The sequence below is a fragment of the Vulpes lagopus genome, chromosome 21 (genome assembly GCF_018345385.1).
Source record: "Vulpes lagopus strain Blue_001 chromosome 21, ASM1834538v1, whole genome shotgun sequence".
In the NCBI taxonomy this organism is placed as follows: Eukaryota; Metazoa; Chordata; class Mammalia; order Carnivora; family Canidae; genus Vulpes; species Vulpes lagopus.
Window position 1 is genome coordinate 5,124,631 of NC_054844.1, and position 72,089 is coordinate 5,196,719.

The window sequence follows — 72,089 nt, forward strand, 5'->3', positions numbered from 1 at the left end:
TGATACAGAAAGTTTAAGAATAAATGGATGAAAAACATAGCATAAAAACACTGCCAAAATAAGACTTATAGATGTATTAATATCAGGCTAAGTAAAGTAAGCAATATAGAGATATCTCGTTAGTGGAGAAAAAGGAAGATATTTCAGTATGATAAAGATAGTCATTTTTCTAGGAAGATATAAAAATTGTACATTTGTATTTACCAAAATAAAACCATAATCTCAAAATATATAAACAATTGACAAAACTTAAAGGAGGAATAGACAAACTCACAACTACAATAGGAGATATTTGGTGAAATTTTTATCAAAATATATTATATACATAAAAGTACACAAATTATAAGTGTAAAGCTCCATAGTGGAATTTTAACATGCTTTTTTAAAAACTATAAAATAAGCAGACAAAAATCAATAAGTACATCAAAGATTTAGACAACATAATTAACAAATGACTTAAGTTGCATATAGGTACTATACCAAATAACTGTAGAATCCATTTCAAATGCACATGGACTTGGCAAAGCATATATGCTAAAATTGACTGTATGCTAGTTTGTAAAGCAAGTCTGAAAATATTTTCAAATTATGCAGACTATGTTCTGACCACAATAGATTAAACTAGAAAACAATAACACAAAGGTAATAGGAAAATCTCTATAAGGGATGCCTGAGCATCTGCCTTTGGCTCAGGGAGTAATCCTGGAGTCTCAGGATTGAGTCCCGCATCAGGCTCCGCGCATGGAGCCTGCTTCTCCCTCTGCCTGTGTCTCTGCCTCTCTGTGTGTGTCTCTCATGAATAAATAAATAAATAAAGTCTTTAAAAACAAAGACTATATATAATTGAAATTAAGTAATATGCTTCTAAATAACACATAGGACAAAGAAGAAATAATAGATATTTTTAAAATTAAATTATTATGAAAACATGACATGTAAAATTTGTAGGATACAGCTAATAGGGGAAAGTATATAGCCTTAAGTGCATATATTCAGGGGAAAAAAAAGTTAATTTGAAAATCAATGATCCTATATATCAATAAGAAAAAAGTAGAAAACCAAGTGGCCGAAAATGGGCAAATGTCACAAATAGACATCTACTAAAAAGTATAGCCAAGCTGCCAAAAAAGTGAGGAAACATGCTCAACTCAGTTATCAGGGGTGGCAAACCCACTGAAATACAACTAAATACCCACCAGAGTGGCTAAAATATTATTTTTAAAAAGACTCATAATACCAAGGGTAGGTGAGAATATCAAATAACTAAAATTCTCATACAGTACTTTTAGGAATATAAATTGATATAACCATTTTGGAAAGGAGCTGTTAGGACCTATTAAAAATCAACACATGCATACTGACTGGTCCTATTTTTTCCATTTTTAGTAGAAATGTGTATGTGTATGCCCAAAAGACAGGTACAAAAATGTCCGAAGTAGGATCATTTATAATAGTCTAACATGGAAAACTATTCAAATATCCCTTAGTAACAGAATGGATAAATAAATTGTGGCAAATTTTATATAATGAAATATCATATGAAAACTAAAATGAACAAACTCTTGCTTCACACCACAAGATGAATCTCACTAAGCAAGAGAACACAGAAGTATGTTCATTTATATAAAATACAAAGTCAAAACTAATCTCTGTACTATCTTCTCAATTTTTTCTATAAATTTAAAAATGTATTGCTGAGTGAAATAAGTCAATCAGAGAAGGACAAACATTATATGGTCTCATTCATTTGGGGAATATAAAAAATAGTGAAAGAGAATAAAGGGGAAAGGAGAAAAAATGAGTGGGAAATATCAGAAAGGGAGACAGAACATGAGAGACTCCTAACTCTGGGAAACGAACTAGGGGTGGGGGAAGGGGAGGTGGGTGGGGGTGGGGATGATTGGGTGACAGGCACTGAGGGGGGCACTTGATGGGATGAGCACTGGGTGTTATTCTATATGTTGGCAAATTGAACACCAATAAAAAATAAATTTATTTTAAAAAATTTAAAAATGCACTAAAAAGTAAAGTCTATTTTAAAAACCAATAAACAAACCGTATAAACAATACAAATTGCAAAAGACCAGGAAGCCTTGCCTGGGTGATGGACTGGAAGAGAATTTTCAAATATCTCTTTTTTGTGTTTCCTGCATATTTAAAAATTTTTATAATGAATATGTATTACTTTGTGCATAAAAAAAAATTTAAAGCCAAGGCAAACACAAACTAGCACATTTTTGTCTCCTCCTCCACCCACTCACTCATTTTTGGACCTTCACACAATCTGTCTCGTTATAGGCAAAAGGATCAGCTCCAGTCTTATCAAACCCTAGGAGAGGGGACTAGAGTGAGACAGTAAAAGGGAAAGGTGAAATTATGTAAACAATACACTTAACACCTATGCTCATCACAGGATTTGTATGATAGCCAATCTCAATGTCGATGGACACATGAATGGATAAACAGGTGATAGTAATCTATCTATACAATGGAATACTACTCAGCCATGAAAAGGAGGGAAGTTCTGACACACGCTACAATATGTATGAACCTTGAAAACATCATGCTAAGTGAAAAATCACATAATGTATGGTTCCATTAATGTGAAATATTCAGAATAGAACCCCATAGGGTCAACGAGCAGATTGGTGGTTGTCAAATGGTGGAGGAAGGAGGAAAGGGATAGTAACTGTTTAATGGGTACGAAGTAGGTTTCCTTTTGGAGTGATGAAAATATTAGGAAACTAGCTAGAGGTGGTGGTTGCACAGCATTATGCATGTACTAAATGCCACTGAATTGTTCCCTTTAAAGCGGTTAATTTTGTTATGTGAATTTCCAATAAAACTTTTTAAATATTCTATAAAATGGTAAAATACAAAAAGAAACTGTAGAGAGTGAACCGCTTTGGGCCCTTCGTCTCCCTAGGGCAGTGTCCACACCAGTTTTGAAAATCCTCCGTGACTTGTGAGAGAATACACATTAAAGGCAGAATCTCTGGTTCACAGTCCGAGGACTTCAAAACCCACTTGCAAAGGAAAGGTGGGCACGTGTGCCAGATGGCGTTAGAACAGTGGAGACACAGGCATGCAAAGTTTCCAGGAAGGCCAAAATAGCTGGAGGGGAGAAGACAAACTCCCAGGTCAGAGTGCCAACTCCAGAATGAGGAAAGATCTGGATTTGCCTCACAGCCCTGTTCCCAGCTGCAAGAACCTCTTCCTCTCTCTGAGCATCAGTTCTCCGTACGTAAGATAGGAGTACCAACATACCATGACCTTATCCAAAATCACCAATTCCCCAAAGCTCTGAAAGTATGTTCTACTACAAGTTTGGTGGAAACTCATTGGTTGCACAACCTGCCTGACCTGAAGTCAAGCTATATACAGTATTTATTTATTCCACTAAATATGAATATTCATACATTTCACCATAGAAATATGAATGCATTTGATTAGAACATGCTGCCCCAGACCCAAATGTACTATATATTTAATAATATATTGTACAGGCACCTCATTACCTTCCTAATGTCTGCAAAACTAAATAAATGAACCAATTAATTCCAAAACTCATTTGGCCCTGAGGGTTTTGGATAAGGACTGAGGACCTGTAAATGCTAAAATGTATTAAATGCTTTTTTCTAGGCATGGTGCTTCATGCTTTGCCTACATTTTCTCATTTGATGCACATAAAATCTGTCACAAACTTGAACTCAGTAAATGTGATGGTGTTAATGTGGGAAGTCTCCATAGAAAAAGTGTCCTTCCATCAAGGATTTAAATGTTACAAATTGGGAGGGGGGGCGGTGGATAGCTTGGGAAAGGCTGCTACAAAAGGTGGGAGGAGTAGGCTATTTCATTCTCAATGTTCCCCCATCCCAAGCGCTGAGGAAAGAAAACAGTTGGCCACAGGTTATAAACCCTTGGTGAGGAGTTTGGATTTGCTAATGGATGGTAGGAAGGCCTGAGGAGGAAGGGCCATGTGTTGTGGATTTCACAGTCCAGCTGGAAATTGGATTTCTATCACTTCCCCTCACTCTAGCCCTTCCACACAACATCAAACGAAGATAAAATATAGACATTACCATGATGGAGAAAAACCCTATGTGGGTAGTTCTTTAAGGATACTGAATACAAAGGCTACATTCATTCAAGCTTTATTTAAAAGCTATCCTTCTCTAAGAAACGGCACATATTTAAATCTTCACAATGTCACATCAAGGCATTCCTGAATAATTGAGAGAGGGCAAAAAGAAAACTGCTCATTTTGCAGAGTCGAAATTTAGGAGCACAGATTCAAGATCTTGCCTAAGGTCACAGATCTGCCTAGAATAATGCCAGGGAGAGGACACAAACATCCTTCCTTTCAACAACAGATTTATTCACTGCCCTAAGGTGAACTTAGAAATGATTGAATCAAGAACAGTTCTGACGAGGAGTCTTCAGAGAAGCCTCGCTCTCAACACCAGTCCCCAGCACTAGTGTTCTAAGTGTCCTCTTTTGTTTTAGGTTATCTTATCTCAGGTTAAAGCAGGACATAGAGGGATCCCTGGGTGGCGCAGCGGTTTGGCGCCTGCCTTTGGCCCAGGGCGTGATCCTGGAGACCCTGGATCGAATCCCACGTCAGGCTCCCGGTGCATGGAGCCTGCTTCTCCCTCTGCCTGTGTCTCTGCCTCTCTCTCTCTCTCTGTGACTATCATAAATAAATAAAAATTAAAAAAAAAAAAAAAAGCAGGACATAGAGATCCAGAAAGGTCTCAAAGGAGAGCCCATATGTGATTGGCAATGAAAGGCAGGGGGGTTGTACCTCTGTATCTCTGAATGTATGGCATGAGACAAAACCAGACTCCAGCCTAGCTCCTTGGTCCTCATGAATGATTTCTGTCATCAAATAAGAGGATTTGACAGCTGATCTGTAAGACGTTATTTAAGAGTTTTTAAAATTTGACTCTGGATATACAGAAAAGTTGTGAAAAATAATACAAATTTGTATACGCCCTTCGTCCAGATTCCTCAAAAGTTAACATTTCACCCTATTTGTTTTATTATTTTCTTTCTGTGCGTGCACGTGTACACATGTGTAAACTGTATATGTGAGTAAATTACAGACATGACACCACTTCACCCCTATATACTTCAGAATATCTTTCCTAAAATGACATACTCTAATATTACTAGAATATAATTATAAAAATTAAAAAGTAGCATCAATCACAACTACTATTTACAGACTTTATAAAAATTTCACCAATTACTCCAGTGATACCTTTTATCACAAAAGAAAATCCAGACACTTATTGTGTTCTTTTACCATGTCTCTAATTTAGTCTTCTTTAATCTAGAACAGCTCCTCAGTTGGCGTTGTTTCACACCATAGACATTTTTGAAGAATATAGCTCAGTTCTTCTGTAGAATGCCCTTTGAGTTCCATTTGTCTAATGTTTCCTGGTGAAAGATGATGAGATTTTATATATTTGGCAAAAACATCACAAAGAGTGATGTGATGTTGTGTTCTTCTTTAGTGGATCATTTCAGGAGGCACAAAATGTCAATTTGTCCCACTACCGTTGATGTTAATTTTGATTGCTTATTTAAGGTGGTGTGTGTCAGGTTTCTCCACAGTAAAATGACTAATTTCCCCCTTGTAGTGTCAGTGTCTTATATGGGAAGAAACAGAGTATGTAGAATTCTAATACTCAAACTTTCACCCATCAGTTTCAACACCCATTGAGATTTCCTGTCTAAATCAATTATTATGATGACGGTTGCCAAATGCTATCATTTCTTCTATATTTATTTATATCACATTGGACTTACAGATTCTTGCTTATTAATGACTCGTTTTCCTTTAGTATTATTATTTATCTTTATACCCCAATTGTCCTACATTCTCTAAGACCTTCTTTATCTCTAATATTCTATGAGAAGACTAAGAATTACCTGCTATAAACATTAATTATGTTTTAAGGGTGATGTTTAAATTGTAAACCAAATGTGGAGCCACTCCCTAAAATTCACCAAAAGAAAGAGACACCATGGTTGAGTGCCCAAGCCCTGAAAAAATGGATTGAAAGCTTTGAACTTAAGTGTTTATGGGGTAGAGAGAAAGCAACTATGTGATGGGGGGCCCTTAAGGACAGCTAAGTCCATGAACTGTAGAAACCTCTCTGATAGATGGTTGGTTTGAGTTTCCTGTTTCACTCAGGTTGTAGCTGAAGGGTATTTACTTAACCTTTTCTGCAAGCTGAGTCTGATCAGCCATGCATCCCTTCCATTCTCAGATTTATTCTAACTACCTCCAGTTGGTTCCCACCCTCCCCAATTCTCCCTCTATATCCCCCAACTAGCAGGAAATAGAGCCCCTGGCTCTCACGTGTGACGCTGTTCAAGCATGTTGAATGGCACTTGCAACTCCTGGGGCTGGTTCTTGTAAAAACAAAAACAAAACCTCACTGGGTAGGAGAACCCAAACGTACGTAATCAACCGGGCTGAAGCATGTATGCCCTTTGTGCTGGGTCATTCACTGGCCACCCTCACCTCAATTCCAACCTTTAGGTAAACTATATAGTTATTAGTTCAGGCTGACTTAGGAAATTACGGCATGCCTGAAAACCATGCAGAACAACTTAATCCCTCCGCCAAAACCCAGCCATCTAAATTGGTTTAATATCTTTGGGCTGAGGCAGTGACCGGCTGGTCATAGGCGCCTGGGTAACCTGCGTTTTCTGTACCCTCTGGACAGAATGAAGAGGTGGGGCAAATGGGAGGGAGCCGCCTCATTCCCTCTGGTCACCCTTGGAAACTCAGCTTAGTGGCCTGGCAGCACTGGAATCTGCACATGTGCTTTGAGGAGGCCAAGGAAGCCTGCACTTTAGTGGTGGCATTTAGATATTCCTCTGAAATGCTAATGAAGAGTTGATTTCAGAATTGCTAACAAAGTTCTCAGACTTGTTAATGTATCATTCTCTCTGAAGGCTAGAGACAGCAGCACTAAACAAATGGCTTGAAGAACCCAGAAAGGAATTATTGCCTAGCTGAAAGACTTCCAGGGAAAGACAGTTTCTAGCTCTCCTTGAGGCCACATTCTGCTCTCTCAGGCCGCTGGCAGGCAATACCTTGTTTGTTTCATGTAACCTACATCTCTCCAGCTGATTTTAACCTAATTTCCAGCTCATCACCCTTCTCAAAATACATATCCAAAGGCCCCATATCCTTTCAAGTTACCCTTGTCTTCTTATATTAAGGAGAAAAGGTAAGAAGGCAATTGTGGGATGAAGACATGGAAATTGACACTGAACACTACTGGTGTCATGTTCTGTACACGATGATTGCATTTGAGCTTCACGACAAAGGAGGTAGAACCAAAGAAATTGAGGTTTGGAGAAAATGAGTGACTTGCTAGAGCTCTGAAATCTAATCTTCTTTCCCTGTTCTGAGCTGTCTCTGATGAATTTATAGTCAGAGGTTGGCTACAGGTTTTCTGTTTGACTTTTAGGAAATTGTATAATTTCTTTGAACCCGATTTAGCAACAATAGATAGGGATTTGTGGATTTGTGTGTGTGTGTGTGCAGATGTATACATAGAGATAGACATGACTATCCATATGAATATACATACATGTCAATATATACTTGTGTACACACACACAGACAAACACACACATAAATCCCAATCTTAATGTTGAAAAAACAGGTTCAGAGAAATTAACTGATTTGCTGAAAGTCATACAGAAAATCCTTCTGAGAGGGATAAGGATATATATATATATCCTCCATCTCCTTATCTCCCCACTCCTTAACTAACCCACTCCAATTTGCCTTCTATTTCATCATTCCAGGAAACAACTTTTACCAAAGTTATCAGTGACCTCCATGTTATTGCTTCCAATGGGTATTTACAGTCCTTATTTATTTCATTACATTAGTTTCAGATGTGCAACATAATTCATTATTTGTTATATATCATGAAATGATCACCATAACAAGTCTAGTTAACATTCATCACTACATATAGTTACAATTTTTCCCTTGTAATGGAAACTTTTAAGATTTATTCTCTTAGCAACTTTCAAAATACACAATAGAGCATTACTAACTATAGTTACCATACTGTACACAACATCCTCAGGACTTATTTATTTTTTAACTGGAAGCTTACACCTTTTGACCTCCTTCACCCATTTTACCCAACTCCTATCCCCCGCCTCTGGCAATCTCCAATCAATTCTTTGTATCTCTAAATTTGTTGTTGGTGGTGTTGTTTTGGTTTGTTTGGTTTTTTTTAGATTCCACAGGTAAGTGAGATTTGTCTATCTCTGATTGACTTATTTCACTTAGCATAATGCCCTTAAGGACCATCCATGTTGTCATAATGGCAAGATTTCCTTCTTTTTTGTGGCTGAATGACATTCCATTATATATAATATATATATATACCAAATTTCCATTATATATATATATATATATATATATATATATATATATATATATATACCAAATTTCCTTTATCCATTCATCCATCAGTGGACACATGGATTATTTCAATGTCTTGGCTAGTGTATAATGCTGCAATGAACACTGGGGGGCTGCATGTATCTTTCAATTTAGTGTCTTCATTTCCTTGAATACATACCCAAAAGTGGGAGCACTGGATCATATGATAATTCTGTATTTAATTTTTTTAAAGATTTACTTATTCATTTTTAGAGAGAGAGAGAGGGAGAACATGAGCACACGAAGGGCGGAAGGGCAGAGGGAGAGAGTTCCAAGTAGACTCTGCGCTGAATGCAGAGTCTGTCTTGGGCCTCAATACCATGACCGTGAGATCAGGATCAAAGCCAAAACCAAGAGTCGAAGGCTCCACCATATTGCACCACCGAGGCACCCCCTGTTTTTATTTTTTGAGAAAACTGCATACTGTTTTCCATGGTAACTGTACCAATTTACATTCTCACCAACAGTGCACAAGGGTTCCCTTCTCTCGACCTCCCACCAATACTTGTTATTTCTTGTCGCTTTGATAAATAGCCATTCAGACAGATGTGAGGCAATATCTCATTGTGGTTTTGATTTGAATCTCCCTGATTAGGGATATTGAGCAACTTTTCACATACCTGTTGGCCATCTGTATGTTTTCTTTGGAAAAATATCTATTCAGATACTCTGCCCAATTTTTAATCAGATTGATTTTTTTGGCTATTGAGTTGTATGAGTTCTTTATATATTTTTAATATTAGTCCCTTATCAAATATATGATTTGCAAATAATTTCTCCCATTTAGAATTCCTTCTCATTTCATTGATGATTTCTTGTGTGGTGCAGAGCTCTTTAGTTTGATGTCATCCCAGCTGTTTATGTTGCTTTTGTTGCCTTTGCTTTTAGTTTCAAATCCAAAAAAATAATCACCAAGACTGATGTCAAGGAGCTTACTGCCTATGTTTCCTTCTAGGAGTTTCATGGTTTCAGGTTTTACATCCAAGTTTTTGGTTCATTTTGAGTTAGTTTTTGTGTATTAAGATAATGGACCAGTTTCGTTCTTTTGCATGTGAATGTCCAGTCTTTCAAACATCATTTATGGACAAGACTGTCGTTTCCCCATTGTATATTCTTGACTCCTTTGTCATGAATTAATTGAGAATATATGTTTATTTCTGGGCTCATTTTTCTGTTCTAGTTATATGTGTCTGTTTTTATACTAATATCAAACTGCTTTGATATTATGCTATTATCATGCTAATAGTTATTGTGCTAATAGTTATTGTGATAAAGTTTGAAATCAGGAAGTATGAGGCTTCCAGTTTTGTTCTTCTTTCTGAGGATTACTTTGTCTATTTAGGGTCTTTTGTGGTTCCAAACAAATTTGAAGATTGTTTGTTCTATTTCCGTGAAAAATGTCATTGAAATTTTGATAGGGAATGCATTGGATCTATAGATTGAGTAGTATGAACATTTTAACAATATTAATTCTTCAATCCATAAGCACATATCTTTATTTGTATCTTCTTTAATTTATCAGTATTTTGTGATTCTTAGCTACAGGTCTTTCACCTCCTTGATTAAATTTATTCCTAGGTATCAGAGTCTTTTTGATGGAATTGAAATAGGATGAGATTTTTTCAACTTCTATTTCTAGTTGTTTGTTTTCAAGGGTATAAAATCAACAAATTTTGGTATATTGATTTTGTATCCTGCAACTTTACTAAATCTCTTTATTAGTTCTAACAGTTTTTTGATGGAGTCAGAGTTTTGTATATATAATATCATGTCTTCTGCAAATAACGAAAATTTTACTTTTTCCCTTCTGAATTGGATGACTTTTATTTCTTATTCTTGCCAAATTGTTCTAAGGCTCCCAGTGAAATAATGAATAAAAGTGGCAAGAGTGAGCGTCCTTGTCTTGTTCCTGATGCTAGAGAAAAACGTTCAGCTTTTTACTATTCAGTATGATGTTGAGTGTGAGTTTATCATATACAGCTTTTATTATGTTGGGGTACATTTCCTCTCTACCCACTATGTTGAGATATTTTACCATAAATGAATACCGAATTTTGTCAAATGTTTTTTCTACATTTATTATGATGATGATATGATTTTTATCCTTCATTTTGTTAATGTGGTGTATCATGCCACATTGATTTGAGCATGTTAAACTATCCTTGCATCCCTGGAATAAATCTCACTTGATCATGGTATACCATCCTTTTAATGTATTGTTGAATTCAGTTTCCTAATATTTTACTGATTATTTTTGCATCTATGTTCATCAGAGATATTGGCCTATAATTTTCTTTTCATTAGTGTCTTTCTCTGGTTTTGGTATCAGAATTATGCTGGCCTCATAAAATGAGTTTGGAAATATTTCCTCCTCTCTATTTCTGGAAGAATTGGAAGAGGATTGACATTAATTCTTCTTTAAATATTTGATAGAATTCACCAATGAAGCCATCTGGTCCTGGACTTTTGTTTGTTTTTTGTTCATTGTTGTTATAGTCCTTATTTTACTTAAACTCTCTGGAGCATTTGACCCCTTTCCTTCTAAGATTACTCTCTTCTCATGACTTTCACCACCCAAAACCTCCTAATTCTCTTCCAACCTCTCTGGTTGCTATTTTTCTTTCTCTTCTATGGGCTTTTATCCAGCAATTAAATATTGGAGTTCTTTAAGAAATTCTCTTCTCATTCTGTATCCTTACCTGTTGTGACTTAATCCTTTTACCTCATAGAAAAAAATACTATTTCCCTCATAGAAATTTACTTTTAGGGGTGCCTTGGCAGCTCAGCCATTAAGCATATGCCTTCAGCTCAGGTCATGATCCCAAGGTCCTGGGATTCAGCCCTGCATTGGGCTCCCTGCTCAGTGGGGAGCCTGCTTCTCTTGCTCCCTCTGCTGTTCCCATCATTTGTGCTCTCTGGTTCTCTCTGTGTGATAGATAAATAAATAAATAAATAAATAAATAAATAAATAAATAAAATCTTTTTTTAAAAAAGAAATTTACCTTTAATTCTATATCTTTTCTCCTATAGCCAGGTTTATATATTTAAATCCAACTGACTCTCCCACTTACATGTTTGAAAGCAACTTGAACTTGAAACTTTCAAAATCTAACTCAGGATTTTTCCTTCTAAAACATACTTATTTTTGCAATATTTCCTATTTCGATGAATGGAAACATTATCCACCTAGTATGACAACTTGGAAATTAGGTGTCATCACTCTCCTTCGTATGTAATCTATCACTAAGTTTGCAGTCTCCTCTTCATTTCCAGCATCACAACCCAACTTGACTAATAGTATTTCTTACCTGGACTCCTGCTGATCTTCCCACTCTGGTTCTCCTTCAATCTGTTCTCCCCACTGCAGCCAGAGCGATTTTTGTGAAACTTGAATGTGATAATGTTATGCTTCCTACTTAAAATCTATTGTAGCTTTCCTTTCTCTCGCTATAGAACCCATACTCCTTGATATGGTCCACAAAGTCCGTCAGGTCTTCCCCTCCTGACTTCTCCAACTCATCATACCCCTGTTCTCTTCCTTCTGTAAGTTCCAGCTACATCCACCTTTTTTCAGGTCTCTAAATTTGCCTTGCCCCTACCCTTCACAGGGCCTTTGTATATGCTGTTCGTACAGGCTACAATACTCCTCTCCCTTCATCTTAGCTACCCCTATAGTTTATTTTAATATTTTTACGAGTTCTTTCCAGTCATAATTTCTTCAGGGAAGCCTTCTGTGATCTCCTTGACCTAGCTGAATCTCCCTGTTATATGCTGTCATAGCATTAATAACAGTAGAAACTCTCTTAAACAACCTCTATTTTACTGAATTTCCAGACTCACCAACTCTTTCCATCTTTCTGTGAAGCATACTGATTGATGCCCACAGTGCTTTGAATGCTAGAAGCAGGTAGGCCACTCTTTAATATAGTTGGGTATTTCTACTTCTCTCTTGTTTAGTTTTTGCTTATCAAGAGTCTTTTGTATTTGTTCCCAAATTGATTCTTGTTAGTTGTACATGCTAATTGTAAATTATATAATTGAATTTAATATTACATAAGCCAATGAAATGTGAAAGCAAAAAGGTATTCATTTATATGAAAACTAAGTTAATAATTTAGAAAGACTTGGGATCCCTGGGTTGCGCAGCGGTTTAGCCCCTGCCTTTGGCCCAGGGCGCGATCCTGGAGACCCAGGATCAAATCCCACATCAGGCTCCCGGTGCATGGAGCCTGCTTCTCCCTCTGCCTATGTCTCTGCCTCTCTCTCTCTCTCTGTGTGTGACTATCATAAATAAATAAATAAATAGATAGATAATTTTTTAAAAAATAATAATAATTTAGAAAGACTTGATAAGGATAAGACACCAAAACTTGCTTCGGAATGAGTGAAATAATTATAAAATATTGGAGAAAGGATTATAAAACTATAGAAGAATTCTGCGGTCAGATTTCTTTTCAACTCTATTTTTAATTTTCCCTTCCACTTTAAAGAAATGAAAACAGGAAATCACAGATGATGCATTAAGGGTGGGTTTTATATAAAGAAGATGTCAGAGCAAAGGCATTGACTCTGTATCAAAAGATTCATGAAGATGTGTGTGTATGTATACATATATATGTTCTTGGTTAAAATAAATATTTTTGGTGTGTATATTTTTTATGATTCCTAAGATTTAACCTTCTATTGAATTGTTCAAGACCTATTCAGGTAATTACACTGGTATATGTCCATCATGACTGATCATAGAATCCAGAAACCAGTGTAAAATGAAAATGTGGGGTTCTCTGTTCAAAACGTATTAAGGATTTCAAGATGGTGACAGAAGAGCATTAAACCAAGTGTGCAGCCTGTCCAAGTGTAGGGCTCTGTAAGCTTGCACGGATCACATACCATGGAGCCAACTCTGATTCCCATCTCCTAGCACAGAACCTGGCATGTAGAAAATGATTCTTTAACTTAATAGGTATTCATTGAGAGCCTTCAACGTGCCAGGCACTGCTCTAGACTCTGGAAATACAGTATAGAACAGAAGAGACAAAATCCCTACCTTTGTGGAGCTTAATTTCTATTGACAGTGTTAGGAAGTTAGAAAAGATATGTAATAAGTGATAAAGAAGTAAAATATGTGGCACATTAGAAGATGTTAAGTGCTATGGAGACAAATAAAACAGGGTAGAGGAAAAGGGAGCATAAAGGATAATATAAATATTTGTTGCATGAATGCAATGAACTTCTAACCAAATTCAAAGGAGAATAAAATAGTAAAATACAATTAGAAATGGAAAAAAAAAACAGATGCAGGGAAAATAAGAATGTAAGCAAAAAATCAAAACCATAATCAAAAATAAAGTCAGTTATATTTAGGCTATAAATTTGGTTCTGAGCTTCCTGGTAACCAAAGCAAAAAATAAGAGATGATCAATCAAACAATTTTTATTATCAGAAAGGAGCAAGCATACCAATGTCCTAAGGATTAAAACAGATAGCAGTGATATCTCTTACTTCCTTATGGAACCACATGAGATTGTAGCTGTGAAAATAACTTAAACAAACATTAGGTACTATGAAGTGCACAGAGATATTGCTATTGGAATACTTTCACAAGATAACAGAAAATGTTCATTGTAACATCCTTGTTTTTCCTGGAAATGTGCTGAATAAATTCACTTTTGTAGGCAAAGATACTTTCAAATAGGCTAACATCTTGAAGTTGAAATCCAACAATCACTTCAGCCTACAAACAGGTCAACCAGTCTGTATAAGTTCTACAATGTCTCTTCCTGACCCTTACTAGAGGAAGGAGACAGCCCAGTGCCAGGTGGGCAGTGACATTATACAATATGTCCTGGATCCCCCTGCTCCCCTGCTCCTCCCTCAGCCCCAGTTCCACTTTGATTGGGGCTAGAGCTGTTGCACCTTTACTTCAGTTCCTTCTTTATAACCCCAAGACCCTAAATAAATATGGCCCCAGGGCCCCAGGCAACCAGATGGTCCATCCTCAGCAACATGGACATGTCTTCTCCACAGAAAGACCCAGAACCAAGAAACTGCTGGCTAAAAGCAGAAAAAATAGCCACACACACACTCACCTTCCTACCATCCATCCCTCCTTCCTCAGCCTCTTTTGTTCCCATGTTTTAGTCATTCTCTCTGCACTCTTTTCTCCTCACCACCGCCACCATGTACTCAGAAGTTCTATTTATCCTAAGTTTTACAGAGACAGGTGGTTCAACAGGACAGACAACTGAACAGAGGAGGCAACATGAATAGATGAGTCCTTTGTCTCTTTGCCTTTCTTTGTGTCTACCGCCCTGTGTCTCTCCCCCATACACTCACAAACCAAGTAAATATCTGCATGTACTTCAGAGAGAGAGTCTGATGAGAAACAAATAAATAAAAATTACCAGCTACTTCGACTAATAGATTGTCTTTTATCTAGATGGAAAAAAAAACCCAAATCACATTAGGTCAGAAACACCGTAAGACCCTGAAAGAGGCTCAGAGAAGTTAATTTAGTGACTATCTGTAACGTTCTTTTGAACAATGAGCCTACAAGTTCCCTCAGCCACCTGTTTGAGGCTCTTCAGATACCAAACATCAACCCGTGGAGACCAACTAGATCCAAAGAGAGAACTCTCTAAGCATTTCCACCAATGCTGTTGCCAGACTGTGACTGGTGCCATTTGAATTTCCCCATAAAATGTAAAAGAAAAAGAATTGCCCACCAGCCACTGTTTTTGGCATTAACAATTGATAGCAACTCTCCCATGGATATCCACTTAGGTATTGAAGATACAATGTTAATGAGGAAGAGCCTGCTGCCCACAGGATTTCTATTTTAGGCCTCCTGCTAGTAAATATAACTCTGTTTACACTGACAGGAGTCTAGGACTGCTCTAGCTTCACAATGGCTGTTTGAAACACACCTTAAATGTGGTCTTTGAAACTCTGCGCTGTGGTACATGTGGTCAGGTCTCTTTCTTTTTCTCTACCATGGTGGAATTGGAAACTTCTTCCGTGGCTTGTATCATGATCACGTGAACAAGATAAGGCCTTGGGGACTAGCGAATTCCACCACTCACGCCCCCACCACAGGTGCTCTTGTATCTGATCATTCAGAAAGCACATTTTCTCCCCACTGTCTCCTTCTCAGGGAACCTGTATCTGCCAGCTTCACGCCTTCCAGGACAAGGCCTCGACCTCACTTCCTTGTTGGGGACCCATGGCACTCAGCCACAGATCTTTGACCATGTTCCCTGGGCTGGATGCTTGTGGATGCCCGGTTGACATCAGCCCCAGGAGACCATCATGGTTGACTAAGAAATTTGTGAAGTTTTGCAGTTTGCTTCTACCCTGGGGTGTCCCTACTGAGCCATGTCATTTTCTCACACCTCTATCTCCTTTACTTGTCTCCAGATTCTGTTAACGCACTTTTAAATTCTTTTCTTACTCCCTTCCTGTTGCCACTGCCTCAGGCTAAGTCCCCACTATTGTCCATCTTTATTATTACAATAACCTACTAACTTTCTTGCCACCTAGCTCTGGCTTCTAATCTATCCTCATTTTGCCAACATAGTTACCATTCTACTTTTCCTGTATAATCCTTAGTACCATAACTTACCTTCCAAGTCAGGGTTTCTTAACATCTGCCGTATTGACATTTGGGGCCAGATAATTCTTTATTGTGGGTGGCTGGCCTTTGAATTGTAGGATAACAGCATCTCTGGCCTCTACCACATGCTGCTAGTAGTATCTGCCCCCAGTTGTGACAACAAAATTGTTTCCACACAGCGTCAAATATCCCCTGAGGGGCAAAGGTGCCCAATGTTCTCAGTCCTTCTTAACATATCCCTCGAGTTTTATTAAGTAGAAATTCAAATTTTGTTCCAAGTATGTGTTTATCTCTATTAACAATTTTTCCTTGACCCGTGGATTGTGTAGAAATGCTTTAAATGCTGAACATACGTTGTTACTGCTTTAGTTACCTTTTTTGTTGTTCATTTAGAACTTACTTTTATTTTGGTCAGAAAGGGTGAGTTATGTAGTATTTATGCTTTGGCCCTTTGTTTGAGACCTGCTTTGTGGCTCAGAACCTTCTAATTTTTTGCAAACATTTCTTATGTGTTTGAAAGTCTATGTTCTGGGCAGCCCAGGTGGCTCAGCGGTTTAGCTCTGCCTTCAGCCCAAGGCCTGATTCTGGGGACCTGGGATCAAGTCCCACGTCGGGCTCCCTGCATGGAGCCTGCTTCTCTCTCTGCCTGTGTCTCTGCCTGTCTCTGTCTCTGTGTCTGTCATGAATAACTAAATAAAATCTCTATTAAAAAAAAAAAAAGAAAGAAAGTCTCTGTTCTTCAGTTGTTGGGTGCAAGATTCTACATATGTTTAGATCAATCTTGCTCATGTCATTCAGTTCTTATAAATTAAAGCCAATTTTCTAAAAAAAAAAAAAAGATTGATTTATTTATTTTTGAGAAAGAGAGTGAGAGAGTGGGGGAGGGGCAGAGGGAGAGGCAGGGCTCCATCTCATGATCCTAGATCAAAACCTGAGCCGAAACCAAGAGTTGGACGCATAATGGATTGACCCACCCAGGCACCCCAATCAATGCCAATTTTTATGTCATTTTATTTATCAATGACCAGAAAGGTGTATTTTAAAATATCCTATAAGGAAAAGAAATTTTTAAAAATATCCTATGAAGACTTGTCAGCTCCTTCTTGTAATGCAGTTGACTTTTGCTTTTATATATTTTGAGAGTATTTAATACAAATTAGCATTTGTTATATCTTCTGATGAATCATTCCTTTTATCACTATATAATGATCTCTCTTTTTTTTTGCCTTAAAAAAAAAGACATTTACTCTGTTGCAGTTGTAATAGCTACAGTTTTGTCTTGATTAGTACTGGCCTGCTATACCTTTTATCCTCTTACTTTCCACCTTTTTGAATCCTTCTGGTGTAGGTATATATTTGGAAAACAGCAGAAGTAAGTTTGCTTTTTGCTTTTTTTCCCCACATCAAACCTGAGTCTAATCCATTAAATGTATTGTGTTTCCTAAGATATTTGGATTTATTTTCACGATTTCTTTTTTGTAGTATTTACTTTGCTTTATGAAAACTTTTTCTTTAAGTCAGTCGGAGGACAGACATTATATGTTCTCATTCATTTGGGGAATATAAATAATAGTGAAAGGGAATAGAAGGGAAGGGAGAAGAAATGCGTAGGAAATAACAGAAAGGGAGACAGGACATAAAGACTCCTAACTCAAAAAAAAAAAAAAAAAAGACTCCTAACTCTGGGAAATGAACTAGGGGTGCTGGAAGGGGAGGAGGTGGGGGGGGGGGGTGAATGGGTGACAGGCACTGAGGGGGGCACTTGACGGGATGAGCACTGGGTGTTATACTGTATATTGGCAAATTGAACACCAATAAAAAATAAATTTATTATTTTAAAAAATAATATTACAGTAAAAAAAAGAAAACCTTTTCTTGCTTTTTTCCTATATTCTTTTGTTGATTTTTAAAAAATATTTTATTTATTTATTTATTCATTTGTTTGTTTATTTGTTTATTTATTTATTTATTTGACAGAGAGAGAGAACAAGCAGGGGGAGTGGCAGGCAGAGGGAGAGGGAGAAGAAGCAGGCTCCCTATGGAGCAAGAAGCCCAATGTGAGGCTCCATCCCAGGACCCCGGGATCATGATCTGAGCTGAAGGCAGACACTTACTGAATCAACCCTCCTATCTTCTTTTGGATCACGTTTTCTGTATTTCTCCCTTTTCCTCCATTAACCTCAAAACTGCATATTCTGTTTTTACTCTTTTCATGGTTAACCTTCAATTTTTGTCAAGCATACTGGCCCTGAAGTCTAAAGTTAATATCTCTACCTCTTCCCATATGACATAAGGAATTAAGAATGTTTCATTTTTTTTTTAGAATAATAAAAAATATTTTACTAAAACATAAGATTTACAGAAGTTTCCAGGCAGGCCATACAAAATGGTCACAAGCTTTTTCTTGAAGGAAGGATTCTACACTTGACAGCAAAGTCACAATGTTATTAGTGAGGGCTGTGATGTTTGTTTAATGTTCCCATTTTGGTTCAAACAATCAAGCTTGTCCATCTACAGTGTCTAAATAAAGTTAGACTTGGCTAGAGAAGCATATTATAAAGAACTGGTTAGCTGCTTTTAACCGATGCAATTAGATCACCATAAAAAGGGGGAAAGGAGCCCATAAAATTAAAATAAAACTACCTCTCCCCTTCAAAAATAATAATAAAGAAAAACACCCACACCCTTGCAGCTAACCCTGACAACTACCTTCATTCACAGTGCTTTATACTTAAACCATGATGGGGGAAATGAATAAAAGCAGAGAGGGGCCACTGCTTTTATATATTTGGAAAACAAATTGTTGTTTCACAACAATCCAGATGGTACTTCTGCCTCTGCTCATGCTTTATATAACAGTGAATCAGAACAAGACATAGATTTGCTAATGTGCATTTAATCACCAAAGGACTGAAGATGTCTGGGCTTTTATTCTGTAATGTTCCTAAGACTGTGTCCATTAAATGCAAACAAAAAAGGAAGAAGTCTTGGCAGAACAGGAGAAGTGATGCACACTTGATGATCAGATCGATTTTAAATATTATTCATGGCATATAACCTAGTCCATGCTCTAGCTGTTTCTATGGCTTGGGCTTCGTTGGTCTTCCACTGCTCTGCTACATCATTTGCTAACGGATCATCTGGATTGGGAGCACTTAACAAAGCCAGGATGGATAGCAGAACTGTGCAGACCTGCAGTGGGGACCACTTATCTTTCAAAATATCTAAACATATTCTTCCCAACTTGTCTACATTAGGATGATAAATTTTGGTCATGAAACGTACTTTAGGGCCTGCCATCGGGTATTCTTCTGGAAGGAATAGTTCAAGTTCAAAAGTCCCTCCCTCAAGGGGGGAATCCTGGGGGCCAGCAATGACCACATGAAAATAACGGGCGTTGCTCTCATCTGGTTCTGCTTTAATGCCAGGAACTGGTTCTGCCAGCAAACGCTGGGTCTCCTTGATAATCCTGCGGGGCAGCCCGGCCTTCCTGTCAGATCCCCAGTTCGGCCTCTGCTCTCGACTCCGGCTCCGCTCGCCTCACACGCCAGAATGTTTTAATGTTACGTGTTATCACCATCCAGCGTTTTAGGCACTTCCATCTGACTTTTCTACATCTAAATTTTATTGTTGTTGTTATTATTTATTATTATTATTATTGCTATTTTTGAGCAATGAATACATTTTTTGGCTTTGCCTAGATGCTTACCAACCTCTTTGAATTACCATTGCTTCTTGCCTCTGAATTTTTCCCTATGGGTCCAATTTCTTCTTTCCTAAAATGCATATTTCTAGAAATCCTCTCCATAAGGGTCTTTAATAGTAAATTCTCCTGGTTATTGATTGTTGAAGGAGATAGAAATGGAGGTTAATTTCTCTCAACACCTTAAAAACGTTATTCCACTGATTTCTGGCTTTCATTGCTGCTTTTTGAGAAGTCAGTCATCAGTCTAATTATCATTCCTTTGTGAGCAAACCATATTTCTCTCTTGCACTCTTAAGATCTTTTTTTTTTTTTTAAGATTTTATTTTTTAAAGTAATCTCTTCACCCAACATGGGGCTTGAACTCATAGCCTGAGAGCTAGAATTGCACATGCTACCTAGTGAGCCAGCCAGGCATTCCCCATTTTGGGTTTTTTAATTTTTTTCTGTGATGTTACTTAGTACAGATTTAGTTTTATCTTTCTTAGAACTCATTTCCTGCCTCTGAAGATTCATTTTTTTCATAGATTCTAGAAAATTCACAGTCTTTTTCTCTTTGGTTATTTCCTCATTTTCTTAATATTCTCCTCCTGAAATTCCTATTAGTCATTTGTTTACCCTCATTCTGTCCTCCATGTCTCATAATCTTGTTTTTGTATTAATCTTTATGTAATCTTTTTGTCTCTGCTTCATTTGGAGCAGTTTTCTGAAAGCTGCCAGTTCTTAAACTCTAGCTTTTGCTATGCAGATCGGTGTCAACTACAATACTTTTGTTTTTCTAAATTCTGTTTGTTTTTTCAAACTTGTCTGGGGTTTTTTGCATAGTGTCTTACGATATGTTATTTTTTTCCATTTTTCCCTTTATATATCCTTAATTATTATTTAAAAATTTTATTTATTTATTTGTGTGTGAGAGAGTATGAGAGAGAGACACAGAGTCAGCATGAAGTTGGGGAAAGGCAGAGGGAGAGAAACAGGCTCCCTGCCAAGCAGGGAGCCCAAGGAGAGGCTCAATCCTAGGACCCCTGGATTATGATCTGAGCCAAAGGTAACCACTTAACCAAATGAACCACCCAGGCTCCCCATCTTTAATTATTTTTAAAAGATACTAGTATACATTGTGTCACCAATAGCTCTACTTTCTGAATGATGATTCTTAGAGCTCTATAACAATTGTTCATGTGTCCGCTGATGTTTGCCAGCGGTGAGTTGTGACACTATAACTTCAGAGCTGAGAATTCACTACATCAGTCATGAGAATTCTGAATGACCTGCACTAAGCTTGTGTCCCACAGGGCCATTTTGTGTATCATGAAGTCCCAGTAGTATCATCTGCCCAAGATGACTTTTCATTACCTCATTGACCTGGAGACTCCTCACCACTCAGGTAATGTAAATGCAAACCCTTGATCCACTCACATGAAGGTGAGCATGTGGTGATGAGATTATTAGGGACACCTCTTTTTTCTACTCAGCCAGGTTCAACAGATAAGGTTATGTGGCATCTCCCTTTGTAGGTAAACAGAATGTTTCCTTATAAGCCTTTTCTAACTTTACACCAGGCCTTAATTTTAACTCTCCATCTGGCATAGACTCAAGGCCTCATATTCAATATTTCTGTGTACCTAAAAAACCCAATCAAAATTTAAAACTGTAAAATTCTGAAAGCTTAAAAACTCAGTCCTCTCTGTACCTGCCTCAACAGCCAGGATTTTCTCATATCTGTTCAATTGCTGGCTGCATTTATTTTCAATTCAATTTATTTCAAATTCAATTTGAAAATTTCAAATTTCAAATAAATTCAACATTTATTTTCAATTTGCTTTCCCCGGGGGGGAATCTTCCTTATTTTCTTGTGATTTCAGCTTAGCATGTAGATAAAGTTTTAAAAATATTTTGCTTCATCATTTCTAAGAACTTTGAGAGGAGAATTTTCAGGTCATCTAATTTGCCATATTGTAGGAAATGGGGAATTCCCCCTCTCCACCAAAACATAATAATCCAAAGCACTAATTTGATTATTCCCCATTACCTCGACATTAAAAATCAAGCTCTTTAGTATAATCTTTAGGAAACCTTTGGTCTGGCTCCTAAATGCTTTTCCAGTTCCATTCTCTTCTGAAAAGAATGCCCTATATCCTAGCCACACTGACAATTCATGATTACTTCTGGTTCTATAAACTTTCACACATCTACAACCAGCAGACTTAGGCTATGCCACACCCTTCTCCTGAAGGGTCCTTCTCTCCTTTCACAAACTTCTATTCCTTGGCCAAAGCAAACTTCAAATATTGGCTTGATTGTAAAACCCACTTCAACTTCCCAAAACATAATGAATCAAACCCTCTACTCCCACTGCATCCAAACATACCTTACTTATAATCCTCATCATATTGACCAAAGTGTTTTTATATATTTAACTAGATTTAGATCTTTTAGAAACCCAGATCAAGTTTTTATCCATCATTCTCAACATATAGCACAATGTCTGGCATATAGTAGACACTCAAAGATGTTACAGCAATTTTCTTGAATACAAGCCTACTTCAATTCTTCCCTGGAGAAATATAGCTTGAAATGACAACACTTTTAGGTGTTATAAGCAGTCGTATTATTGAAAATCTCCACATACTTGCTAATTTCCAGTGGTACTAGAGCAAATGTGTTCAGTATTGCCCCTGCCTGAAATTTTTATTAGAAGTTAGTTCTGATTTATGAATAATTCCTGCTTCTGTATCTGAATGAGTAGTCACTTATCTAGGAAAGACACTATAGCTACAAGACATAGGATAACCACACAAAACACAACCAGACAGTCTAACGCGTTGTAGCTACGTAGTGTAGAACTGGCATGGAAGCAAGTGTCCAATGAACACATGAATGAGTGGACAAAAGGTTATACGATAAATAAATAAAAGATACTTTAACCAAATGACAGGCAAAGAAAGTTACAAGACTTGTCTGACTCCACTGCTTGTATTGTGTCTTACTCATCTTTGTATATGTCTGGCATACAGTGAATACTGGAAAAACACATGGAAATGAATAAATGATTTAAAAGACTTAATCAGGCTGAGCTGAATACATGAGAACATTCCAGATCTAGAGTTATGGAAACAGAGAAAACAGAAGCCCAACATTTTCAATGAAAAGGAAAAAATTAACTTTTATTAATCTTTTGAGTTTTGCTTCATTCATGTATGCTAGCCTTACTTGTTTGATCCTCTTGTCTGTCCATCCATTCATCCATCCATTTGTCATTCATTCACTCAAGAAACATTTGCCAATCATCTACTGTGAGCCAAGCACTGTGCTTTTGGTTTGGAATTTTAGTTTGATGTTGAGAAAAACTTGCTGATTTTCTGTCAGTAAATGATTACTAGGAGCATGCTAGAAGCTAATGTTTCTTAAAACTTTCATTCTGTGATCCATGAATTCATTCATTCACTCATTTAGCAAATATCTTTGAGGATATCCTCTCTGCCAGACACTGTGTGAGGCACCAGGGATTCATTCCTTATTTAATATATTCATTCATTCATTCATTCATTCATTCATTCAATAAACAATTCTTAAGTACTTAATAAAGTGCCAGGCATAGATAGGGTCTTTGCTTTCAAGTACTTACATGATAATAGTGGTAAGTTTCAGGCAATAGACAAATAAATAAGCTAGTTTATATAATGATAAGGCAAGATAACAAAATTGGGATGTGCTAAAGAGTGATGCATGTATATGTATATTATTGATGTGGTCTCTGACTTCAGAGAGCCAGAGATTTATTTCTAAGGACACAGAGCTATTGCCAGATGATCTGAGTGCTGCCTACCTGGATTCTTTTGACATGCAGACCTCTATGTAAGCATATATGAGTGTGACCTGGCCTGGAGGCAGAGAATCTAGGTCTTGGAGAGAATGGAGCCAGAAGGACAAGCCCCACATGGAAGCCTCTCTGGCCTGCACAGCATGTCACCAGGGACAGAGCTCCTTGCCCTGTGGCCCAGGCTGACCTGCTTGAGCTGTCTACTGGGAGGGCAAATATCTGCCTTCAAGCCACACACCACGCCCTCCCTGGTTGGGAACTTTGACTCAGTGTTGACCTGGTTTTGAACTAGTGACCTGGAGGTGAATGACTCCATATCTCATTACTAATTCCCCACAGCCACTTGGTTCCTCCTGCTAGCCACAAGAAAGAGAGTTTGGTGAGGACAGGGACAGAAGTCCAGCCAGGGGCCCTAAACCCATCAGCCACAGTATCCACCCCAGCTTTAGCCCCTGCCATCTGGCCTCCTGCCATTCCCCCCATCCTTTAGTCTGGTCTGACTGAACAGGTTTTTGGAAGAGGCCAAGGTCACCCTGGGGCCGACCTCCACAGATGGATTCAGCCTGAGACTACAGCTGCGGTCCAGCTCAACCATGAATGCCCAGGGCCAATACATACTCCTTCATCGTGGTGGATCATCTTTAAGCCAAATGAGGTCTGGGACTCAACCAGGTAGGATGTGACTAGATCCAGAAACTATAAAATCCCCTTCCTTGTCTTGACTTCCCCTTTTCTTTACCCCATTCCCTTCTATACCCTCAATTTCCTCACTTCCCAGTCTTGTTTGTTCTTCAGGCACTCTTGGCTTCAAGAGACCATCATCACTTCTCTGAGGTTAAGGTTCAAGGAAGATGAGCTCCACATGGAAACCTGGGCACATACTGGTGAGAACACATGACTGGGAAACATCGCAGGGACTCAGTCAAGAAATGTCAGCAAGTACTGGTCCCCATAATTCCTTGGGCCAAGGCTTAGCACTCTCAGGAGAAAGCCAAGATGTAAAGGAACACTGGTTTTCCAGAGGAACCAGGCTGGAACTGTTGGAGGGTGAGTGGGGGTAGGGGGTGGTTATGGCATCAGAAGCACTGAATTCTTGCTCTTTTTTTTTTTTTAAGATTTTATTTATTTATTCATGAGAGACAGAGAGAGGCAGAGACACTGGCAGAGGGAGAAGCAGGCTCCATGCAGGGAGCCTGATGTGGGACTTGATCCTGGGACTCCAGGATCATGCCCTGGGCCGAAGGCAGGCGCTAAACCACTGAGCCACCCAGGGATCCCCAGCCACCCAGGGATCCCTTGAATTCTTGCTCTAATGGGCATATTGCTTTGTGCTTCATACTGTTGCCATTCAAGTTGGCATAAAATGCATTCTTTTTCGTGGGGGCTTATGATACGAAGTGAAAATGCTTCATCTTTTTTAGAAAGTATGGTTTTAACCATCAGTCATACTTTGAGTATGCTTCTTCGAGAGCATGTATCACCTTTTACTGAACTATTCTCTTCATGCATTTATTTCCTCCACTAGACTGTAAGCTCCTCAAAGATGAGGGCTCTTGCTTGATCATTTTATGTAAGTAAAGGAGTAAATAAATGATGAAGGTGACGGTTATGTAGGTAGCCCATACAGAGGGAATTCAACTTTTATTCTTCATCTTTTTGGATTTATCTCAGAGCTTATTTCAACTACCATCATATCCAATAATTCAGACACTAAAAATAATCTGGTATAAAACAATTAATATCAACATCTACTTAAAAGATAAATTAAGGTGTGATGTTTTGGTTTGCAATACATTAATTTAAAATGGTGAACTTCATGGGGCACCTGGGTGGCTTAGTCAGTTAAGCATCTGACTCATGATTTTGGCTGGGGTTATAACCTCATGGGTAGTGAGATGGAGCCTCCTCAGCAGGGAGTGTACTTGAGATTGTCTCTCTCCTTTGTCCCTCTCCTCCCTGCTCATGAACAAGCACTCCCCTTCTTGCTCTAAAATAAAAAAATATTTAAAGAAATGAGGTAAAATGCTGAACTTCAAAACTGTGTATGGTTCCATTCAGATAATGTTAGCTTGCTCCCAGTCTTGAATGTAATCCTCAGGTTACAAGTGAGGAGAAATGATTATCGCCAGAAATCAGATGGCAACATGTTTCTTGTGATCACAAAGCACAAAATATCGGCTCTAACACACAATCAGATTGTGTGTCTCCTAGGAGCTTTATTGTCCACCATCCTCAGATGCATCCTTGGACTTGCCAAGCTCAGGCAATCAGAGAACCACTCAAGGGCATTTTGCTCTTTATCAAGTGGCCGGCATTTGAGCAAGGACTTTATAGGGGAACAATTTCTCTAAACTTAGTATCATTTACCCTGCTTCCACTCCCAGCTGTAATTCATATTAGAGAAATCACACTTTATACTAGACATTCCTCTGAATGCAGAAATTCCTACTATTCTTAAAGAACAAAAAGCCACAGTGAGGAATAAAAGACTTGCCTGGGTTCATTTAGTACTGACCTCTTACTATGACTTCTGTGCCTCCAAATAAGGTTCCCACCCCCTTCTTCTCATTTTTTTATCAGTCCTTTTGACCCTACATACACAAAATTCAGCTAAATATAGTAAATTAATTTACATAGTCCATTTTCATGCTCACAGAGAGCCAAGGTTATTTTATATCGCTTCACTTTCTCTGTGATCGAGTCACTATCTTTCCCGCTTTGGGCCTCACTTTCTTCATCTTTAATAGAAAATGAGCAACTTGATGATTTCAGAGTTTCCCTCTTGTTTGGAGTCTGTTTTTTTCTATTCATCACAGTATTCCTGGTTTCTGGCATGATCCCTGGCATAGAGGGAAAGCTTAATAAACATTTGTTGCATTAGTGAATTAATCCAATTATGTAGTAAATCCATCAATCACATGATATGAAGAGGGAATAACGGCTTAGCTTTAAGTCCTAACCGTGCATTAGCTTACTGGGTACACTTGGTCAGTTGCTTCCCTATTGTAAGGCCAGAGAGGAAACAAGATTTACCCAACATCATACAGCCAGTAAGAGCAGAGCTAGGGCTAGGACTCAGGTCTTCTGAATCTCTTCTATAAAAACGCACTGCTTAGAAATCAGATGTTTAAAAAAAAAAAAATCAGATGTTTTTTTAAATTAGGAGATAGCATCATGTTCTATAGATGATTACTTTTCTATCCAGACCCTAGATTTAGAGCAAAAACTATAAATCTGAAGAACAACACACACATGCCTTCAAGAAAGGGGGCCTCCAAGGGTGCCTCTAACCAACAATTTCTTCATACCTGCCAAGTGGAGATAAGCAACCACCAAGTGAGCTAGGTGATGTGGGCTGATCTGACAGCCCTGCTCACCCAGGGTTTGCAGTTTCCTCCTAGACGCAGCTCATATCTAGGCTGGTGACAAAGGCTTCTACTTTACTATCTCCTAGTGTGGGAGCCAGGATCTAGAAAGGAGCCTTGAAAGCAGGAACTTAAGTAAAAACAGTTTCCTTGGACATAAACATTCTGTAAGGGCAGAGGTGGCCTCCATTCTTATTGACAGTGACCCTGGTGGCCAGCTGTCTGCTTGAGGTGACCTAAGCTGAAGTGAGGATGTCCCAGTGTCATTTGGGTTCTTTCTGTAAGCTCCCCTTTACCTTCAGCTTTCCCCGCTGCCCTGCAGGTAGGATCATCTTCACCTTCTCCTTATCTGGAACAGCCACTCTGAGAGTAGGTTTGAAACCAGACCCCAGGACACAGTCTCACTAATCAGAGGGACCACAAATTTTGCTGTGAAAGGCATGAGATTTGGGGTCAAACAGACCTGGACTTGCATCCAGTTTTGCTGCTTATTCGCTGTGTGACTTCAGGCTAGATATTTAATTCTCTCTTTAGTTTACTCTGTCAAATACAAATCATAACAGCTACTCCATAAGATTTTTGTGAAGATTAAGTGTACAATAGTTCTAAAACATCTAATGCAATGCCAGAAATACAATTAGTACTAAATAAATACTATCTAAACAATTCTTTGGTGCCCTCCAGCTCCCTGAAGTCCTGAGATCCTTCCCAGGAGTTTAAGAGCTCCTCGAGGGAGGGAAGGAGAAGTGAGGTGGGTTATGGATCCCCTGCTCTAGCTACAGCAAATGCCCTATTACCTGCGTCTGTTTCCCTTCTGAGCAAAGTCTGAAATCTCTGCTCTGGTTCAGTCCCTTTGTGTAGCAGATGAGGAAGCAGAAGCCCGGGGACCTTAGAAATGTCATATGGCTATTCCAAGATGATGCTGGGAACTAATATCCTGTTGTGGCTGAAAGCACAGGTTCTGCGATTAAGCTGTTTGGGTCAGATGTCTGTTCCGTTAGGGCTTAGCTATGTAATCTTGAACTAGTTGCTTATCCCCCTTGTACCTCAATTTCCTCATCTTGAAAATTAAGTATAACAATGCCTGTTTCCAAGGTTTTTTTGTGAAGATTAAATAAACTTTTATATCTCAAGTATTTAGAATGGCATCTAATATATAGTGATTGCCAAGCATTAGTGATTATTATTGGAAGACTTGACCCCACTTCACAGTCTAATAAAATTTAACTATGAATAGGATACTGACGTTTAGTCTGTGCACATCCTTCACTGCAACCCGGATATTGTATGAGATGAAAAGAGCTTCTGCTGGCTATGACCAACTTGGACACAACTTCAAATATCATGTCTCCTCCAGCCCTAAAGCTTTCCCCAACCACCTTTGCTGAGAGAATGGTGAATAGATTTAGTTGAATGAAAGGGAAAAGATCATTCAGGACAAAATAGATGACATGAGAAGAAGAAAAGCTCTATTCTAAGCAACTTCTTCCTCAACATATATTACGAGGAAAAAACTTGTGGAACAGGGATAAGTGGGATCGTTTGGGCACCATTTTGACCACTAGAGGTCAGTGGAATGTTTGCTAACAATGAAGTGTGGGTTCCTGTGGAGAGGTAGTGTCCACAGCAACATTAGCCTTAGTACCACTACCACCTTCCCTTGGTGGATCTGGGTTTGGTCTGCTTTCCAGGAACCTATACCATGCACATTTGTTCCCTTGTCTCTTCTGTAACCAGGCAGCATTCGTAAGTATTCTGGCCAAGGTCAGAGGGTGTGGTACACTAAAGATTTCTTTCTCTTCAAAAGCCAACCTGCCTAAATGTTCAAGACTGTCTTCATTTTCTAACAAATACAGTCCAAACTCCTCAAGGCTCTCGCGAAGTTGGCTTCCCTGACTTCTATCCTTCCATCTTCAGCATCATGTCATTTCATCCTCTCTACCTGTCTCTGCTCACTCTCTGCTCTCATCACAAACCCATTTGTAAGACCCTTGCTATTCTCAGATGCCTGCATAAAACACCATAAATCAATCAGTATTCTCCACACCAGATATTCTATAACATGCTGTCCCTATCCTATGCTTGTTACCACACACTGCCGTGTATGACAGTTGTTCTTGCAGTTGCCCTGGCTCATCTGCTAGACTGTAAGCTCCTTGAGGTCTTGGACCATGAAATACTGATTTTTTTTTTTTTTTGTAAATGCACAGTTTCTAGTCTAAATGTGATGTCCATAACTATTTGCTGAATGAACATATGAGTCAAAGAATGAACATGGCCACTGTTCAAACACAGAACATATTTTTCACTATAGCTTACAGTACCAAACTAGGATGTAAGAACCTCTGTGCAGAAAGAAAGAGATCCAGAAGCTTCCCAGAGGCTATCCACGTCAAGCTTCATCAAGACAAGCTGGTGCCTCAGTATCCCCACTTTGCTGTCATTTACCCATGGTCATGTTCTCTGCCTTTTCCTGGATACAAAATTAGGTTACATATTCTCACCTCCCTAACAATTAGATTTCATCATGTTACTAAATCGTGGCCAACATAATAGAAACAAAGTGGTGTGTACTTCCTTACAGCTTGGCAAATAAAAGCCTACAAGGTACCATCCCCTATTTCTTTCCCCTAAAGGACCAAGAAAAGGTGGAGCTGGATATATATATATATATATATATATATATATATATATCCCCATGCAAAGCTCATCTGCTGACTAAGAGCAAGAAATTAACCCTTTGAGAATTTTTATTTCTCAGTATCTGCTTCATCTGGTAATTAGATTATAATTTTTTACCATGAATATGGACTGTACCTTTTGGGTTCCCATTGTTTCAGTGGGCATTAACAGACTACTTTAAAAGTTTCTAAGATAAGAATCTCTAACAGTAACATACGCTGGCACATAATTTTTTTTAATTTAAGATTCATTTGGAATTTTTGTCTAGCATAAAATTTCATCTGAAGTAACTTTGCCTAAAAGAGAGTCATTTTGATGAACTATAATTTCTGAAAACTTCCTTTTTTTTATTAGTTGAGATAGCCCCTTATTTTACAACAAAGGAGATTTTGTACATATAGTGTGGATTATTTAGTTTAACTCTGGCCAAAGCGATTTTTATATGTTTTTTTAAGATTTCATTTATTGGGACGCCTGGTGGCTCAGTGGTTGAGCGTCTGCCTTTGGCTCGGGGTGTGATCCCGAGTCTGGGGATCGAGTCCCGCATCGGGCTTCCTGCGTGGAGCCTGCTCCTCCCTCTGCCTGTGTCTCTGCCTCTCTCTCCCTCTCTCTCTCTATCTGTGTGTGTGTGTGTGTGTGTGTCTCTCATGAATAAATAAATAAAATCTTTTTTCAAAAAGTTTTATTTACTTATTCATGAGAGACACACAGAGAGAGGCAGAGACACAGGCAGAGGGAGAAGCAGGCTCCATGCAGGAAGCCCGATGTGGCACTCGATCCCAAGGACTCTGGGACCATGCCCTGAGCCAAAGGCAGACGCTCAACCGCGGAGCCACCCAGGCATCCCAGCAATTTTTATATGTTGAGACATTTGTACACTGCTCAGTACAAAAGCATTATGAACATATTAAGTCATTTAACCGTTGAGAATATTTAAACTTGGTACTGCTTGGTACTGAACATACTTAAATCAAATTCTGGAATCTGGGGCTTGGTATCCAAAAGGGAATTAGAGCATTTCAAGGTATAACAAGATTCATATTTGAACCTTAGTATGTATTTTTCTCTTAGTATTACCAATGAATTAAGCTCTCGTAAAGTAACCAAATGAGAAGGGGAAGAATAAGAAAATGAAAAATGAAGAAAACAAAACAGTGTCACAGGGAGGATGGTTTTAACTTGAGAAAGACTCATAGTCACGATAGAATGTCCCAAATTTCAAAAATCTGCTTCTCTGCCAAAATCATTGCATTTCTTGGTTGATATTTGAGTTTTAAAAGGGTCAAATCCTTTTATCTTCTGTATCTTTAGAAAGCAGCAAGAGAAGAAAGCATGGGTCTCAACCCCCAGAGAGAAAATTGTCACTTCTTAATTTTTTACAAAATTTTCTCGTCTTTTCAATTAACTTTCTATCAAATGTAAATACAAATTTAAACCTAGACTTTTTATAGGATTTTCCCTCTTCATCTAAGTGATGTCACAAATCAGTGTAAAATCAATGATCCAAGATGCTTGGTGGATAAAAATAATCCTAGTTATTTCTGGAGGGTGAATTGACATAAAAAATTGCATTGGTTACAGTATGTTCTAGAGCTGGTTCTATTTGACTGTATGTGTACGATGATGCAAAGTTGAAACCGAGCTGGGAAATTTCATTCTAGATCTCACTAACTACTGGAATCAATGTTTTAATTTCTTAGTGGAAACTTTCAGTTGCTTGATTCTGTAATTGAGAATTTTTTTACTGTTCGACATCATTTATGTTGTATTACAACACAAGTATAAAAAGTAACCTATGGATTATGCTTTTCCATAACTTTTTAAATGTGTGTACATATATGTAATGTATAATGTATATTAAATGAATTCAACATGCATAAATATTTTTTTAACACAACAGTGAACTATTTGCACCTTTTGATAGTGCTTCTGTTTACTTGCTTTGGCATAAAGAATGAACCTCTGTATCCAGATAATGTTATCTGGAATTGCTCTTAGATATAATGCCAATTAATGTGAAATCACAAATAAACAGTACTTTAAATACAAAAAAAGAAATTAACTTTTTGATAGAGCACAAGCCATAGCTCTCTGGGCTACAGGAAGGATGGTGCCTTTGAGGGATTCAAAGGTCAGGGATTCTTTTTTTCCCTTCACTGTTGCAAAACAGATGAATCATAGAACTTTAGAGCAAGAATGAATGTACCTAACCCTCAAATTTTATTTAACAGATAAACAAATTCAGGACCAGCGAGATGAGTCAACTCGCCCAAGGTCACACAGCTACTTGGTAGCAAAAACAAGATTAGAATGTAGGCCTTTTTCTCCTTCTATATATCAGGCTTTCAAGGGTGTCCCAGAGTAAGCCAAACCAATTCCTGAGAAACCAGAGCACTCAGTTGTTATATTTCTGCCTTGCAGCATAAAATAATTCAGGAGACTGCCCAACTACTGAGAAAATGCCAAGCAAAGATATTAAGTTTCTATATGATAAGAAAAAATAATGGCTTGCAACCCTGGAGCACTAGGAATCCAAGATTAAAACATTAAGCCAAGGGTGGCAGGAATTGTGGCTAGAACACAAAAGATGTTTGGGAGAATAGACGATAAGTTAGCTGTAGGAAAAAGGGTCCTAAAAATGTCCTTTGGCTCAGTTTTGAGCCAGCCCCTGGATCTCATCTCCATAATGACTATATTAGTCTGGAGGACCTGTACAGGAAGCTTCCATCTTCTAAGAGAATTTATAAAATAATCATGAACAAAATGTTGGTAGAAATACGGATGGTAAAAACATTGTGGTTTGGTTTCAGATGGAAGTAAGGAAAACATTATTGGAAACCAGAGGAAAGGTAGTCCTTGTTATAAAATGCTAAGAGCTGGGGCCCCTGGCTGGCTCAGTTGGTTGAGTGTCTGCCTTTGGCTCGCGTCATGATCCTGGGGTCCTGGGATCCAGCCCCCGAGTCAAGCTCCCTGCTCGGCAGGGAGCCTTCTTCTCCCTCTCTCTCTGCTGCTCCCCCCTGCTTGTGTGCTCTCTCTCTCTCTCTTTCTCTGTCAAATAAATATATAAAATATTTAAATAAAATAAAATGCTAAGAGCTTGGCTGAATTGTGTTCATGTTCTAGTGTTTTGTGTTCTAGTGTTCTTGTGCCTTGTAGAACTTGCAAGAGATGAAATTTTCTATTTAGCTGAGGAGCTTCCTAAGCAAAGTGTTGAAAGAGTGGCTTGGTCCCTCCTAACGGCTTACAGTAAAATGCAATGGGGGAAAGTCATTGGAGACAGAAATGTTAATCAAAAAGGAACCAGAACATGGAGGTTTGGAAGATTCTCAGACCATACATGTTGCAAAAAATAAAGTTTGCTCTGAAGAGATCTCTAACAGTGTGGCTGAGCAACCACATAATAAAGGATCATGAGTGCAACTCATGAGTCTAATCTGCCTTTTCAACAGATGCCAGAGGAGATGGCATTATACCAGTCAAGACCCTGCCAGTTTGAACTAAAAGGGACAAGGAAAGTTGGGAGGAAATGCATGAAAGCTGTTGGACTTCTTAGATCCTACAAGATGAGACCGTAAAGCTATTTGGCTATGAATGTGTGCTATCCTTCCAGAAGAGGGCCCAAAGGCAATTCAGAGGGGATCCTTGGGTGGCTCAGCGGTTTAGCGCCTGCCTTCAGCCCCGGGTGTAATCCTGGTGTCCCAGGATCGAGTCCCACGTCAGGCTCCCAGTATGGAGCCTGCTTCTCCCTCTGCCTGTGTCTCTGCCTCTCTCTCTCTCTCTCTCTCTCTCTCTCTCTCTATGTCTATTATGAATAAATAAATAAGATCTATTAAAAAAAAAAAAACTACTTCTCTCAGAACAACAACAACAACAACAAAAAAGCAATTCAGAGATCATCAGGGATGCCACTCCCACCCCAGGCCCAGAGTGCATAGGCCCAGGGATCTGGAGGGAACAGGCAGGGGCAAGGCTATCTTTACCTCTTTGTGAAAGAATGGGACCACTGCAGAGAGCCACAGCATGGGCTATCCTCCCCCACCCCCACAGAGAGCCACTGCACATTGTGCAGCCATGGGTATGATGCTGCCACCATGGTGAGCCTAGAGGGCGGAGCGTTGAGCCAAAGATGATTATTCTTGAACTATAAGATCTCATGGAATTTGCCTTGCTAGGTTTTGGACTTGCTTGGGACCCATTACCATTGCCATCTTTCCAATTTCTCTCTTTGGAACGGGAATGTCTATTCTGTTCTTGTCCCACTATTGTCCTTGAAAGTACATCTTATTTGGTGTTATAGGTTTACAGCTAGAGGGGAATTTTGTCTCAGGATAAAAAAAAATACCTCAAATCTCATTCAAATTTCATTTAGATGAGGACACCTGGGTGGCTCAGTGGTTGAGTGTCTGCCATTGGCTTAGGGCATAATCCTGGGGTCCTGGGGTCCTGGAATCAAGTCCTACATTGGGTTCTCTGCAGGGAACCTCTGCCTATGTCTCTGTCTCTCTGTGCATGTGTCTTATGAATACATAAAATTTTTAAAACAAATTTTCATTTAGGTGGCATTAAATGAGACTGGGCTTTAGATGTTAGAGTTGATGCTGGAATGAGTTAAGACTTTGGGGGCTATTGGGATGAACTGTATGAACTCTGCATGCAAGAGGGACATGATCTGGGGGGACAAGGGACAGAATTCTATGGATTGAATTTTGTCTTCTTCAAAATTTTTATGTTGAAGTTCTAACCTCCAGTAAGATAGTATTTGGAGATTGGGCCTTTAGAATGTAATTGGGCTTAGAAGCTTAGATGAGGTCATGGGGTAGAACCCTCATGATAGGATTAGTGTGTTTATAAGTCATCAGATCTCTCTCTCTATCTCTCTCTCTCTCTCCCTCTCCCTTTCCTTCTCTCTCTCCATCTCCCTCTCCCTCTCCCTCTCTGCAAGGATACCATTGTCAATCAGCCAGGAAGAGGGCTCACACTAGGAACTAAATCCTCCAGCACCTAGATCTTAGGTCTAGGTCTTCAGAACTGTGAGAAATAAATGTTTGCTGTTTAAGCCATCCTGTTGATGGCATTTTTTTATAGCAGCCCAAGCTGACCAAGAGGGGTTTGCTAAGGTCCTCACAAAGAAAACCACTGGTTATGCAACTTACAGTAGACAAATCCACAAATAACATGGAGAGGGAGAAATTGAAAAAAACACATGGATCTTGGGATAGAAATCAGAAACACAAGTCATAATTTAGCACTAGTATCTTTATAGGGGTCACAGATACCTGAGGTATTTGGGTTTTTAAAAAGTGAGGTTAAGTGCTGAGAGATCAGGCATCTCATATGCTTTTCAAAATCATTTCTTTTAGGAAGTCTTTCCTAGCCTCCCACTGGTTTCTCCCTGAAGGTTTAGGAATTTACAGAAGTATTTCCCACATCATCCACCAAACCCTATCGTGCAATGTAGGCAGGAATACATATTATTTTCTTGTCCCCACAGAGTGACAACAAAAGCAAAGTACTCATCTCCATCTCATTCTCCATCGTGCAATGTAGGCAGGAATACATATTATTTTCTTGTCCCCACAGAGTGACAGCAAAAGCAAAGTACTCATCTCCATCTCCAGAGGGACAGCAAAAGCAAAGTACTCATCTCCAACTCATTTCTACTCAATTTCTACTCATTTCATCTCATACAGGCTGCCCTGTACGTACCAAAAACCGTTCACGTGTTTTGTTTTAAGGCACTTTATATTATCTTCATTGACCTTCCTCACAAACACTGTGAAGTGGTTGGTACCACTAGTCCATCTTTTTTTTTTTTTTTTTTAATAGTCACACACACAGAGAGAGAGAGAGAGAGAGAGAGAGAGAGAGAGGCAGAGACACAGGCAGAGGGAGAAGCAGGCTCCATGCACCGGAGGCCCGACGTGGGATCCGATCCCGGGTCTCCAGGATCGCGCCCTGGGCCAAAGGCAGGTGCTAAACCGCTGCGCCACCCAGGGATCCCTAGTCCATCTTAAAGATAAGTACATCGGGGCCCAAACAAGCTAAGTAGCTTGCCTAAGGTCATACCATTAATAAATAGAAGAACTGGGACCCCAGCCCAAAGTATGTAACTCCAGAGAATATACATTTAACGCCATGTAGCACCTCTCTCCACGCATGTATGTAAGTGTGTATGTGTGTGTACATATGCACACAAGTGAAAGGCATACAGTGGGAGGACAGGGGAGTAATTTCTTTGGGTCTATTCAAACTCTTTGAATAAAAGTTCCACATTAAGGGGTTGATTTCTATTACTTACTAATAAAATCACCTTTTTTGTGTTAATACTTGTGTTTAAAAGATACTTACTATTGAAAAACTCTTTCTTCCTGAAATGAAGACTGGGGAAAAGATATGACACAGAGGCAATGGCATTGGTGATTGCCATTCCTACTCCTTCATCCATTTATTCTGCAAATGTTCATTGAGTCCCTTTCCTATGCTAAGCATAGCATAGATGACACAGGCCTCCCTGGATACAAGACCTGGTCTCTGCACTGGCCATCATCATGCTCTAGACTCTACAACTGGAGTTGATCTTTCCATGAGGCCTTGTTAGGGTAGCCTCTGACCAGAACTCTCTAGTACCTGTGTAGACAATCTTTGTGGCAGATGGAGCCTTTGCCCTGGCATTCAGTGGCAACAAGAAAAGAATGTGCTTTCATTCTTCCCAGGCTCTACCTGGGTGTGGTGGGTGCTGCTGTCACTAGAAGGCTTCTGTAAATAAAGCCTGCTTAATCTCCTTAGCCGGATGGTGGTGTCAGCCGGCTTGGAGCCGGCAGGAAAGCGGCACCATGCTTTAGATTCCCCAAATTGTTAGAGGCCGTGGGTGAGCCACAGCAGATCCCACATGAACAGAGGGACCTGTATTGGCTTGCCCAAGGGAGGGGAGTAGAGTTCAGGGTTTTCTCTCTGTCTGCTGATCTGGGCATGCTCTGTGAGGCGTCTTCACCAATACAGAGGAGCTGAGCAAATTCTCTGGATGCCAGGAAATTGAGCAGTTTCCAGGAGCACCAACATTGCCACTTCCTCCCCCACTGGATAATTCTCCAGGATTTACACAAGAAACCTGAAATTCTCAGCCTGACCGTGAGGCTCACCACACCATGACATACCTGGGGTTGTGTAGCAGTGGATCTCAGAAGCCTATACAGTTTGTGGAGCCCTCTTTAAGAAAAAGAATATAAGATACCTAGGGCCTTTCCCAGGGTCATTGAAGGGGTCTGCGGCAATGAGGGGACTGAAGCTCAAGCTTTATGTCATGAAAACAGCCTCTTTTGCCCACACTTACCTTTCTAGGTCTTTCTCTTGACCTCAACATGAATTCCTCCATTCCAGCCAACATTTCTACTCAGTGAGCATCTTCCATATCCTGTCTGGCATTCTTACTTATGTTTCCATGAGATAAGCCTGTATGTAAAATGATCAGTAACTCTTTGAGATGCTTCATTAACAACAATAATTTTTAGGGTGACTATTTCATTGGATGCCTTCTCTGTCAACATTGTGCTAGATACTTACATCTTGTAAGATAGGGATATATTAAATAGTATTACGTTCACATTGTGTGTTATACCTTAGAGATGCTAAACGACTTGTCACTGGCCCCACAACAAGCAAGTAGCAAAAAAAAAAAAAAAAAAGTGTAATTTTAAAAATTGCATTTTCCAACTTCAAAGTTAATGCTCTTTTATCTACACCAAACTGCCTCTGTTCCTTTCTGTGTTCCCTATAATAGCCCCCTCAAAGCACAGTGCCAGACATATGGTATTGTTCTCCAAATCACTCATACCTGGTGAGAATGTCTCAGAGGAAACAGAGCCAAATGGTTGTAATTTGGTATTAGAAAAATACTAGACCTCCTAAATGTTTACTATTTAATGGTTATTAATTGGCTGTTTTATCAGGCATCCTATTTCTGCTTTCCACATGCACTGGCCCAGTCTGTGTTTATCAGTTGGCAATACTACAATGATGCTGGCGGGGGGGGGGGGGGGGGGGGCGGGCGGGGGATAAAAGTCTGAAACTCAATGGCATTCAATTATAAGCATTTTTCTTGCTTCTGCATCTATAGATCAGCAGGGGCTCAGCTGATGTAGGGTGACCTGGGCTTGCCTTGGCTTCTAACCTGCTCCACATGTCTTTCATCCTCCTTGGGCCAGTGGTTTTCCAGTGTAAATTCATCCCAGGACAAAGGTGCACAAGAGGGCAAGACCAACCATCTAAGCATATTCAAGCCTTTGCTCATGCTATGTTTTCTAGCATGTTGGCCAAAGAAAGTCAACATGCCAAGCTCAAAGTCCGGGGCAGGGAAGGACACCCAGCCTACAATGAGACCACAGCAAGGGAGAGACATTTTGCAGGGGGTGTAGGGCTGAGACTACTGATCAGTATACCACAGTGTATAGTCAAAGAGAAAAATGCCTGCAACTCATGTCAGAACTCTCAGTATAGGTTTCCAGTCCATTTAAAATATCATTCTTTTCAAAATTCTCCATTTTAATTTCACATACAAATAAATATATGCTATGTAACAGTTTCAGAGAAGAGGGGGAAACAGGGAAAGCACTGAAAAGTCAAAAATCCTGGGTCACCCAACTTTCAAGAAAAGCAGACCAAGTTGAAATCTACTCTTGGAGACTATAAAGGCAAATCCTTGGGAAGGAAGCCCAAGTTCATTCCCAACTGTCCTGGTCTTATCTTGAGGAGCAAGCACTTCCAATTCTCCACCAGAAAAGATTGGTAAGGAACTTTTCAAATCATTTGATATCAAGAAGTGAGACAGTTTGCATTCTTTCCCTGGACCATACTCTGATTAAAAGTATGGTGTCCTACCTATATTTGAGCTAGCAATCTGTCTGTTAAATTGGACTAATTCTAGCCTGGGGGGATGTCAGGTAGACAGAGGAAAGCAACTGGAATGCACTTACAATAAAACAAAGGAACAAAAGGTGGAAAGGCACATTGGAATTCTTGAGGAAGAACCCCATACTTAAGTTGTCAGGAAATGCATTCTTCTTTTAAGACTGTTTTGTCATTGTCACTGGAAATTAATGTCAATGATCACTTTTTAAAATATCTTTCAAGAAATACGTGTAGTAACTATGCATTTTTCCAAAGTCCAGAAATAGATGCACCAAAATAGTAAGGGGATTATTTTTGTATAATGAAATTATAAGCAGTTTTTTATTTCTCCTTTATTTTACTTTTACCTTCTGTTTCTCCTCTATTGACCTCATGTTAATTATATAATAAAAAGGTGAAGGAAAAAAATAAAATAAAATAAAAAATAAATAAAAAGGTGAGGGGGAGGTTAAGAGAGGAAAAGGAACAAACTTAATTTTTTTTCCCCCAGAAATGGACAGTCATGGAGCAAACATGTTTATAATGTATCCCAAAGCATAGTCTTCAGACACTGGTTCCCCATATTATTCATAGTTGTGTGTTAGTGGTGATGGCTTCTGAGATAAATAAATCTGGGGAGAGTTGTCTTAGAACAAATTAAAACTTAAAAAAAAGGAATGAAAAACCTGCAAGAGTGAATAGTGAAGAGTAAGCAACATTCCCAACCATACTACACAAATGATTCCTCCTTCACAAAGTAGCTCTCCAGAGCAGCACCCCTTTAGAATTGTTATTTGAGGCTAACATTGCCGGAGTATCCATTCTGGCTTAAAGAATGACAAGTCAGTTAGGCAAGGCAAGTAGACTGGATGGTAGCCAGGACACCTGTTCAGGTCTGTATTGCCCTCCCTTGCACTTTGTGGACCCTCTCTCTCAGACCATCCCCCTCCATCCTGTACACACTCCCCTCTGCCCTCACAGAGCTTCAGTGTCAGAACCAACCTGGCAGCCTGTCCATGTGCAAACTCCTCAGCTAGGCTAGATGCTGCTCTTGTGTACTCTTGTAGAGACCTGGGGTGCCCCTTTACATAATATAGATCATTCATTTTTCAAGCCATTATTCATTCAACATGGAGTGCCTTACACGAGCAAGACACTGTGTTAGGAACTACGGACACAAAAGAAAAGCACTCTCTTCACCTTCTTGGAGTTTAAATTCTATTCAGGAAATTTAATAGGGCAATAAAAGAATCAATAAGAATAGTCATGAGTTGGTAGTTGTTAAAACTGGGTGGTGAATAAATGGAGTTATTTTTACCATTCTCTCAACTTCTTCAAATGTTTAGAATTTTCCATTAAAAAGGGTTTTTTAAAAAAAATAAATACAGGAATCACAAAAATGCAAAATTATATCTATGGCAAGTGTCCCAAAGAAGACATAGATGGTGCAATAAGAGCACATAATGGGGAGATAACTATAGGTAAGGGAGGTTTTCCCAGATGAAGCAAAGAGTGAGCTGATTTCAAAAGAAGGAACAGTCACTGAGAAGCCGAAAGACAGAGGGAGGAACTTGCAGCAGAGCGGAACAGCAAGAATGGAGGGCTTGTCGTGGAGGGAGGACCACACACAGGGGCTGAAGGAAGCCAAAGTGACTGGAGCCCTGGGGAGGAGAGAGAAGACACTGGGAGAGGTGCCAGAGAAGTAGGGGCCAGACCAGGTCTCCTCCTCCACTAGCTGGGGACCACCAAAAGGAGTGCTAGGTCCCTTTGGTTCATCTGTAGCCTTGAATAGTCTCTACAGTGTCTGCAGAGCAAATGCACAAATGAATAAATAAAGACTGAATGAACAGACCATGGTTAGACAGAGGGGAGCCAGTGCCAGGTGCAGCTAGGTGGTCAATGTCCTCAGATGTTCTGTCCTAAGCGACCCCATTCCCTGTCTATCCATTTCCACCTCTGAGACTAGCAGTGGTTGACATCAGATAGCCAGTATTCCCCACCTCTGATGTTTCCCTCCATATGAAAGCACCTCCACCCAGAGCTGTCATAGGGCATCCTTGACCCTTGGCCTCTCTGCATTCCCTCACTGGACAGCCACTTCCTCTTCTTCTGCTTGCAGGACAGCTGCCCACAGAGCATGCTTTCTGCCTTGCTCCTCCATGCCCTTGGATTGACATGAGGCCTGTCCCCAGGGAAGGCAGTCTGCCCACTGCTAGTGCTTTATATTAATTAGCCCCATTGCCCATAGATATAAACCACATTCTCTGAAAAATCAATAATAAAGCGATGGTTTAGCCCTGATCACTTCCTTCTTTGTCTTAGATCTCTGATGGTTCTGAATTGAGATGGAAAAGAGGAGTTCCGTTTATGGAGCCCTCCCAGAGACCTCTACATCGACACTTCCACTATCCCTCCAAGGGAACATCACCCTCTGGGGCTCCCAGCATTGGCTTGGCCACCTGTCTTAAGACCTCAAGGCCACAGCCCTACTTCCCTCAAGCTTCCACTTAGACTTCCTATCTCTGGCGCTCCTAGGTGGCTCAGGTGGTTATGTGTTTGCCTTCCTCAGGTCATGATCCCAGGGTCCGTTGGGCTCCCTCTCCCTCTGCTCCTCTCCCTGTGTTCTCTCTCTCTCTCTCTCTCTCTCTATATATATATATAGATAGATAGATAGATAGATAGATAGATAGATATACATATATATATCTGTCAAATAAATAAATAAATAAAATCTTTTTTAAAAAAATTTTTTAAAAACCTTCCTATCTCTGCTTTTGGTCCTTGCTGGAAGAACTGACTCTCATTCTGTCATTCATTTATTTACTAAGTAAAGTGGAGAAGGTTCCTTCTCCCATGGGGCCTGCCATCTAGGGAGAATCAACCACAAGAAAGAAGCATACATAAAAAACAAGATAATTTCAGAGACTAATAACTACCCTAAAAATAATATAAGGCAGAGTGCCTGAGTGGCTTAGTTAAGCATCCTACTCTTGATCTCAGCTTATGTCTTGATCTCAGAGTCTGAGTTCAAGCTCCACATTGGGCTCCACACTGGGTGTGGAGTCTACTTTAAAATAAATATATATATATATATATATATATATATATATGGCAATGTGATGGAGAGTATCTGTGGGCAACTTCAGACTAAGTACCAGAAAGTGGTATTTAAATGGAAACTTGAATGAGAAGAAAGTAGCCATGCAAACATCTAGAGAAGGAGCATTCTGGGCAGAGGGAACCATATTTGCAAAGGGCCTGAGGTGGGAATGAGCTTGATGTGTTTGAGAAAGAAAAATAGAGATGCTATGGCTGAAGCACAATGAAAAGAGGGGAGCATGATGGGATTAGAAATTAGGTTCAGGGCCAAGCCGCACGGGGTCCCCTGTGAGGCTGTGGTGAGGAGTTGGGAGTTTGGGTCACAGTGCAATGAGAAGCCACTGGGTGCTTTCTTGACTGGGAACTCCGGGAACTTTGGTATTCTTGACCCTAGACTATACTCTCTCTAGTTTGAACCCTCTTTTGGAATATATCATGAAGAACCCTGAGCCTTTCCCATGGTGTTCACTGTTCTCGTAATGGATGGTCACTCTTGTCAAGTAGAAAATGAAATTATAAATCATTAAGAATTCAAGTTCTACCCTTTCAGTCATATCCATGGTTGCTTGTTGGGTTTTTCTTTGTTTTTGTTTTGATTTTTAAGAATTACAGTAAAGGGCCAATGCGTAATGCAAACAAGTGAGTCAGTGACAGTAGAGTATCAGGCAGTTCTGAAGAAAAATCTTTGGGACACCTTCAGGTCTCCAGACTGGGCAACCCCCTACTCTGTGTATGCATCTTTCTAGTCAGGGGCAAACTCTGAAAAAAATAAAATAATATGCAGCAAGAATGGTCAGGAAAAACAAAAGGGAGTGCCAATTATTTCAGTTAAAAAGAACAAAGAAACTGGAAGTGCATCCTCCAGAGAGACATATTACAACACTGATGGGGAAACCCCCTCCTTAATCAACGAAGCACTCTGAAAAGCAGACCTGAGCAGAGAGGAGGGGAAAAACATAGATAGTTTCTAAGTTCCCTTGTGGAGTTTATTGTTCAGAGCAGATATTATTGGGGAATGTAGGTGGTGTGGGTGGGGGAGCAGGAGAGAATCTCATGTTGGGATTGTACCACCCAAACTGAAAACTCCACTTTTCTCACTCTGCTCTGTCAAGAACCATTTCCAGGCACTAAAAGAAAGAGGCATCCACTGGAAGCCCCAAACCCTTAAAGCAGCTCCAAACTGGCTTTGCACTCGATAACTTGATTGGCTATAGAGTCTTCAGGGTCACATGTCACTTCCGGTAGATGAGGATGAGGCTTTTGTCTCTAGTAAGCAAGTCTCCCAACCAGAAGAAAGCTTCAGGGCTCATAGTCTCCCTCTATCATAGGCAAAGTGGAACTTCCCTGATCTTAACAAGTCCCGAGATCACAGGGATCTCTAATTTGTTCACCTTCAGAGAACCTCAGTGAGGTGACCCCCTACTCCCCTAAGCTGCAAACTTTCTGGATTCACATACTTCCCAAATAGTTACTGTGCAGCTGGAGGCAAAAGGTTTCAGAATTATCTAGAGCACTTCTTCCTTTGATCTGTGTGCCATGCTATCAGGAGCAGAAATCAAAAAGAAGCATTCTGCTTTGCTATGCAGCCAAATGAGGAACCTCTAAATCCCCTGGAAGGTCCCCCTTGCTTGAAGTGCCAGCAGGGCAGCTTGGCAGGGAGCCCAGCTGAGGAGGCTGTTAGCCTCTTCTTCTTGCCGTCAAGATCTCTATCTACAAATTGCCTTATGAGACCTGCCAGACAGAGATGGTGAGAGAGAGCTGTTGGGGAGACCTGGATAGGCCAGGTACCAGTGCAATCAAAAGTGAACAAAGCTATTACGAAAAGCAAGGGAGGTATGCAGGGAAGCCAGAATGTCCCACACTTGTTTGAGTTTAGTTCCTGTCTGGACTTGAGGCAAGACTGATGGGGTTTCTGAAAATGCCCCTTCCCTTTCCCTCTTTCCAGGTTCAATTCATTTCGATCCAGCAAACTTCTACTAAGTGTCTGGAATGCACCAACCTGACTCTGAAGGTAAACGGATGTCTATGGCAGTGTTCCCCCCAAGGTGGAAAAATGGGCTAGCTAGAGCAGGGCTCGGCAACCTACAGCCCCCAGGTCAAATGTGACCCACTGCCTGGTTTTGTATAGCCTACAAGCTAAGAATGGTTCTCACTTTTACACCTGTTTTTTTTTAATCAAAAAAGGAATTATACAAAAAAAAAGGAATTATACGTTGTGGCTTATGAAAATAATATGAAATTCAAATTTCAACGTCCATAGATGAAGTGTTATTGGAACACAGCCATACTTGTTCATTTACCTACTGTCCATGGCTGCTTTTGCCTTACAGAGACAGAACCAACTAGCTGCACCAAAGACCATCCGACCAGCAAAACCTAAAACATTTTACTCCTGGACCTTGACAGAAATAATTTGCCAACCCCTGGACTAGAGTTATGTCCCCAGCAACTTTTGCACAAAAGGTCCATTTCCAAAGTTAAGGAAAATCTCATGCTGTCTAAGTATTCTCACATATTCTATTATTTCTAACAAATGATGTAATACCTGGTTTCACTGCCAGTCTGCTATGTTTATGTTGAGTTTTTAATATTCTGGGGGGGCTGAGGGGAGGGACTCAGCCTCCCCTGGTTTAGAAGAGAGATGGGAGTGAGTTCAAGGTGAATAGGCAAGTACTGGTGGTGGTGGAGCCACCACATGCAGAGACCGCATGGGTTCAAATCCAAGCCCACCAGTAACGAAAGTACGACGTTGGGGAAGTTGCTTCACTTTGCTCTGCCTCAGTATCATCATCTGTAAATTGGGCATAATAAAAATATTTACTTCACAGGATTTTCCCAAAGATTGGTTAATTAAAAGACTTAAAGTACTTAGTAGAGGGCCCATTATTATTAGCGTTAGCTAGCATTATTAGTGAGAAATGTCACAACTCCTTCATTTTGTAAAGCTGCGATACTTGCACATTATCATTTAGTGATTAGTGATGCTGGCTAATGTTTACATTGCTCTTCTAATGAAGGCAGTTTGCTTGTTTGTTTTAAAACAATCTTTGGCAACAGGTAAAAGGGAATTTAACTAGTTATAAAATTAAGACAAAATCTCTCTAGAGAAAAACCATCAAAAAGACATGACATAAGTTTTTTTCCTACAGTGTAGACACAGACAGGGGCTAGCAGACAGCCAAGCCCAGCAAGATAAGCAGGATGTGTTTTTCTGTTGAACATTAAAAGAACTTTCTTGTGGCATCAAAACATAGAGCATAGGGTTAAAAAAGTTAAAGACACGTCAACCCTGATAGACACCCACAACAGAATAGAAAAGCTAGTTAGTGGCTGTTAAAAATAAATCTGGGCACTCCTAGTCAGTGAGCATTTTATTCAGAACTGCTTGGTAAATGTGAAGTTAAATACCAAGTCTCTTGGTGCATTATATGATTTTGAACATTGATCTAATTTGCACAAGTAGATACTGGAGAGTTATTTAAATGGGAGATAAGAGTGTAAAAAAGAATTACATTCTTGTAGAAAGAGCACTGAGGAGCCAATTCCACGTTTCTAACTTCTCTTCACCTGCCGGAAGCTCTTGAAGCCTGTACACCCATGGGCAAGCACCAGCACTCTTTGAGATGGCAGTTCCCCTAAACTCACGGCAAGGGCTAGGAAGAGGAAACCATCATCCTCCGCAAGGCTTGCTGTGTAGCCCCCATCCTTCTGAGTGACGGTCAATATCACAGTGTGACAAAGAGGGCGGTGACTGTGTCACAAAGAGCAGCCCTTCCACCAGCGGCTGTGTGACCTTCAACCAGCCATTTCCCTCTCTGGCCTCTGCTTTCTCATCAGACAGAGGAAGGGAGCCGACCCATTGAACTTTAGGTTTCCTCTGAATTATTTAATAGAAGCCATGACCTTTAAGCTGCAAACTGGCAACATGACTCTTGTCATCTCTGTTACTGTATTTGGTCAACTCTTGAGGGTGGGTAGCCGGGGCAGGTGCAGGCAAAAAGAATGAGTAAAATGACAAAGGCAATTGACAGATATTCTAAAAACTTTATTTTCTCTTTCTCTGAAAGAAACTCATAAGAAACCAAGAGGATTGGCTTCGGTTTGACCTTTCTGGCTTCTATTAAACATCTGTCATGGGCTGAGTGGAGTGTGACATGGTCCCCAGTGGATGAACTGCTCAAAACTCTGTTCATGGCAGCCTTATGTATTAATTAATTGCACAATGGCCAAGATTACTTGGGTAATCCATGGAGATCCCTTTAATGATATCATCTATGGCATTTATGATTTTGGAGAGACCACAAGTTGGTATGTCCCATTTTTTCCCCACCCTCCTCTCTTCCTACTGTCTACCTGCCTATGTATCTGCTGCTTCCCTTTGCCTTTACAGAGGTCAGACTATTTCTTGCATGTTAGGATATGACCTGCAGGGGACTCGGGGATGACAGAGGCCACTAGTTGCAGTCCCATCGCTTAAACAGGACAATCATAAAGAAAAGCCTGGGAGGAAGAATTTGCTGCTATCCTGTTGGAGCTTCACTTCTCAGACCTGGGGAATCCATCACACCCCTATTTTTAAAGAAAAGAAAAAAAAAATAAATATCCTCAAAGAGAGACCTACCCCCTCCCAAATAGTGTATCAGGGCAACTATTAGGCAGGGTGGGAGTAGTCAGAAGGCAAATCAGACTTGAAAGGTAAATTACTGTTTCGTAAAAAAAAAAAAAAAAAAAAAAAATGAACCCATGCAGTGGTACCTGCATCCCTCAGGGAAAAGTATTGCCTGCAGAAAAGTGAAGATTAGCAGCTCCATAGGGGACCTTTTTGAAGTATTGGAGCAGAAGTTTTGAAGTACTGGACTTCCCATCCTTGAAAACACCTTTAAACCCCATGAAGACAGGATATTTTTTTCTTTTTTATCTTTGCGTTGGTTGATATTACCAAAGTACTCGGAAGAGTTCCTGCTACAAAGTAGAGAGTCTGTCCATTTCTTGACTATGATGAGTGCTGCTAAAACCCAGGAAACTGTCTCTTTGCATTTACCTGAGGCTTGCTGAAACCCCACGGTATGTGGAAGAGAAACAGGTACCAACAGGTGCTAGCAGAGACTGCTCCTTCTTGTGTACTGGTACCCTGAGTGGGTACCTGAGGTCAGTTCTTCAGGAAACACTCTGAGCTGGAGGTTTACAGAAAGTTTGCCAGGCAGTGTTGGGGGTAGGGGGGGCGGTGAGTAAAGAAAGTAGTACAGTCCCAACAGCCTCAGATGGCCCGATGTGGGGTTCTGGAGATAAGATTAGTTCTAGGAGTTGTCCTGCCCTGAGGAAAAGGGGAGCAGGTCTTTATATACCTTTACATACATGCCTGTCACTGGATGTGGGCTGCCCCTGTGGAGCACATGACCTTGGGTAAGGTGGCTTCAGCAAAGGGCAATTCCTAGAGATGGGCCAACCACCTACACTTCCAGCAGCTGAGAGAATGAGTGCTTCACCCTAGGGTGGATTCTGGGCAGTAAATCACAGCACTCAGCACAGTAGGCTTTCCCTGGAAGTTTGCAGGAAGGGAAATTTTCATTATCTGAGTACCACACACTGATAGGGTGGCTGACTCACCTGGGGTTCCCTGGTAGCAGGACACAGATTTCAATTCTGGCTCCCTTAATCTGCTGATGGGAAAAGAGGGAGACCACAAACAGATAGGAAGCTGCAGCACTAGGCATGGACCCAAAGAGGGACTAGAGTTAGCATCACTACAGCTTCTGGACACCTCTCCTGACCACTGCCCTGACCAATGTACTCCAGTCTTTTGTTGCTGTTGGTGTTCCTCCTTTCAGCTCTCTGCTCAAGATCTTAAGTATTTGGAAAGGGGATCAGATTGGTGTAGTTTAATTCATGTACCACCCCTTGGCATGGAAGGAATGGTCCCTCCAAAATTGCACACAGTGGGGGTGGGGTGCCCCGAGGAAGAGGAAATATATGTTGAGACACACACATACATTCACATGCATACACACATACACAAAACAGTGGGAAATAAGTAGCTAGGTGGAGGCTTTCTTTTCCCCCCAAGTCAAAAAGGTGTGAACAATGGACTGAGACCTCACACTGGTGCAAAGGGGATAGTAAACATCTTGGCAAGAGTCAGATCACACCTCTAGGTCACCAAAGCAACAGCATTATAAAATTAGCATGACGAAGGGTGCCTCGGTGGCTCAGGCCGTTAAGCATCAACTCTTGATTTTGGCTCAGGTCATGATCTCAGGATCTTGAGATCAAGCCCCCCACTAGTCTCTGCACCATGCATGGAACTTGCTCATAGAAAGATTCTCTCTTTCCCTCTCTCTCTGCCCATCCCTTACTTGTGGTGGCTTGCACAAGCACACACACTCTCTCTCTAAATAAATAAAATGAAAGAAACATGATGAAGCTCTAATAATCTAAAAAAGTTTTCATCCTTAAAGGAGAAGGGAAGACGAAAAGGAGGAGGAGGAGGAGGAGGAGGAAAAGAAAAAGCAATGTCTTCTAGCTGGGAAGTTTCACATCACAGTTTTCTAGAGAACAAAATACTGACATCCTTTTTCAAGATAATGAACAAATAAAAATCAGACCCTCCCTGCAATTTTTTTTTTTGCGCACTTTCCCCTTGCCTTTTTTTTTTTTTTAAAGATTTTATTTATTATTCATGAGAGACACAGAGAGAGAGAGAGGCAGAGACACAGGCAGAGGGAGAAGCAGGGAGCCCGACGTGGGACTCGATCCCGGGACCCCAGGATCACACCCTGGGCCGAAGGTGGCACTAAACCGATGAGCCACCTGGGAGTCCCTCCCTTTGCCTTTTGAGTTGAGTGATCCCACAGAGGTTAAGACTAAGAGAATGACAAAGGAATGGAGTTTCTGTTCATTACTCCAAGGGGCTGTTGCATGTGGGCCAAGGCTCACATAGTGTAGTGTTCAGACACTGCATGGGTGCTGGAAATTATATTTCATGCAGCTATTTCTCCAGAATACAAAGAGATCTCATCATCGAGCCTAGCACAGTGTCAGATGGAACAGGAGCTCAACATGTGTTGGGAGTTATATAGGGAAGGGAGGAAAGGGCCAGGAAGCTTGTCCTTGACCCACCAGCATTTAGAGGATCCCACATCTTACTCAGACAGGATCTTCCCTGACCAGCAACTGTGTAGAGACATCTAGAAACAGACTTGAGGGAAGGAAAGCAAGGATTATTGAGGAATCTCCCTCTGATTATCAGAAGAGTGTAAGTTTTAGTAAAGCGTAAGGTAGAGACATTCTGAGAGTCTTGCACTATCGATGATTTATTCAAAGAACTAATTACTAAAGGGCTAACCCGAGGGGAAGGCATGGAGTAATGAGAATATATAAGCCACTTCTAATCTAATAATTTTATGCTACAGATGAAGACACTAAGGTCTAGAAAAATAACGTGAACCTCCACTTCTGGCCAAAATGGAGCAGCACAGGCCATATTTACCATTCCACTTAGAGCAGACAAAACAATCCTCCAGGATCAACATCTGCCTCTCTCCTCTGAAGACCAACTCAGGACTGAAAACAGGACTAGGACTAGCGTGAAGGAAGTAAGACATACCTGCACAAATGCCTCCTTAAATTTTGCACCCTTGACCTCTGCTTGTCTGAAGGGATGATTACATATGGTTGAGGTAAAGCTCCAGGTAAAGAGGCAGAGATCTTAACTGGGTGCTCTGAGCTTCACTGCTCATCTGGTTTGGGTTTGGACTTTAATAGCATTTACATTCATACCAGCCCCCCTGCTTCTTCCACCTGAGCCTCCCCCACTGAGAGTGCCTCCCCACCTCCCCATCCCCAGTGTGGCTGCTGCCTGGAGCCACATCCTGATTGGGGTCACCTCCCCCAGTGCTGTCCTGCCAGAAGCTCACTTCCCTGTCTTCCTGGAGCATTGGCCACCTGACCGTCCCTAGCATCCATCTCTGCTTCTTTTCCCCGGCACAGACATTGTACTCATGGCTCCTGTCATTCACTTTCTGCAGTAAGTAGTCCAAGTATAGAGAAATTTCCAGCAGAGTGGACTGGACTGGCCCTTTCTCTTTTGTGCAGATGATAATTTGGGGTGACAGGTGGAGTTTGGGAAAGGTGTGGTGGAGGGAGTATGCTAAAAGGCAGGATAGATGCCACTGTGATTAGACATCTGTTTTCTAGCTATCGCGGGACAGTGGGACTGCCCCTCTCTCTAGAAGTCAAAACAAAACTTAGAAAACCCAGTGCAAACACCCTTTCCGTCCCGTACTTCCCAAGCCTTCTCTTCTTGGGAAGAGCCCCCACCCCACCTCCCTTGCTTTGCTTGTAGCTCAAGTCCTCTGCAGATACCAGTTTCTGGCCAGCACCCCGGGTCACCCTCTGCCCAGATGGAGGGAGGACAGATGCCTTTCCCTTATCACAACCAAGGACGTGACTTACCATAACAGAATCTTGGGTTAGGAAGGCCCCCTCAAGGGTCATTTCATGAATTCCCCTGCCTCCAGCTAAGTTTTATTGTACTCCTCTACAGATAGCCCCTTGGCTGTCTGCCCTGAAGTAGCCCCTGCTTATTCATACTTCTGTTCCAGTGATGAGCAACTCCACGAGTATGTGACAGACAGTGACCACCTTTTGGAGATCTGGATTAGATGTTATATGCTCTAATGCAAGATCAGTTTCTCTTGTCTTATTTCTTGTAGAGACAGGATAGAAAAGGCTGGAGGAGGACCAGAGGAAGGAGTGGAAGTCAAAACCAAAACAGTTGAGTCCAAGGCTAAGGGCACTAGGCTCCATCTAAACCCTTACTACTCAAAGAGTGGTCCACAGACCAGTAGTATCATCAGCTTCTGGCGAGAGCTCAGGAGAAAAGCAGAGTCTCTGGCCCCACCTCAGACCTAATGAATCTGCTTCTGCATTTTAATCAGGATCTCCAAGTGATTCATCTGTACATTAAAATTTGAGATGCACCGGGCTAGGGCTTGTTCTCCATTACTCACTGCCAGCTTTGGGACAGGAAGCTCAACCGAGAGCAAGATCATGTGTGTCCAAGTGTCTGAATCTCTTCCTACATCACACACACTTCCCTGAGCTGGGCCCAGTGATCCAACCCCAGTCCTGTGACTTTGAAGGTAGGTAGGAATGTTCCTCCAGGTGGATTGATCCATCTGTCTTTGCTCACACGAGAGAAACACCTCTCCCCCGCCTCACCCCCCACCCCCGTACCCATGGCCTTGCCAGCTACGCCTCTAACATCACCCTACTTTGGAGCTGTCTTTGCACTTAGTACAGGGAACTCCATTTTGTTGGGGGGTGATTTTTTTCCCTTTAAGCGTGTGTGATTCATTTGAATTGCTTTTTTTTGTTTTTTTAACAAGGGGTTGTTATTGTGTCTCTGAATGACACCCTTGTGGCCCCTGTAACCCCAGCTCCCTTTGATGCAAGGCCTCTGTTTTATAAGCATCAGGGCTCTGCCACCCGGACCTGGTGAGGCATATTTAAAGCTGTTTAAATTGACAGACCAGGCAAACAGGATTAACTCTGTGGGCCCAGAAGGGGAGGTGGGGGGCTGGGGGTGAGCTACAGAATGGTTTACATGGATGAGCAAAAGGACAGCCGGCTGGGCTGGGAAGGGGCCTATCACCGGAGCCAGCCAAGAATTCTCTATCTGGGAGGTAGGCAGAGAGCTTGCAATCTGCTGGTGATTGGATTAGGCATGGTGTGAAATTCGGAGCAGGGCTGCGCCGCTGGGGCTGAGGCCCAGGCTGCTGTGGGGCCAGGCTGCTGAGGCCCCGCTGAGGCGACCGTGTGGGGAGGCCCGTCCCTGCCCCAGCAGGCCTTGGAGACAGCCTCAATGTCACAGCCCTGGAGGCTCCCCCACCGCTAGGCCCCGTTGTCCCCACCCCACTGCATCTTCGCCTTCCGAGCATTCTCAGGGAAGGCAGAGGCTGCCTGGCCCCTATTCACAGGGCTCCTGTCCCCATGGCCTAGAGTGAGGATCCTGGCCTTTCAAGTCTCTGAGTCCTCAAAAGCTTTCTCCTGAGATCTTTCTTCGCCTTTTCTTTGTCACTTTCTGTGCTCTTCCTCTTTTTTCTTGTTCCCTCTTGCACAGTCTGGTTCATTCAGCAGGATTCCACTCCATCTGGATTTGTTCAAGAGCCCAATTCAACTTGTGTTTTCCTCTTTTCAAGGATTGGGACGTTCTGATTAACATCTTTGAGGATTTTGAACCTTCTTCCTGAAGCCTAATCAGGCCACTGGGGCTGTGGGGAGTGGGTGGGTGGGTAGGATTTATCATCGCTCAAAGTTGACGAGGTTCAAGTCTTTCTGGAAAAGTCAATGACACCAGGTGCAAGTCTAAAAAGGGGGGAAAATGTTGAGAGGAAGAAGTTGTGGGGAAGAAAATGGATTTTATGGGCATTCCTAAACCCACCCCTAGTGACAGGGGCTCTTTTGGTCAGGAGACTGGTGGTGAGGCAAACCGATGGCCAGAGTGTGGACACCTGGATCCTGGGCAGAGACCTGAAGCCCGTCATGCCCCTACCAACCTCTGACTCTTGTCACAGGAAACAAACAAACCTCCCAGCCGTCATGCCCACTCCCAGAAGTCTTTCATTTCTGACTCTGGCAAAGTACAATTTTGGTCAAGCTACTATTCTTCTCCACGTCAGTTTCACTGCGTGGGAAGCAGGAAGGTTAGTGATCACATTCCCTCATCTGCTTTGAAAAGCTACCAATCTTTCGATGCGTGAGAGTCCTCCAAAGTTCATCTGGTTATATGGCCATAGCATCTTGTGGCTGGAAAGGATCATAGCAAAAGAACTCCATGACTTTACAGATGATGAAACCAAGAGCCCGGGGGCCAAGCATCACTCCAAAGTGCCCATGATCTCACCAATTAAATGACCAGCTCTCTTAGCAGTTGAGGAAAGCTTGAAATAGAGCAAAATCTCATGTGCACTATGTAGTGTTCTTTTCTCTTCTGCCCGCTGGCTCCAAGAACACCTGAGCACAGTTTCGGATTAACCTCAAATGGCGCGCTATCCCTGCGATGCTCAGGAAAGTAGCTGCTGGGAGTGCATCCTTCTCTCCCATGCTCTTCTGTCCTCTCTTGTTGAGTGCAAACCTAGATGGAGGAGAGCATGTCCAGTCAAAGATTTGCCAGACTTTATCTCGGGGCAGGGGACCATGAGTGCCTCTTTGATGCCTTCCAGAGTAGATAGCCTGTATCAGTTAATAGATTTTCTTGCATATGCCAATCCAGATCTATCTGTGTCATCTAGGTGCTGTGTTAACAAGAATTCCAAATCCATATCTGGCTTCACAAGGGAAGAGTGTTGGCATTGATTGAAGGGTCTGCCATGGAGAAGGGAGAATGGCCACACTTAAACTGTAACCTCTGAACTTGGCACTGGGAGAGGCAAGCTGGTGTGCCCCTGGAAGGGTACATGTCCCCAAGCCTGCACGGGTTCCACCCATATTTCCTTCTAAGGAGCTTCCTTTCCACTCTTGCTATAGCCTGTGGCATGGAGACTTGGGATTTCTCCAGCCTGTGCGAGGCCATGGAGAGGAGTAGTTTTCTGGTGGTGAGGAAAGGCTTTTGAACCCCTCAACCCCCTATATGCAAATAAAAACCAATAATTGAGATACTGACAGCCCATGGGTCTTATTCAAAACATTCCCAAATTCTGTGGCATCTTCTGCCCACAGTCCTCTCAGTTTACTGTTTATGGTAGCAAGCCTCTAAAGTTGGCCCTCCCCATAATCCTTCCCCTCTCTGTACTTGCATGAGTTCCTCTCAACAAGAGCAGAGTCTCTTTCCCCTTGCCTTGATCTGGGCTGGCCTATGACTTGCTTTGACCCATAGATTTTGGCACAGGGAAGATTTTGGGACTTCCAAGCCCGGGGCTTCAGAGGCCTAGTAGCTTCTGCTTCCTCTCTGTTTGGAAGCCAGCAGGGATGTGAGAAACCCAGCTAGCCTCAGCCCACATGCTACAAGGAGGCTTAAAGCAGCCACACTGAGAGTTCACGTGGAGGAGCACCAAGTCACCAGACACGTGACTGACATCTTCATAGATTTTTCAGTCCAGCCCAGCTGTCCACAGAATGCAACTGAGTGAATGACCCGAGAGGACACCTCATTCTCAGAAGAACTGGTCCACTAAGTGCTGCCCTGATTCCTGAAACTCTGAATTGAGAAAAATAACAAATTGTTATTTAAGCCACAAGGTAATGGGATGGTATGTTACACCGCCATGGACAAATTGAAACTTGTCTTTGGGGATCATGGTTATGGGGCACTAGTAATGAAAGGCATCACTTCTTTGGTCATCTTGTTTCATGCTTGTCTGGGTGGACAGGCTGGAGACTGAGTACAAGGTGTAAGCTGAGTCCACCAGTGGTCATAACTTGTTTTCAGTGTCAGTCTATGACCTGATTGCTACAAACCACGCACAAAACACCTTGGTCCTTGTGGGGAATCTCCCAGTGGTCTTGACATGAGCAGAGAGGATCACAATAGTCTTCGAATGTTATGGTACAGCTTTGGAAAGGACAAACATATCTAGTACACTTTTCTTTTTAAGCTTGTTGGCTGATGTTGTTTCATTCAATCCTCATTTCTTTCGTTCCACCACTACTTGGGCTGGTGTGCCTATGCAAGGACCACACAGTTTGGATCATCTTCATCCATTTCCCCAGTAAGTCCCATCATTTCTCGCAGGATTTCTGAAGTGAACACTCTCTCACCATGCCAGTTGCCAGAGTCTGAGCAGAGCTCGTCCTGAGATGCAGTGTTGTGCACATGGCCACAGAGAGCTCAGCCCTGCATTCTGCAACCCTCGGAGCATTGACAGAGCTCCGCGTGAGCAGCTGATGTTCAGGAGTGAGTCCCCAGGAATGGCCAGGGTATGTATCAGGCAGGAAACCGTCCAATGGTTCAGTAACACTATTTTAAATAGCATCAAATAGTGGCTGAGGCTGGAGAGAAAAAGAGCAAAAATATTTCACTCACATAAGCTCAAGAGCACTTATCTTAAATATCCAGTATCCATCAATAGGAGACTGGCTATAGAAACCACAATATTATCACATAGTGGAATATTAACATCAATAAAAATGAATGAGGAAGTTTTCAGAGTATACAGATATGGAAAGTTATGCAATAAATCGTTATGTGGAAAAAGTTCAAAATGTGTACATAGTGTCCTTCCTCTTTGTCTAAAAGGAAGGATGACAACAATGTATATTTACATGTGTTTGCATATGAATAAAGAAATACTGAAAGAATACACATGAAATTAATAACAATGGTTGCCCCTAGCAGAGGAGAGAGGAAAAGGAGGCGAAAGGGTAGGCTGGTGACATGGTGAGTTGAAATTTACCATAAGTTTTTTTATTTTTTTGATTTTGGACCATGTGAATTGCATTACCTAATCCAAAAAAATGTTGGAGGAAAAAGAGATCGGTACTTTGCCTAATTTGATTAAAGAACAGCACAAGAAGAAAAACCAGGATCAGAAGCTTTGGATGGAAACATGCCTATTTAGGTTGCCTGGGATAACCCCAGTGGGAACAAAGAGCTTGAAAATCCCAGGAAGGAGGCTAAGCAAAGGGAATGCTTTATCACAGCTTCGGAGAATCCAAAGCCAAGAGGATGCCTGAGGCAAGAGGTAGACGGAGCACTCCTCCGTAACCTGCAGGAGATGTCAGACTGTGACAGTGGTGAGAACGCATTTCCATCTGGACTCGGAAATCTCACACTCTGACTTACGGGAATTTTGACCGACCTTCTAGACCCATGATTCCATGATAGTTAGCTATTCCAGTCCAGATGTTCCTGGACAGTGAGAAAGAGCTCATATCAGAGCCGAGGGTGCAAACTGGTAGGCCCGAAGTTTTGCTCTGTTATTCCGGGGGGTTTGTGATTTGGGTACCAAATCTGGTCAAGGTGAAATAAATCATACCCCATAAATTAGCATTCCTTTCCACCGTTCAGAAATACGATATTATAACTTTCTTGAGATCAGGGACATACACATCCTACCCACGTCGGTGACTGCTTGTTGAACGAATGAAAGAATGAATTGTCTGGAACCTACGAAAAATACTTTATCTGCAAGTTATTTGAAAAAATATTTGCAATAAGTACTTAAATTATTTCCTGAAGAAACCGCGACTCCCGCGCAGTTTCTAACACGGATAAAAATGAGGCAGTGGCCAGTAGAGGGCAGTGGCGCCTTTATCAATCAGTGGAAGAGCGCAGTGTGCGCACGTGGGTGCGCTAGAGCACACACACTTCTCAGTTCCTTCTCTCCAAAGTTAGCTTCTCCCTGCTGTTTCTGTCAAGACAGAAGGACCTGCCTTCACTTAATACATAGACTTCAGTGATGGACAGTTGAGGTCATAGTCCTTGCCCCACAAAACCCCCTGGGCTAGACTTGGGCAAACCCACTGGGTGCTAGAATGAACTTGAATTCTACATTAATACTTTCTTAATAACATTCAGAAACTGTGGGGATTGTTTCCTGGGAAAAGAAGATACCGCCTCCTTCCCTCTTCCCCTCAGGGCCTCTGACCCCTCTTTATCTCCTGACAGGCACCATATCTAATCATGGGAATGAGGGGTAGCCTCAGCAAGACCTGGGCTCCTTCCGGGTTGGAAGGCGCAGGCAGCAGCAAGCACTGGGCCTTGATTGTAGGCTGCTCAAATATTTAAGGGTACAAAGAAGCAGCTGTTGAGCACTTGTACACTCGGCGAGGGACGGGCAAATGGGACTGACAATTAGCCTGCGTCGGGTTCTTGGCATGAGGACTTCTCGTCACCCTGGGGCCCCTTGCACCCAACCTACTGCATTCAATCAGCTCCAGATGGGCTGTTTCCCCTGCGTCCTCTTCCTCAAAAACTGGGAGATAAGATTTTCTACCATAGAGTAATGAGTGAGCACTGGGGATATCCTTCAACTACGAGTTTTTCTGGACCTCAGTCAATTCTATCTGATAAACGAGAGAACTGGATACACCAGTTCACCACTCCCAAACCTGACAATGCGTGTGCCAGGCCCATGCACACATGAGGGTACACATAAGTGACCACATCAAGCACCTCTGTGTATCGCAGACTGACACACTGACAAGCCATGTGGTACCTAGTAAAATATAAATGGTACCGATGAAGACAAAAGTCAGGTATGTGTAACGTGTGCCTAGGTCCCAAGGGCGAGCATAATCTGGGGTACAATATGGGCATGAGGAGGCGTCAGAAAGGAAAAGGAGAATGATGGTAGTACCTAAATAACAATCATCTTTACGTATGTGTTGATGTAAACCAGCACAGGAATGGCCCCATTTTAAAGATGAAATTGGTACAAACACAGGTTATGTGACCTCCCTGTGGTGATACAATTCTCCTGACCCTGTACTCAATCCTCCCGGATCCATCCTTTCCGCTGGGAAGGATGGGTAGAAGGCAGGACCGAGCAAGCTTCCCAGGTTTCACATTGAGAAGACAGCTCAGGGCAGCCCCGGTGGCGCAGCGGTTTAGCGCCGCCTGCAGCCCAAGGCCTGATCCTGGAGACCCAGGATCGAATCCCACGTCAGGCTCTCTGCATGGAGCCTGCTTCTGTCTCTGCCTCTCTCTCTCTCTCTCTCTCTCTCTCTCTGTGTGTGTGTGTGTCTATGAATGAATAAATAAAATCTTTAAAAAAAAAAGAGAGAGAGAAGACAGCTCAGTTTGGAGGATTCTGGCGTTTGGGGGTGGGAGCCCCCATAAGCACCCCACACTGTCCCAAACATTGTGTGTAGGAGGGTGCTCCATAGCTGTAAGCTCGGGCTCCTACAGAGTTAACAGGAAGAGCAGAAGAGGAAGAAGCGATCCATCTTGCTTCTCAGAGGTACAGGCTAAGGGCTGTTTGGTGTTTATGGTTCATTTTACTCAAACATTACAAAAAACATCAATCCTATATATGTGAATCCCAAAGAAACTAGTCAAAGCGGAGAGGGTACAAGTGGCATTAGCTCTCCTATCCCCCAAGAGTGAAGGATGCCTCCCCTCCTCCTGGGCTTCTGTTGTCTTCACCAGCAATAATGATTAGGAGCCAATAGGATTATTGCCAGAAGCACTGGCTTCTCGGGACCTGGGAAGGCTGGAAGGGGAGGTGAGGTGGGGAAAGGAAGCCAGATAAATGGAGGTAGAGTCAATATGCTTTAGAAACACTTTAGGACACAGTTGACTCGGCATATCACTACTCGCGGGTAAGAAATTACCGCAAATCATGACAATAACAAGATTTATTATATTATTATGTCCTGATACAGGTACATTTCCTACACCTATTACCTCACTTGATCCTCCAAAACCTGGGCTCCATTCAAGGCAGAAATCATTACTGTCCTTTTACAGATGAGAAAACTGAGCCCGGAGAATTGAAGGGATTTGGCCAAGGTTATACAGCTGGTCCATCATGGAGCTGAAACTCAAACACAGGACTTCAGGCTTCAAAGAGACCTCGTTTTCAGAGCAGGGTGAGTAACTTAGGAGGAGAAGGGACCAGATTGGCCACAGGGGCCTCCCAGGTTTGTGAGGGGCCTTGCTGGGCCCCACTACAGGCACAAGTGGTCAAGAGCTGTCTGCCCTGCACAAGCCAGGGCAACCCATAGGAGCTTGCTTGACTTCAGGAGCTTATTCAGGCCTCCTGCCCCTGTGACCTGAGCAAGAGGGAAATAGTTGGTGGTGGGGGCAGGGGAGAATGTGGAGAAAAAAGACAGAAAAAGCGATGGACTGGAAATCTATGGAGTCGGGTCCAGACCGTGCTTTGAGCTGTAGCTTGGGGCAAGTCATTTCATCTCTCTGAGTCAGGTTTACCGAGTAGAATAAGGTATTGGGGCAAATGATTCTCAAGTCCCTTCCAACTCTAAAATGTTAGGATTACATATTTCTCTGTAACACACACGCACACACATACAGAGCATTGCACCCAGATTGTGAATGCTAACACTAATTAGTTCATTAAGTAGTTATTGGTACCTGTTAAGTGCAAAGCAACACTTGTACTCAATTATGAATTAGAGGCGAACATAGGCCAGACGCATATTTGGCTTTCAGTGTAAAGTCAGACTATTTATGTTGGTGTATCAGTCTGCGTATGTCAAGAAGAGGGTTGGAAATTTAGAATAGATCATCAGTGATTGGGGCTTGCAGGAAAATGCTGGGTCCCCACAATAATGCTAGCTGTTCTTAAGCTAACACGGTATATCTTGTACATTAGCTAAACCATATATCTAGGGACACACTGAAAATATAATGAAACCAAGTGTATAGGCTTGATGAACTATTTCACATGCCAAATTCCCCAAGAGTGACTTTGCCCTTGAGAAACAGATCTCCCCAAGAGACATCTTCTCTTTGGAGCTTCCTCCTGCATTAGTGTAGCAAAATGACTGGAGATGAAAAGGGTTAATACATGATGGTAATTTGCTGGTGGAGATGATTTTATGAGCCCTGGCAGGGGCTCATAAAAGCACCTCTCCTGCCCGCATCTGCCTAGAGTCCCAGTGGAATAAGACCATTCCTCTTCTTTTCCAGTGGCATCCGCCCTCTTAATCCCACCATGGGGTGGGCGAGCCAGGAAGGAGAGAGAACCAATTTACCTAAAACACAGAGAGGTTAAGCCAATTGTCTCAGCCCACACAGGAAATCAGATGCAGGGGCCATGGCACAGCCCTGGAATTCATGAGCTCCCAGCTTTGCTTCTAGACAGATGTTTGTGTTTCCTCCAATGTTTGTTTAATGGCAGAAACATTTCAGTAGAAACCAGAGACCTGGCTTCTCTGAGGCTCACCTGTTGCTTTGGAATGTATTTATTTGTACACGGGGCCCCATCTCAGCAGACTGTTCCCTTCCTACAGCCAGAAGGCTGATGTGCTCACGTCACTGTCTCCATGGCAACCGGCTGTGATATTACAAACAGCAGATTGTGCCTTGAGGTAGATAGCAAGTGGCCCCAGCAGGTAAAGTGGGCCAAACAAACTTCCTGTTTCCAGGCAAAGATCTAAAAGAAGAACAGTAAAATGTTCCCTTGCTCCCCCGGGGCCCTAGACATGCTCTTCTCTGGAGCAACAAATACCTCACAGAGTGAGATTGAGTTTTTGGGTTTTTTCCTCAGTGTTCTTGCAAAGGGAGGCAAAGGACTTTCTTTACTGATCACTGCCCTGTTCCCTCATCCCTCTGCCTCTAATTTACTCGTAAACTAAAGATGAAGAAGGACCCTGGCTTCTGTTGGCAAGGTGGTAGACTGAGCCTGGACCTTAGGTATTTAAACGTACATTCTGGCGGTGGTGGTGATGAATCATCATGGGTCTACACTGAGTCGTCCTCAAAGGAAAAGGAGGAAACCTCGAACTGTGGAAAGCCACGACTCTACCAGTCAGCACATCTGTTTACCAGGAAGCCCAGAACCAGGGGCTTCTCAGAATTGGCTTCAGTATCCCCAACAGTCTGACCACCAGCTTCCTACAACTACCAGGCTGTCAGTGTATCAGGCCCTCATCCAATCTATCCCCCAGGTAATTTCACCTGCTTTTAGAGGCACCTCCTACATCATGACTTTGTTCAAAGGCCCTGGAAGTGGATTAATGGAGCTCAGAAAACAGAGACAACCAGTCTAAGGCTTTCCCTAGACACCCCCTTACAACCACTTGCCTTCGGCTTCTCCCAAGTCCTGATTCTAGGGCATGGCTATAGCTGACTGGGCATTCTCAACAGGCCTTCTGAGCCTTCAGTCCCAAGGAGCTCTAGGAACTGAGCTAAGGCACAAATCTTAGTGTGTCTAAATCAGAAACCGAGGGCTTACCTGATCTTTCTTCCATCAGTTGCAGGTCATAACAATATTCCCCAAACCATCTGCATTCATACAGTCTACACTCTTGCCTTTAACAAGCAACTGTAATATCCATACTCCGGCAGCCCCGGTGGCTCAGCGGTTTAGCGCCACCTTCAGCCCACGGTGTGATCCTGGAGACCAGGATCGAGTCCCACATCGGGCTCCCTGTGTGGGGCCTGCTTCTCCCTCTGCCTGTGTCTCTGCCTCTCTCTCTGTGTGTCTCTCATGAGTAAATAAATAAAATCTAAAAAAATATATATATATATATATATATGTGTATATATATATATATATATATATATATATATATATATAATATCCATATTCTTGGGAGGTCCTGGTTAGTCATCACACAGGAAGAAAGTCAACATTTTAACAGTGATTTGGAGAAAGAGGAGGCATTCTCTGTCCCCGCCAGTCCCGCATGTCCAAATCTTACCAATCTACCAAGACCACATACAAAACCCTGCTCTTCTGCAAAGCTTCCCTGAAACATACCTGGCAGGGACCTCTTTCCCTCTGCAGACCCACACCACCTGATCCAAACCTCTCTCCAGGTAGGTATCACTTTATATATGTGTTTACAGGTAAACTACGTCTTACCTTTTTTTACTAGATTCTATTAGGCATATAAGGACTGGATCTGTCTGATCATTGTAACCTCTTTTGCCTTGAGTATAATAGCTGCTTAATAAACTACACAAATAAACAACCATAATGCAATGGGTTATGTGACTTGATTATCTCAACTGTTTTTACCATCTCCTTTCACTTCTGAAAGGGTCTCCTCCCTGCCTGCTGCACAAATGTGCTATTTCATAGGAGCTGATGACCTATGTACTGTAAAGTTCCCCTTCTACCTTCTTGATCCTAAACAAGGCATGGAGATTAATACCACCCAAATAGCTCCTTTTGGGCAGTAACTTCTCCAAAAGGTATTTCTTTATTTCTTTTATTCAATCAATAAAAACAGAAATCCCTTTTGAGATCTTCACTTAGGGTTCCAGATTCTGTCTTCAAGCTGCAAACAAGAGAACTCCCTTTCCAAGATTACTGGGTCCTTTCTTCTACACAAAATAAAGTAGCATGTCCAAATCTAGCATATCTCTAGAGTTGGCTAGTCCTTCTAAATGTACTATACTGTCTTCTTGCAACAATTAGTTATAGCTTTGGCTGCAAGTAATGGAAACCCAAAATATTATTGGCTTAAACAAGATGGAAATACATTTCTCTGTCTCATAGAAGAAGTCTGGAGGAGATAGTAAGGGGTCCTGGGGCGCTTCCTAAGGTCATCAGGGACCCAAGATCCTTCCATCTCATCTGCTATTCTCAGAACTTGGCTCCTGCCTCCTGGTTCATGATGACTGTTGAGCTCCAGCTTTCTTGGCAGCAGCCCACCAGCAGAAACAAGAAGTAGTGAAGGACATGCTTCTTCCCTTTAAAGACACTTTCTGGAACTTTCCCATGACACTTCCCCTAAATTCTACTGGCCACAAGGAGGTTGATAAATGTCATCTTTATTCTGCTTAGTTTATGAATCCCAATACTTAGGATTCTGTTTCTAAAGAAGGGGCTAATAGCTACCAGCGAAAATCAGCAGACTCAGCTTCACTTTCTGTCCTGAATAATTCATTTTCCATCTTTGAGAGACTAGTTTTCTCATTCCTCAACACGGTCAGGATTGGTAGAATGGCTAGGTCTACCTTTGTTCTTTGTAAACCAGGAGTTTAAATGGAACCAGGGGAATCCAAGGTATAGCAGGTCAGGTGACTTTCTCAAAATGTACGGCAAATTCAAGCCACGACAGGAGTGACACACAGTGGCCTTGACCCCTAGCCCCCCCCCCCCCCAAGAATCACCTCTTTAGGAGGCTCAACCAGATCTGAGCCAGAAGCAGAGGCTGTCACTCCACATAGCAATGAGTGCCAATGAATGCCGGGATCAGAGAGGTGTGGGAGTCCCAGCCAAAAACAACCTCAGGAAGCTGTAGATAAGAAATCTGTGCCCCGTGGCACTGGGTTCCAGTGTGCCCATTCTAGGAGCAGCACATGGGCTCCCTGGTGCCATCCTGCCCCTTGGAGCACCACCCTCCTCTCAGGGCAAGGACTACACTTCCCAGACCAGCCAACCACCCACGGCAGTCTCCTGCCACCTGGCAGGTAGCTTGTGACCACGAAAGGCAAACCGCATGGCTGCACCCATTCTCGGGGGCCCTGAGTCTTCAGGCACATGCATCCCTGCCTGGGCTGGTGGCTACATGCAGACTTTCCTGTTATCGTCCCGAATCTGGCCCAGCCCCTCCAGTTCTGATGCTGCCTACCTGAGTGGGACCTGCCCTCCGACTGATGGTTTCTCCTCCATGGGGCCTCAGGAAAGGTATTTGGCCTGGCAGTTTGCCTGTTTCCTCCCCCCCATCCCCCCAGGTGCCGGGTCCTCTGAACATCCCACAGATTGTGGGGGTGATGGCTCCAGTTTTGAAACATCTTGTACGCATAGAGTTGCAGTGTCCTGGGGAGGCTGGGATATGCCAGGTACGGGACTATCTTGGGCTGGAAGGCAGGGAGACTGGGCTCTGTGCAGGGTTAAATGGACCTGCAGGAAAGGAAGACACTGTCACCTGAGGCACCTTTCTAATGGGGCAAATGGAAGCCCTGCAGGGCTCTGTCCTTCAGAAATTTAGTCTCCCTTCAATGGGCAGAAAGACCACCTCCTGTGTTTAGACAAGTTTTTCTGAATCCCCTTTCACAGATGAGACCCCTGAGGCCTAACCATGAATAGGGGGTATAATTTCCCATTCAACTATATATTCTTGCATAGGTTATATACTTTCCCTAAGTGGGTTCTGGGGCCACTGTCCAGTCCTGCCCTAGGGCTAGATCTGCAATGTTGGAGTCTCACTTGTTTTCTCTCTCTCTCTCTGAAGAACCCAATGTCAGAGAGTTACCTTCAGGACATCTAAGCTTCTTTATTATCAGACAAGGTCCCCTTTCTCCTCTTCTTCCTCTTAAAAATGAAATCTTCACCTATGAGACTACAATCTTCTCCAATCCCCTGCTCAAGTCCTGTTCCTCACTCTTCTCCCCAAAGGAAACACTGCTGCCAGTTTGGGATGTGTCCTGGCCCACGGGTGTACGTGGAATCCTTATTTTCCTACAAAGCAACAGACATGGAGAAAGACACAGGTTTGAGGGCACCCTCTTTGCTATGCCCACCTTGGTTCTTTGTAAACCAGGAGTTTTCCCCCTGGTATCTTCCTCTCTTTTCTCTCCTCAGAGAATCCTCCAAGAACAGGTTCACCACAACCTTTCCCCACTCTACTTTGATGGAGTTCCCTCCTGCACTACCCTCCTCACAGCCCAAACCAAGGGGGACCAAGGGAAGGCTGCCCCACAAGGAGAGCAAGTGAGGTAGTCACTCAGTGCCTGGGGAGGATGCCTTTTTCAGGATGTGGTAAAGAGCCACGGATGCCTAAACTCCTGCAAAATAATATCCAAGGAACCGACATCACCAGGCTGTTCCCAGCCTGCTTTAGAGAAGTATCCCAGGCTGGAAGATAGTTTCATGACTCTGCTTTCCAGAGAGGCAAAACCAGATGGAGAGAGAGAGAGAGATTTGCCTGAGGACATCCTGACTCCTGTACCTGTCAGGCCCTAACCACAGAGAAACAGCTTGCTCTGGAACATGGTGTGACTCAGTCTCTCTTTTGGTTTTAGGAAAACGAGATACCATGAAAAACCATCAATTTTGGCCATTAGGTTGCTTGGGTTCTGCTCTTCTTGCACAGTTAGACTACTTCATTAAGAACTTTCCAGGTTGGGCAGCCCTGGTGGTGCAGCGGTTTGGCGCCGCCTGCAGCCGCAGCGTGATCCTGGGGACCCTGAATCAAGTCCCACGTCAGGCTCTCTGTATGATGCCTGCTTCTCCCTCTGCCTGTGTCTGCCTCTCTCTGTGTCTCTCATGAATGAATAAATAAAATCTTTTTTTAAAAAAAAAGAACTTTCCAGGTTTTCTATGGTCTCTCTATGAAAGATGAATGAGGAATGCATCTTATTCCTCCCTGAGATTTGTAAGTTTTAAAAATTCAAGTCGTGGAAGGAAGGAGCTAGGAATTAAAGTAGCAACATGCAATGCAAAGAACCTGCTCTCCAAATCCTGGTTCTTCTACTTACTAACTATGCTTTGGGATCAGGCTTTTTGTTTTTTTTTTCTTTATCATCTCCAGGACTCCGTTCCTTTGCCTATCTGCTTCAGGGTAACCAAACTGATCTCACACGGTAGTTCTGAGAATCGGAGGAGATAACACTCAGAGCTAGCTGGATGGATGGCACATGCAGGATAGCTGGCAAGCATGGTTCCATAACCTGTTTATTTTCTCTGTGAGAGGCATTGTCTTATCATAATTAGTTTAAGCCAGTGGACTTCATGCATTTTTTTAAAAAAGGAATTCTTTCCACACTTCCAAGTTTGTGGACCATTACAACCCCCAACCTTCATGGCAAGCTAGAAGGTTTTTAAAAATGTTCATAACAATGGCTTATTGAGCAAGCACTGCAAATGAACCAGACAGCTGAGGAGGTTTTCCAGATAATCCCCACCCCAAATCGAGTGACGCCTGCTCTGATTGATCGGGACACTTGTCTCCATTCCCTACCTCATCTTGCCCACTGCTGACCTAGTTGTCTCACAGATCCTTTGGTTAATAATCTTTAAAACATATAGTGTTGATTCACGATTTATTGCAGATTGTACAGAGCCAACTCAAAGATCCTTTAAAGGAAAGAGAATGGCTAGATCTCTTGTCGCCACTCAGATGCTAGTTTTTCAAAGAAGTGAAATCTGGGGCAAAAACCAGAATAGTCTCGCTAGCTCATAAGTCCTTGGAAAAGCCAGAAACATAGTGCTCTTTGTTACCTCATTTGGTTTGTATCACGCCTTCATTAAGGGCTCAAGGCATATAGGAGAACTAACTACCAGTTTGCAAGGAGAAATGAAGCTCAGAGAGGTTAGGAGATTGGTCCATGGTCACACAGGAAAGCTATGTATGGTCCATGTGAACCATAATCCAAATCTCCAGATTTCAGAGACTTTTGAGAATGCTTGAGAGGCCTCCTCCTATCCTTTGGGGAGGGTCCAGGTTCACAAGAAATAGCTTATGCCCTGACAGCCTCATGCAATTTAAGGAATGCTAGAGGACCATCTTTCCTCCCTCTCTACCCCCTTCAGCCAGAAGAATTCCTCCCACTTAGATGCCTGAAGTGATTCATTCCTTGGAGGATTCCCAATTACAGGTCCAAAGATGATCTGAGACTGGTTGCATACTGAGTCAGTATGCCTGGGGTAGAACCCAAATATTCATATTTCTTAAAAGCTCCCCAGGTAATACACAGCCAGTTTTAAGAACCCCTGCTTTAAATCGAGCCTTGCATCCCCAGCTGCCCTGTTTTGAAAAGGAAGGACACCTGGGAAGAATAAGCCATGGAATGGCAGGAAACTTAATGCAAAAATTTCCGAGTCTTAAGAGATGGCCCTCAACACATTGAGCAAATACAGCAATGCTAATCACACTTCTGGCCTTCTTACAGATTCACAGTTCATGGTGCACTTTAAAAAAAATTTTTTTTAATGTAATCTCTACACCCAATATGGGACTCAAACTCATGACCTTAAAAAAAAGAAAAACAAACTCATGACCTTGAGATCAACAGTCACATGCTCTAACTGAGCCAGTCAGGGGCCTCATTTTCTCTCCTTTTTTTTAAAGCTCTTGGAATTCTTTTCTTTTCTTTTTAAGAGTTTATTTTTATTTATAAGAGATACAGAGAGAGAGATGGAGGCAGAGACACAGGCAGAGGGAGAAGCAGGCTCCATGCAGGGAGCCCAATGTGGGACTTGATCACAGGACTCCAGGATCACACCCCAGGCCGAAGGCAGGCACTAAACTGCTGAAGCCACCAGGGCTGCCCAGCTCTTGGAATTCTTAATAAAACCTGGTTAGCACAGAGTTTCACAAATACAGTTGATCCAGATACCTGCCCCATTCCCACCCTCCCCACCCCCTGCCCACCTCCCCTTAAAACCTGTTAGTGTTCCAAAGGACAAATTTTGGGAAATGCTGACTTGTGTAAACCATTTTAGCAGCTTCCTCTCTAGGTGGCTTGGAAAAGTAAGAGAAGATTCAGAGAGTTGCAAAAGTTCAAGAAGGTTAAAAAACATTACCAGATAAAACTTCATCTTGGGATCAGCTCAATTTTAAGGTTTTACTTAATGCTATGTAGAAAAATGCCAGACATGGGTTCAAGCTACCTATAGTTTCCCTATAAAATGAGTTCTTATATATCAAAATGTTTCCTTATCAGAATATTGATATTAAGCACTTGTAGGCAGTTTTGGAGTTTACCAAGTTCCCAATGTTGGTACCATATAATACTCAGAGGTGAATATTAGTATGCTCATTTTACGACAAGAATATTGACATTCAGTAAACTTAAACCACTCATGTGAGAACTGGAAGTAGCTCAGAAATAATCTTTAGTGCCCTTGCTAAAATTGCAGATACCTGGAAACTCTGCTACAGCAGTTTGGGAACTAGGTCCAGGGATCTGTGTTTTTAATTAACCCAGGTGATTCCGATGCTGCCTCACCCAGATTTGGAGCTAATCTTCTTTTTTAACTGAGAAAATGAAGACCTAGAAAGATAAATGGAAGAACCAAAAAGCCAGGACTCAAACACGATTTTTTCTCATTCCGAGTGCACTACTCTTGCCCCCAAACCCTGATGCCTCACGATGGAGCAAAGGAGGTCATGGTGGATCATGGTAACTCATGGAGTGTCCACATTAGCTTTTCAATTTGTACATCTGGAGGCAAGAGGGTCAGCTCATCCTAACCAATTGTGTAGGAGCCACATCTGTCCAATATTCTTTATGATGGACTCAGGAGGTGTACAAAATCATCTTCCTAAATGAATGAAGTAAGATTCTCACGTTCAATTTATTTATTGTTATATTTATTTTTAATTATTTTTCCTTTAAAAGTGACCCAGCCTACCAAAATCTGTCTCCACACTTACATCTTTCAGAGACCCTTCTTAGAATTTTCCCACCTGACTGGTAACTCTCTTTGATCTCATTCTTCTTCAGCAGCTGTATAGTCTGTTGCCTTTGAAGATGTGCTTTTGCTGATTTGTCGGCTATAAATATTCTTAGGAACTTTTTGTGACCTGTGTCTAGCCTTTTCCACAAGAAAAATCTATTCTATGTCTTCTCCTCACCCTGGGTACCCACTGGTTCTGTATCAAGTCAAAGGACATGGTCAGTCAGCTGTCAAAGAAAACACTCTGGCTGAGAGTCAGAAGTCCTGGGTGCTGGTCCCAGGTCTGCCACTGGTTGCTGGCCGCCCTCAGGCAAGCCACTTCCTCAATTTCCCCACCAATAAGTGAATGCATCAGTCCAGATTAATATTTCCCAAGACATGTTCCAAAAGCCAGTTCCTCAGGAGGTGAATGATTATTCTAAGAAAAAAGTCACTCTGTAGTTAAATGTGTTTTAGAAGCACTAGATTAAATGGGTCTCTAATTGCAAGATGTCTCAGAGACTTTAACATGCATCATGAACCTCCACTAGGGGCATGGCTTGTACAGAACACTTTTTTGGAAGGTGCCCCATGGGGCTAATGTTCTGCCAAGAAACCCACTTGGCCAACGGCTGGGCAGGATGAGCTCCAGGGTCCCTTCCAGAAAGAAGAGATGTAAATAGTAGGCTGAGCCAGAAGTCAGAAGCCTTGTGTTCAGAATTCTTCCACTTACAAGTTGTGGAGTGGCACAAGGCACATCTCTCCCCCTACCCACCCCTGTCTGAGCCTCAGTTTCCTCAAACATACCTCACAGAGTTGAAGTGAAGGCTACACACAGCACCTAGCACATGACTCGGGTTGAAAAAAAAAATGCTTAAAGTGGCCTTTTTTTGCTGTCGGGTGTTCAATGTCTTATTTCCCACCCATGTCTTCATTAACAGCTCCATGGGATTTCCTTCTGAAACAGTTCTGTTTAACAGGGGCATCCACCCCTAACCTACATACATTTTAAGGAGAGTTTTGATTTGGCCCTGACCACTGGCTCACCCTGCCCCAGGCTTTGAGTTCTTTTTCCTTCCCTCTTTCTCTAGCCGGGAGATAATATAACCAGACCTGGCATTCAACACAGCCAGGTAGGTAGATTAACAACTGGCTTGAGAATGGGTACACCAAGCTCCTAATGCTCTTTTAACCAACGTAGGGAGCATGGGAGTTTTGCTGGGATGACTCGGTCACCTGACAGATGGTTTTAGGCAGTGAGCAAAATGGATGGCTTCCAACACACAGTAGAGCCTACTCAAGCCTCAGGAATGTTACCACCTTTGCTCACCGGAAGGCAGGTGTTTGTCTAGGTTGACCCAGGGTCAGGCATACCTGGGCTAAATACAGCCAAGTCTTTTCCCCAGGCTGAGCATACACATTTTGACTAAGCCAGGGTCAGGGATCACTAGAAATAAAGGTCAGAGGTTGATGATGGTGGGAGGGGGTGGATTTCCGGTGCATTCTGTATTTGTTGAAGAGTCAGAAAAAGTGACACAATTAACGGGCTTATCAGCATAGGTTGTTGGGAACCTCAGTACCCCAATTACTTCAGATCCTAAGATTGTGGTTCTGAACTCAAGGATTTCGAAGCTTTCATCAAAACCCAGCAAGCAGTACTAGGGTACTATTACTCTAAAAGTCCTACGCATGTTACAAGTTCTTTAATCCTCGCTATTCTGTGAAGTAGTTTCTATTATTTTCCTCAGCTGAACAGAGAGGTTAAGTAGCTTGTGTACATTTCCACAGCTGTCTGGTAGTGACTGGGGTGAACCTAGGAAGTCTGGATCTAGAACCTGCGATCCTCTCCACCTTACTGGACTGCCTCTCTAAAGTAATCGGGGTCTCATTCTTTGAAGCCTAAAATGGAGCTTTATCACATATAGGTCCATTCAAGCTAATATTTCACAGAGTGAGGCCATGTGACTTTACAGGATGGGCCAAGAAACCAGAAATTGGAGCCTAAGGGGTGGCACCCTCATGAATATCCCCCTGACTGTGTTACTTCCTGGACTTCTCTCTCCTGGGGCACTGTGCTCCACCTGAGATTTTACATACACATGGCCAAAATAGGTATGGAGGGGCTTTAACTTTTACCTCCGTTCCCCTGCATCCTTTCTAACCATAAAAGGTACAAAGAAATAACTTGGAGGTAAGCAGACCAGCACATGGGAGTCAACAAGTACTTTAGAAGTGCCTCCCTTAGGACTCACCAGGCTAACCACTCAACTAACCAAAGTAAATGAGATTAAGATCCTTCCCACTAGCAAAACAACTATGCAATAATAGGAATACAAAAGAGCATTACGCGTTCCAAAAGGAACGAGAAAGCTTTAAAGGACATGAGAAGGGAACATCTGGCTGAGGTAATCCCAGAAGGCTTCCCGGAGGAAGTGGAATTTGAACTTCTGCCATCACCAAGCAGCTGTTCCAAGCTCTAGTGCCAGCCACTGAGCCCTCCTGGAACTCCTTACAGGATCTCTCAAAGTTCCAGCTTCTAGCTAAGGAACAACACCATTGGGCTGAGCCAGCCCAGAGCCCTGCCAACCACAGTCCCCAGCAATAATTCTGAGGGGCTTGTCAGAATTTCCTGAAGGAACAGCTGCTTTAAAGCAGAGATGGGGGGATAGCTTTGCAAGTTAACCCACTGATATTTTGCCTGCCTCTTCTCTCTGCGTTGCCAGGCCCAGCCCCTCAGAGACAGCCTAGCTGAGCAGGAAAGGAGAATGGACCCTGTCCTGGAGACAGGACAATAATGAAGTCAATGAAGCATAGCAGGAATGGAGATAAAGGCGCTTTCTTGGGCTTCATTGCCCTGGGGTGACTTGTCCAGTTAATGTTTCCCCCTCCTCGCCTCCTTTTCCCCTCCTTCAACTCTGCTGGCTCTCAAGGCCCCAGAAAGATATGTGATTATATTCGCACAAGATTGCCAGGGAGGTTGCTGGAAGGCTCGAGTTCCTGTATTTGCCTTCTAGCACTGCGCTAAGAAGACACAGAGATTGGGGATTATGTTGCCTTGTGGCTCAGATCGGAAGAAAGGAGGTAGAGTCAGTAAGAGGCAGAGCGAAGACCACACAGCAAGTCGGTACCCAGATCTCTGAACAGTACCCAAGCCCCCAACAGCAAAAATGAGCCCTGTTCCCATTGCTGATGGCTAATTTTTCTCGATCATTCATCCATTTCTTCATTCCATAGAAACTTATTGAACACCTAACATCATCCAGATGCTACAACAGAGTTAGGTTTTGTCGGTGGCCAGAGCTCTTTCTCAAACACAAAGCTCCCTAAAAAACAACCCCAAAATAAAATACAAAAGTCTTGATACTTGTTAGGCCCTGCTCAATTCTTTTAGGGCATGGTTTGCATGTGCCTGGTACCACTCCTTCCAACACTGTGACATTCCATAATCATTGAACTGATTTATTCTCAGAGAACAGATGTCCACATATATTTGCTGCCATTAGCAATGCATTTATTCATTTATTCATTCATTCATTTGGAAAACATTTTTCAAGTATTTCATGCTACTGAGTTCACTCTGGTGGAGAGAGAGCACTTACTAATGGGGAGGAGGACAGACATGTGGCTCTGAAACAGAGAATTAATATCTTTTTGTTGTCTAGCATTTGACATCTGCCATCTTATTACAGTTCCCCTGCAGCCCGATGAGGGGGTGCCCTGGGCCCTTTGTACAGAGGAGGGAAAAAACAGAGTCTCTAGAAGTTAGGTCAAGTGCTCCCGGGCCCCGTAAGTGCAAGCAAGGGACAGACCCACAAAGCAGGTATGTGAGGGTGCCTGGGGCGGCTAAGTTGGTTAAGTGTCTGCCTTTGGCTCAGGTCATGATCCCAGGGTTCTGGGATGGAGCCCTGCTGTGTGAGGGGCCTGCTTCTCCCCCTCTGCCTGCAGCTGCCCCTGCTTGTGCTCGCGCTCTCTTTCTCTCTCTCTCTCAAATAAATAAATAAAATCTTAAAACAAACAAACACAACCAAAGCAGGTATGTGAACTGTACGCAGAGGAAGAGGAGGAGGAAGCAAAAACGGGGTGGCAAGTCTGTGGAAGACCCCTAAGGGCAGGGATGCCCTCCAACTGGGCAGCCATTCCAAGCCCTCACAGAGAAAAGAAGGAATTTTTCTGGCTGAGGAGGAAGAAGAGGGCCATGAAGGAGCTCTTCCTGCAGAGGACGGGCTCACTAGAGAGAGCATAGTTGGAGCTTGAAAACGAGGCCAGAGGTGCACCATAGAGGACAAACACTTTTAAATAACTCAAACTCAGACCAGGACATTCAGGTGAAGATAAGCAGTGGGGGGAGACACGACCCTGGACTCCCCTGGGAAGAGCAGCAGGGGTGACAAAGAGGAAATAGCCCCTTCCCCTCCCGGCCCACGCCGTCCCTCCCCCCCCACCGCCTTGGCCCCTGGGCTTCAGGATGGATCA

The 72,089-nt window shown here is 42.1% G+C and overlaps 1 protein-coding gene across 1 annotated transcript; it reads right to left on the bottom strand.

The window, feature by feature from the left end:
• Positions 1 to 19,007: 19,007 nt before the first annotated feature.
• On the bottom strand, positions 19,008 to 55,467 carry LOC121480096 (ubiquitin-conjugating enzyme E2 N-like). The gene is made up of 5 exons (XM_041736391.1): positions 55,439 to 55,467; positions 52,694 to 52,792; positions 49,262 to 49,307; positions 45,216 to 45,366; positions 19,008 to 19,642 (listed from the first exon to the last, which is right to left on the bottom strand). The coding sequence occupies exons 1-5, from the start codon at positions 55,465 to 55,467 to the stop codon at positions 19,137 to 19,139; spliced, it is 831 nt and encodes a 276-aa protein (XP_041592325.1). The 3' UTR covers positions 19,008 to 19,136.
• Positions 55,468 to 72,089: the final 16,622 nt, after the last annotated feature.

What these genes read in the sequence shown, in the direction of transcription:
- LOC121480096 (XM_041736391.1), bottom strand. Translation starts at nt 55,467, where the DNA reads ATGGGTCTAGAAGGTCGGTCAAAATTCCC. An exon ending in GGGATAGCGCGCCATTTGAG is followed by an intron (nt 49,308 to 52,693) that starts GTTAATCCGAAA and finishes TCATCCCTTCAG; the next exon opens with ACAAGCAGAGGTCAAGGGTG. An exon ending in TTAAGGAGGCATTTGTGCAG is followed by an intron (nt 45,367 to 49,261) that starts GTATGTCTTACT and finishes ACCGTCACTCAG; the next exon opens with AAGGATGGGGGCTACACAGC.